Consider the following 72,089-nt stretch of genomic DNA (forward strand, 5'->3'; position numbering starts at 1 on the left):
AGTTCTCCATCAACTAGGATAGGTTTTGGAGATTTGGTTAGTCGGGTTTGAGGTTGCACGGGTTTTAACAGAGAGACGTGGAAGACCGGATGTATCTTCATGTGCGGGGGCAAGTCCAACTTGACCGCTACTGGGTTTACTATGGTAGTGATGGAATAGGGACCAAGGTATCTTGGGTTGAATGTGCGTGGCCCTTTTAGAGATAGATATTTGGTGGATAACCAGACTTGATCCCCTACTTGATAGTGAGGGGCTTCCTTCCGATGTTGATCTGCTCCTTTCTTGTATTGTTCTTTAGCCCTTTGAAAGTGAGAAACAGCTTCCTTAAAGGCTTGGGTGATTGTAGAATGCAGGTAGTCTACTGCTGGTGTTTCAAGATCTTGGAGGGGATCCAACTCCAAAGTTCGAGGGTGACTGCCGTACAAAAGAAAAAACGGGGTTTTCCCAGTTCCCGAATGGACAGAGTTATTGTAGGCATACTCGGCTATCTAAAGGATATCTTTCCAAGTTTTTTCAGTTTGTTGCAGCATGCAGCGTAAATACTGTTCCAGAGTTTGATTGGTCCTCTCGGTTTGTCCGTCGGTCTGAGGGTGGTGACTGGTCGATAGTCTCACATCAATTTGAGCCGACCGACAGCAACTTCGCCAAAAATGAGAAATAAATTGACTACCTCGATCCGAAATTAGAACCGAAGGAAAACCGTGCAGTCGGACGATGTTTTCGAGAAATTCTCGGGCCAGAGTTGCTGCTGTTGGCAAGCCTTTGAGCGGAATGAAATGCGCCATCTTGGAGAATAAGTCCACGATTACTAGAATCGTATTGTATCCGGAGCATGGAGGTAGATCGGTGATGAAGTCCAAAGAAAGCGTATGCCAAGGGCGAGGTGGGATGTCAATAGGGCGTAAGAGGCCTGCTGGTCTTTCCTTTTGACTCTTGTTTTGGACGCATACTCCACAGGACATTATAAAGTCTCTGATATCTTTTTTCCAAGACGGCCACCAGAAGTAGCGCTTGATCTTTTCTGAGGTCTTGGCTATACCGGGATGACCTTCCATTAAAGAGTCGTGATAACAAGAGATTACTTTTTTCTGTAATTCTGTGCTGGGTAGGTATAATCGTTCTTGGAAATACAATAAGTTGTCCTTTACTGCAAAGTCCTTTCCCTGCAGATGCCAATTCTGTATGTCTGCTGGAGTTACAAGTTGCCTGGCTTTATCCTTAACTTCCTCTATGGATTCTGTGGCGATTACACCCAGAATTCTTTGTTCGGGAATGATTGGTACAGGTTTAGGGTTGATCAAGTGTTCTTCCACTCCCATCCGAGAAAGGGCATCAGCTTTACCGTTCTTTGTACCAGGTCGATAGGTAATTATGAAGTCAAACTCGGCAAAGAATAATGCCCAACGGAGTTGTCTAGAGGATTGGGCTTTTGCGGTTTTCAAATATTGCAGGTTTCGGTGATCCGTAATCACAGTAATGGTGTGTCGGGCCCCCAGCAGATAATGCCGCCAAGCCTTAAAGGCAGACTTGATAGCCAGAAGTTCCTTGTCAGTAATCGTGTAATTGACTTCAGGAGGCGAGAATTTGCGGGACCAAAATGCCACGGGATGCAACTGATTGGTTACCGGGTCCTTTTGTGATAGAACTGCCCCCATGGCAAGGCTTGAAGCATCAGTTTCCACGATGTAGGGGAGTTCGGGGCGAGGGTGTTTTAAGATTGGTGCAGAGATAAATTTAGTCTTCAAATCCTGGAAAGCTTGTTCCGCCTCGGTAGACCATTCAAAACGTTTGTTTTTCTTTAACAAGGCAGTGATGGGCTGAACTATTCGAGAGAACTCGGGGATAAACCTGCGGTAAAAGTTAGCGAAGCCTAACATGCTTTGCACACCTTTTACGGAGGATGGTGATGGCCATTTGAGAACTGCATCGACCTTCTTTGAATCCATACGCACTCCGCCAGGTGATAATATGAATCCCAAGAATTCAACTTCAGTCACGTTGAAAACACATTTTTCCAACTTAGCGAAAAGTTTGTGTTGACGCAATCTTTCGAGGACCATTTTCACGTGTTTCCGATGTTCAGATTCAGATGAAGAATAAACGAGAATGTCGTCAATGTAAACAACAACACACACATCTATGAGCTCTCTGAGGACATCGTTCATAAAATATTGAAAGGCGGCCGGGGCATTGCAAAGTCCGAAGGGCATGACCTGATATTCAAATAGCCATACTTGGTGCGGAAGGCCGTCTTCCATTCATCGCCCTCTTTTACTCGTACCAAGTGGTAAGCTCCTCTAAGATCCAGCTTTGTATATATGCATGCTTTTCTGACTTGGTCCAGGAGTTCAGGGATCAAAGGTAACGGATATCTATTCTTAACAGTGATCTGGTTCAGGGAGCGATAATCGATACAAGTTCTAAGGTCTCCTTCCTTTTTTGGAACGAAGAACAAAGCTGAAGAGGCAGGGGACTTGGAAGGACGAATAAACCCATTTGCCAGGTATTGATCCAGGTATTGTCGAAGGTGAAGGTTCTCAGGCTCGGCGAGGGCATAAATTCTACTACAAGGAGGAGTAGATCCAGGTATCAGGTCTATCTGGCAGTCATAAGACCTATGAGGAGGTAGAGAGTTAGCCTGCTCCTTCTGGAAAACATCTTGGTATTCTAGGTATTCGGGAGGTAACTGGGGAGTCTCTGAAGAAATTGCTGCCAGTGCAACACCAGGTGGAGGGTGACAAGTAGAGACACATTCTGGAAACTGGACCGTTCTTGCTCGCCAATCGATCAGAGGATTGTGTTTCTCTAACCAAGGTATTCCTAGAATAATCTGGAACTGAGGGGCCTTGATCACATCGAACACGATCTTCTCATGGTGTCCATCTTGACTTACTAGCGTCACCTCTTGAGTGGTATGCGTTACTGGCCCGGAGGCTATCTCTGTACCATCCACCGTAGTAATGACGTCCTTTACAGCCTTGGGACAAAGAGTTAGATTCATCCTCAAAACCATTTCATGATCCACATAATTGCCGATGGCACCGCTGTCGACGTAAGCTTCAATTGCATGTAATCAATCCGGATTATCAGGGCTAATGAGGACCATAGGTATCACGAAATGCGAGGTCACGGAACTGGTTTTCACGCTCGGCAAGAGGACCTCTATTCTTGTCGGGCGAGGTCGTTTCCCTGCTCAGAGTTTGTAACTGTGGTAACTGCAGCTCCTACTGCCTTCTTGGCAGGTTTCACCGGACAGTCTCGAAGAAAGTGCCCTGAGTTTCCGCAATATAGGCATAATTGCAACTGTTTTCTCCTTTCCCGCTCCCTTTGTGTTAGAGGACCTTTCAGACCCCCTATTTGCATGGGTTCCCCGGAGTCTACTCCCTTGGAAGGAGTTGGCGGTTTGGAAAATACTCGAGCATCAAACTTGGAACGATCGGCCTTTCTGTTCTGCAGTCTGTGATCTATCTGAACGACCAAGTCTATATAATCCGAACAGTCTTGTGGGGGATTCACTACTTGGGCTAAAACGTCTTTGAGCTCTCCACGTAGACCTCTATAAAACAGCGTAATCCTTTTGTCCTCAGGCCATTGAGTTTCCACTATTAGTCTATTGAAAGATGCAATATAAGCCAAAAAAACTTGATTACCCTGTCGCAACGAAAGAAGCTCATTGTCCAAGGCCTGCCCCTGTGCATGTCTTGCGAACAGTTTTTCCATACTAAGCTGAAAGGCTTGAAAATCATGGAGAACCGGATCATCTTGATTAACTAGAGGGATCGACCAGTCTGCCGCATTGCCACTAAGGTACGAAAGTACAAAAGCTACTTTAGCTTGATCAGTTGGAAAAGCTGCTGGCCGGCATAAGAAGTGCAACCGGCACTGATTGATAAATACCGCAAACCTCTTTGGGTCACCAGAAAATCGTTCGGGCGGAGCCAGAGGTACATTCCCAGGTAGGTTGATCTGCACTGGATTCATAGAGGATGTTGAAGGAAGATTTGCCCCTGATGCGGGTAGCGGGGTCTGTCCGGCTTGTGACTGTAGCAATTGTCTAGCAAGATCATCTGTCCTCTCCTTGGAAATAATTAGTTCCCTTCTTAGAGCGTTCGTTTCCTGACGAGCTGCATGCACTTCTGCCCTTAGTTCCCCAAGTAACCGGGCTAGATGGTCAGTATCCGAGGTTTCCATAGTGCCTGGGCGAGAGTTTTGCGGTAGGCTTTGCGTTCTGTAACGCTCACCTGATTCTCGCAGAGGCGCCGGTCTTGACTGGGCGACTACCGTATCTTCAAAGGTGATGTGCAGCACCCAGTTGGCTCTTTGGGCTGGACCTCTGTGCCCTGTATGCCTGACGTGCAGAGTAAGATGTCTGCAGATAGAAAATACGGGGTTAATGAACTGGGGTTATTGGGGTGTCCCTATCTCTTTCCTCTTCTCCTCTCCTGTAGACCCCCACAGGTTAACGCTCTCACCTTAGGTAAGTGAATGCCGAGCTCTCCATCTGCCTCGGGGCAGGGTGCTGTAACCAGTTTCTTCACTGGATAGGTAGCGCAGGCCTCTTGACTTCAGAGGACTGCTGTCCGTCGTTTACTGCACGAACGGTAAGTTTCGAGTAACTCAAATGTCTTTAAAGTCTTTAATAATGATGTCTCTTGTTTTGCAGGGTTCCGGCGATGGCGGATGACGGGCTGAAGTGAGTTGAAGATGGAGCCCGTGTGATGAATAGAAGCGCCTGGAAGCACGTAAGTAAGCGCTTGTTGCCAGCTTCACGATGCGCTCTAACTGTCTTTTTATTTTGCAGGTACAAGTTCGGAGCGGCTGCAGGGTGCCGGGATACCCACTGGGTTAGATGTGGAAAGGAGTAATGGCACGTGAGTATTAAAGTTCCCCAATGTCTTTAAACGCACCTTGTTTTGTCTTTCAGATGCGGGATGCAGCGCCGACGGCCTCCGGAGCGTGCGAAGAGTTGGTAAGCTTTTGTCTTTCAGATGCCGGAATGCAGTGTGAAGACATCCGGAGCGCACGAAGAGTAGGTAAGCCTTTGCCTTTCAGATGCCGGAATGCTAACCTGTTCTTTCTTGTCTTTATAGGTGTTGCTGAAGACTGGATTCAGGATGGTAAGCCTTTTTCCTTAGGCCCAGGACCGGATGCAGAAGACACGATGAGCGTTCTGCTGCAGAGGGTGCAGAATAACGCAAAGCAAGATTCATCCACCGGGTGTGGTTTAAATAGCCTCCTGTAGTGCTTAGTGTCTCCTTCCACAGCCACGCCTAAGTAAGAAAAGAGTTCCTGGTAAGAAAAGAGTTCCTGCCTTCCAGAAGAGTTCCAGTGTTCTGAATCTAAGGAGTGGCTCCAGCCCCACCCAACAGGAAAAGTAGTTCCAAACAGAAGAGGATCAGAGGCTCAACTGGCAGGCAAGTAAGCAGCATGGTCTGCTGCAGGTAAGTCCACCCAAGCATTATGAGCCCGGCGCTTCCAGCGCTGGGACTGGGCATATTTATGAGCCTGGTGCCACTGGCGCCAGGACTGGGTCCAAAAGGTCCCAATTGGGACTGGTTGGCACTTGGAACCTGGGTTATGGATCTGCTTCCAAGGGAGTTGGGAAAACCCTGACCTTTTGGAAGCAGAGATCATGACAGTTGTGGGGGTGTCCTCTGTGGGCTGTGGCCTTTTTTTCTTCTGCGCAGGGGGTGCCTGGGATGCATTCCCACCATCGCCACTGTCTGTATGTGACCCTGTCGGGGACAAGAAGGGGGATGGCATTGGTTACGGTTCGATGTACTTAATGCAGGATACATCATCAATGCAGTTGTGGGCATTTGGACTTCATTGTGAAGGATGCAGGTGATGTTTCAGTTCAGTGGCTCATCCATGCAGTGTTGTGTGTGGCACTTGGCTCTGTTGATGTGTGCATGTGTGTGTGCTTGGGTCTGGAACTGACATGGGCAGGGTGGGATGCATGTGTGGCTGTTTGGCCATCCATGAGGTGATTCTGGGCTGACATTTGCGGGGACCAGTAGATTCACATTGCATGCTTTCATTGGTACACTTACCTCCATCCGAAGTGCCTGCCACGCCATGCTCCATCCTCCCGACTCCCTCGATGCATTCAACTCCTATGAGGTTGGCACATGTCTCCTCCCATTCTTTTAGTTTAATTGGCGACCCCGATCCACCTGCTGTGGCAATGTTGTGATTTTCTGCCAAGATCATTCTGACCCGGAGTCTAAGGTCATCCCATCTTTTCCGGCACTCACGTACATTGCGGGTGCAGGTGCCCGCAGCACTTACTTTCAGTGCTTTTCTTGGAGGAGTGTCTCCCACCGAATGTCATTTCCGAAGACCACTGCAGCATTTTCAGATAGGGTCTGTGTCAGCATTAGTAGCTCCTCAGTTGAAAACTTTTCTTTCCACTGGCAGTCAGTTGTTTTTTTGAGAGCCTTGGGCATGGTAAGGGTGTTCCAGATATTTTCCAACAGCAAAGTACTACAAACAGGTCCAGGGTGCAGAGGATGGCAATGGATTGTGTTTTTAAAGATGGCCGCCGTGCTCTTTCCTGTTCCTGTGCGATGACACTGTTTCCGGTTCTGCTATTTAATGGTGGTGACCGCTATTTGCATGCTGCATCAAGGCGGAGATGCTATCTGCACTGTCGTTGAAGCCGGTAAGGGACTATTGGGGGAGTTTAGCGGCATGGCAGTTGGGGCATTAACGGCATGGCACGTAGCTTGTGTCCGCGTACTCGTAGTGGTACGCTATTAGCGCCCTCCATGCGAGGGCGGACACGTTAAGGGCGCCATGCCGATAATTTGCTATTTTTAGCATGCAACGTGTAATGAGGCCCTTAGTCTTTTGACTTTGTTACTTTTTATTTGTAACTTCTTATCATTGCGCAATGCATCTTCCAAAGCACTGCAAGGGGGTTTCCTTTCTATGACTCTAGACTACACTAAAAGGGATGTTATGGTTATCTATGGTGTGCCTAAGGAAAAACTGGTGGGAGTAGTTACCTTTTCATACCTTTTACTGTATGTTTTGTTAGCCTTAGCATATTTACTTAATTCCGCTACTAATAGTGTAAAGTGTCCCAACATGTCCGTGCCACAATGTTTTTTGTTTGTTCCTTGACCACCTTGTCATTTGGCCTTCCCCCTGCCCTGCCAGGTCAGGGAAATAATATTACAATGCAGGGCTGCACAGACACAGCACAGACACAGCAGGAAAACAGTACTTCACCTGACTCCAAAAGGGTCACTGGACCTTTTGAAGTCTCAGGCCATGCGCAAAGCAAACACCTGCTGGTAGTAACAGCTTGAAATTGTCGGAGTCTGGTCATTTATACCAAGGTCGGAACGATTCTGTCGTTTGTGTGGAGAATCACAATCGGTATACCATCTTCTGACTGAGTGCTCTTCTTTAACAGTGATGCGTATTGAGGGATTGGGAGCAGCCGGGGTTGATATCTGCATCAGTGTAGAGATTGTATGGCATATTTTTCTGTTTGGACTCCACGAGCCATGCATCATCTATGCCACAAAATTCTGGCTAAGGAATTTTTATATTTTACAGCTTTTAACCTCAAGTGTTTTGGAAGAACAAGTTTTATGATGAGATGTAATAATTTATCGTCTTATTCGTTGGCGCTTTATGATATTTCAAGACTTGAGTTGGAAATGTTGTACTACAGCATTAAAAGTTGATAATATTTGTTGACTGTATAATGCTCACAATAAAAACAGTAATAAGAATTAGAGGAAGTGTACACAAGCCTATACATTGACACTGATCTGATCTCATTTCAGGGAATGAAAGAACCTGATGGAGAGAAGCAGGAACTGGATTGCAGATGGAAATAACAAGATGGAGAGGTGAACCTTTAGAATCAAGGAAGGCTGAGTACATAGCCCTGATAGCGCTGTGATAGTTGCAGAATGGGCTGGGAGTTATATCCCTGGTGACCCTGTGAGACTGACCCTAGCTGACTGGGCGCGACATATCTGGAAGTCACGATGTAAGAAACTATAGCCAGCTGAGTGCTATATCTCTGGAGACATGGTACAAGTTCCAGAGTACACGGGGACCACATCCATGAAGAGAATAAGCTAGGGCCCACTTTCCTGAGAGCAAGGTGTATGGAGTGATCTGGGCACAGAGAATGAGCTGGCATTACACACCCTGGTGCAAAGCTGAAAGTGAACTCAGACCTATACCTTTGGAGACATTGTGAGACGTGTGCTAGATAGTATGGCTTTGAGACTGAAGAGAGAGGCAGGGTGGGCACTATATTCCCGAGACTGTGGAAAGAACCATTCTAGTCACTATATCCCTATGACTTCCAAGCAAACTATTATGGTTGGATCACTGGTAGGATGGGGAATTTCCCATCACTATACACTTCCTTATGCCGATCCTTGAACCAAGATAAATAATGTGCTGGGTGCTGTAACCTGAAGATCATAGGGAAACTAGCAGAGTGCTGCATCCTAGGAGGAGCGGTATACCAAAGGCCCTATTTATCCCCTGTAGGACCATACCGCTTAGAGGAGTGGAATGTGAATTGATTTGTGAGATCAATGGATCAACGTGATTTATCTGCGGCTGATTTCCCCGCAACGGAAATGTTCGCATGGGAAATATATGCATTACAAAATGTTCGTGCATTAGCCATGCGAACATTTCCATTACAAATCACACAGATTTCCTCACTCACACCCCCAACACGCCCCCAGCACAGCCCCACCCCCTCCTTACCTTTCATTCCGACTCACGGTGTCCTTGCAGTGCCGGTTCCCTTTCACTTGCGTGATCGGGAACCAGCGCCGCAGGGTATTTTTAAAAATTATTTATTTTTTTACTTTTGCACGGGTGAGCTGCAGGGGTGTCCCCCACAACCCCTGCCCAATATACTGTATAGTATAGTGAGCGGAGTGTTGCAGCCCCCAGCTTTTTTTCCATTTATTTTATTTTTTTTGGGGCTAGGGTGAGCGGCAGCGGTGTCCCCCGCAACACCCCGCTCACTATATGGCATACTTTTTAAAAACTAAATTTGGTTCTGGCAGTGGGTTGGGGCGTGTCCCCTGCAACCCCGCTCACTGTAGTGAGCAGAGTATTGCGGGGGACACCCCTGGCCCCAAACTGACCCCACTGAAACACCTAAACACATACCACAAAAGAATCGAACTGCTGGTAGTTAGAACTTTTCGTGGTGTGTATTTTATGTCTTTGAGTGGGGTCAGTAATTTTAACTCAGACATTTCGTCCTATTCCAAGATACAATACATGCCTGTACTTTACTTCCAGCCAAGCTGACTATCATGATGAATACTGATAGAACAACATTGTTTTTGGTTACATGTGTTTTCTTGACAGCCAAAGCTATCTATTGATGTCCGATGTCAGAATATTTTGCTTATAATGTTGGAAGGTTTGGTAGCATTAGCCTGCATTTTAAATTGAACAAGGTGTATTCTCTACAATAGATTAAATATATTGTCAATATTTAAGCTTGTGTGTTTGGAAATTACATTTTCCAAAATTGTAATTGAATTGTTTTCTTCCATACCTTACTTATCACTAAATAACCTGAGATTATTCTACATATTACTATTTTCAAGTCCATGAACAACCTTTTAACAGGATGATTTTACCTAGTCAGAGTAGAATTATCAGCAACTTCCTCCTCCGAATGATGGGTTTTATTTTTAGCAATGCTAACAAGTTTCAAGGATTTGTAAGTCTCCTCTTCATATTGTTAATATCACTTTTACCAGCTTTTATTTCTGCAGAAGTAATCCAAGTGGCGCTTTTTCTGCAATGTCTAACTTGACCAAGGTCTCCTTCTTTTAAGGGCATACGTCCTCAGGTGATTGGTTAAAAGCTAGCCTGCTTGAGGGTACCAATCCCTGCTCCTGGCAGGGGTGGACTTTACCCACTTGAGCTTGCACCCAAAAGCTTTTCTCCAGAGGAAGCAGAAGAGACAGGAAAGGGAAAGAGAGACAGTGAGAAACAAGATGGTGGAAGGCTTCATCCATTGCCTACAGCACTCCTTTCTATCCTACTCCCATCCTGTTACACCTACTGACAACAAAAGACCTTTAGACACGCAGCACATTGGTGTGAGATTGCTCCTCCTAAATGTGTGTGCTCCGTTGATACCTGGGCCCAGGGCCCGTCTCTGATGTGCCGTGATCACTGGGGAAGGAGGGATGCTGAGAATCAAAGAGAGTATGGGTCCACTGGGTATCTGTCCTGCTGGGTGGCAGTATTGGCCCATCTAACCCTAATACACATTCCCTTTCACAGCAGAGCTAACAGGCGATGACACTTGTGCAATATCAATTGGTTTGTGGGGGCCACAATCATAAGTATCGGCCTGCACTATGCCCAAATGCAGGCATAGCTTATTCTTCGAGATTACCCTGCCACTAGCATGATTGTTATAGATTGCATACAGAGGACATATCTTAAATGTCTCCCCACTGTTGCAGGGAATTCACTGTCAATGTGGCGGTCGAGTGAGCATCTTGTGACCTTTGAACCAGCTCTGTGCCACGAGCAGAGTGGGTGCTGCAGATCAAGCTACTGATACAGCAGGGCACAAGTGCACTATACTTTTAGCAGGGAGGGGCTCTGGTTAGTAGATCCTCTCTTTGGAGAAGGAATCACCTGCATCATTTTAGATACTAAAATACTAAAATAAAAATCCATGGCTTTGCATCCTTGCCAGATGTCTATTCCAGATACTTCCCCAACCAAAAGGGTTGAGAGTCACCCCTCTAATGGTCTGGCTCATATCCCTGGCAAAAGTAGCTACTGAGGACATCTGCACTGGAGCAGTGCGCTCTGTGTTTGTGTTGGATGTCCATGTCCAATCTCTGTAGGGATATATGCGAACACAGTAACATGGGGTTATCTACCTGCCCTAAAACATTTCAGAGGTCTGTGGTTGATTTGGACAGTGAAATGAGCCCCAACGACGCAGGGTTTCAGCTTGCATACTGCCCAAACTACTGTGAATGCCTCCTTTTCAATGGTGGCCAAGTTGCGCTCTTGCTTGGTTAAGTGCCTACTCAGTTACGCACAAGGTTGTTCTACCCCCTCAGAGTTCAGTTGTGCTAACACTGCACCCATGCCCAATTTGCAGGTGTTTGTCTGTATGATAAACTCATTGGGCCTCATTCCGACTTTGGAGGTAACTACGCTGCTATTTGCGACATGGCTGCCTCCAAAATCGTTCCAACTCCGCCCTGGTGAATGGAGTAATTACCGGTCCATTCCAAGGTTGGAGGGACCGGTAATTCCCCATTCACCAGGGCCCTTCCCCATTCCCATTTGAGCCCCCATAGGGCTCAATGGGAATGGGGAACGCGCTAATAACGGTACCGTAAATTACGGTACGGTTATTAGCACTAAAGTCCCTTTGCGGGTCCCCTCCTTAACAGGACCCGCAAAGGGAACTCGTAGTAGGGTGGTAAGGGTTTAACGGCACCGGTCTCATTACCAGTGGCCGTTAACCCTTACCGCCCTACTCGGAATGAGTCCCATTGCCAAAATATGGGATCTTAAGAAAGGGGGCATGGCACAGGCCAACATTCAAGTTCTGGAAAATGACTCACAGGAAGGGGTCCAAGTCACCAATTTTGCAGCTTCTTGAAAGTGACATAGTTCAGGGGAAGGAGAAGAGTCCCATACACCTTATTGATAGGCTGTTAATAACCTGTGATGCCCAGGAAGGCCCTCAGTTGAGTTTTCGGTGGTGTGGACATCCCTGTCCACCACTGCCTGGACTTTGGCCTGGAAAGGCAGTCTCCTACCATCACCGACCCAGTATCAGAGGTAACTTACAGTACCCTGAGTTATCCCATATTTGGATGCCTTAATAGTCAATCCATTCTTCTGCATGGCTTGAAGCACATGTTCCACATGGGATAGAGATGATCTTCCCAGGTTTTTCTGAATACAGCAATGTCGTTGAGGTAGGCAATGCTGGAGTCTTCCAGCCATGTTAGGACCTGGTTTACAAACCTCTGGAAGGTGGCAGGGTCATTCTTTGGTCCGAACGACATAATAGTGAACTGATAATGCCTGTTTGGGGTCAATAATGCAGACCTCTTTTTTGCAGGATTATTCAGAACAACCTGCCATTACGTGGCCATGAGGTCAAAGACACTAAATGACCAGGCAGCGCCAAACTGGATGATTAGCTTGTCTGCCAAAAGGATGGGGTGTGCATCATTCTTCGTGACAGAGTTGAGTACCCAATAATCCACGCAAAAGCGGACCTCAGTCTTCCTACTGCTGCACTTTATAAGGACCATTACCATCAGGCTAGCCCAGGGGCTGCAGGAAGGCTTGATAACCCAAAAGGCCAACATCTTAGAGACCTCCTCCTTGATGGTGCCTTTGATCTTGTCCAACATACAGTTAACCCTACTCTTCACCGTCTTACTGGCTCCTGTGTCAATGTCCTGGACGCACCAATCGATCTTCCTAGGAGTCAGGGAGAAAAGGTTGGCGTACTGATCCAGCAAATGCTGGCAGTCTCATCTCTGCTGCTCTGTGAGGTCTGGTGAGTGTTGAACTCGCTCAGGAGACCCGTCTGTGGGTTCTACGTGCACCAGATCAGGGAAGGGATCTGTGTACTGCTCTGTCTAGTCATCCATAATCAGAGCCATCACCAAGTCATCCTGGCTGTAATGGGGTTTCATCTAGTTGATGTGAAAGAACTGAGGCTTCTGCCTCAGGGTCTTTGTATCATTGAGGTAGTTAACCTCACTGATCCTTTCAAGCACCATGTAGAGCCCAATCCGCTTGTCATGCAAGGCATTGAGCTGGATGGGTTCCATGATCCAGACCAGCTGGCATGGTGTGTTTTCCATCATGGTCGCCCTCTGGTCATGCCAGTGCTTCAAGAGCTCCTGGCTGGCCTTCAGGTTCTGGGTCCTCTTTTCACTGTACATGGACATTCGGGATCTGAAAGAACACTTAGCTCTTCCTGTGCTTTGTTTGAAAGTCTGTTATTTCTTCTACAGGAAACACTCCAGTACTGTAAATGAAGAGTTACAGTGTGCCCTTACTTAGTCCAACTGACAAACAGATTATCTGCTTGTACTAAGCCTTGAAACTGATGACATTTCTTTTTCATGAGTTTTAAACACATTTGAAATCAGGATATTCTAGATTTTCTGAAATCAGTTAGCCCCACCAAAAAAGGAACCTCCCTCTATCTCACGTAAGAAATTTGTTAAATAGTTTTAGGACAGCATAGAGTGTTGCTCATTCCTTTTTCAACTGAAGCATCCTTCTGGTAGGAAATCTCTGCTGCCCATGGCCTATATAAATTGTACACTTCACCTGCATGTACATTTCAGTCATTAGAGAGTTAATCGAAGTGGAGACTTCTGAGGTTAGATGAACAGTCAGAGGTGAATTTGCTCAAGAATTCGGAGGGATAAGCCACACTGTTAGAAGGATGGAATATTCTGTAGAGCAAATACAAGTTTATTTTTCCCACATCACAACCTAAAAAGTATTCTTGCATATGGGCCCAAAGCCCAAACTCAGCATCACAAGTCTTCTCTTTGACAACTCCCTACTATTCCTTTCAACATAATAAACATGTCAAAAACCAGAATGCTGTAATCAATAACATTTTGCAGGTTAAAAAAAATATCAGTGGTTTCACTTCAGAACCATACAACATCTGAGCCAGCTAAACCGCTGAATGGTTCCATTCTCTTGTTTGGTTGAGGTTGGTCCCTGTGCGCAACCTGATGCAAAATTAGCTGCAAAATATTTGGTATGTAATGTATTTCCTCGCTGGGGGGGTTAGGGGTCTTACAATCTGACAACAGGTCTCAATTTTTAAATGAGAACCTCAAAGAAATCACATTCCTATTGCGGATACAACATAAACTGTGCTTAATATATCACCCACAAGCCAGTGGATTCATAGAGAAGATGAATGGACTATTGAAATGTTAGTTATCTGAAATATCTGTAACGTTAGAGAGAATCTGGCTGCACTGTCTCCTATTGGCTGGACTTAGGATGAGAATGCAACCCAGTAAAGACCACTACTGTATGAGATAGTGATGGGGAGAAGGAGGCAGATGCACACAGCATCAGATGCTCACATGGCAGCAGAGGTTTTGAGGGAGGAGTTTAAGGGGTATTTATGGGAGTTAACACGTAGTATAATAGTCTTGAGAGATCTTGACGCAGATGGTATTGAACTGTGGATCAAGGAAACCACCAACAAAGTGGTGGTAGTCAGGGGAAAACTTCAGGCTAACTTTGGGGAGTCAAGACCTAAACTGTTTGACATGGAAGTCCAACTGGCCAAACACAAACTGCACAGACAAGTGCGATCAATAAAAAGATCTGCACTTTATAAACAGGAGATTTCTATTAACATTCTGAAAGCTAAAAATATATATCGAAATTGGCAGAAGAAGCATAAAGCACTGGGCTTGACAGAGAAGTTGCAACTGCTGCAAAAACTTCATCATGAATCATAAAACCAAAAGATTTTGGCGGACTTTGTCATTAGCTAAAGACCCAAAAATAAAAAGAGAACGATAAACCCCATTTCTGAATCCACTTGGCAGCTGTTCATTGAATCTACCATGTTTGTGAGTTGTAAAAATAATGAAATTACAACAGGACAAGATAGACCTTGGCCACTGCACTTTGACTGAGATTGTATCTTGGATATCATTAAAAAGGCAAAGAATTCCAAGGCTCCTGGTCTCAACGGTTTAGCTGTTGCAGTGTTGAAAGGTGACCCAATAAATTGGGCCATGTTGCTTCACAATTTGTTCTCAAAAGTATGTCAACAGAAAAATATTCTTCAGTCCTGGGCTCATTCCATATTGGTACCAGTTTTTAAAGATGGAGATAGGTTGCTACCTGAAAATGATTGCCTGTTGTCACAACTAGACACAAAAGTGAAACAATTTTGCAACCTGCCTTTTAAAACATCTACAAGCATGGGTGGGTGTAAAGGTACTGCAACATCCACTACAAACCGGCTTTCGTGCTGGCGCTAGTGCAAATTTAAACCTGAGAGTAGTTGATCGATTGATCAACCTTGCAAGAAGAAAACCCAACCCACCCTTGTATAGAGCTTTGGTGGTTTTTAAATCTGCTTTTGATTTATTGAACAGGGAACGACTATGGGGAAAATGAAATGTAGGGGTTCCCCGGTTGTTTGCTAGAAATTGTCAAAGGTCTGTGTAATAACACTACTGCCAGGATTAAACTGGGAAACGGAAACCATCTTTCTGGGGTGTTTGGTATAAACAGAGAAGTAAAGCAGGGATGCATGATGGCCCTCCCTCCTCTTTAATTTATACCGTGTCGATTTGATCCGTCGTCTAGAAGCATTAGAGATATGGTCGCCCAAAATTGGCCAAGATGGAATCATGATGAGACGTAGAGGAGAATTGTTCATTCACACACAGACTCTAGGTAAAGACTCACTGATGGCCCGTATGGACATTTATAGCCAGGTGAAGATTAACAAAACTGGTAAGTACTTAGTAATGATAAATGAGTTATTCACACATGTAAACTGGAAACCAGACTTTTGTCGTGGAACCAGTTATGAAAAATGTTGAAAAGTATTTTCCAGGAAGTTAGCACAGTGGGATTGACTGTGCAATTATTCCCACCTGGGAACTCTGCACGGCTATGCTCAGGTGTCACGAGTGGTTCATCGCTTCATGGTCATCAACCATACCTTCTGATTTGCCTGGATCCTAAATTGAGAAGACTAAGACTTCTTACCAGGATTAATAAACTTCCGGTGCTTTCATCTATGGGTGGTCGACTGAAACTGAGTCAAGAATGTAGATTCTGCAGAATAGGTGAAAACCCTGCAAATAAGGAAACTGCTTGAAACATCTTTACTGAATGCCCAAAACTCGGTCCATTATATATGGCACACCTAGGACATGTGGTACACAATTATGAATCCATATTGAATGAAGATTTCTGGATTTATTGTTTAAACACCAATTCCACATCGCTTGACATTGCCCTGTATCAAATTTGGATAAATATTAAAATACATATTGAGAAGGAGGATGAACAACATATTTGGAGGGGACATGGAACCTTCTTGGAAATGAGAGGCTAGGGGCATTTTTTGTTGATTTTTTAAGAATTGAGAACCTTCTCTATGAATTTTGGAGAGTTATGATTATTTTTACGGTATTCGAAATTTTAAACCTTTATATGAAGTGCAACTGATCTAATTGGTTCCCAGATACATGTGAGTATTATGGAAAATGAACTTTTTGGAGTCTATGGAACATGTTTATTTTGGAGCAGAGGCTCTATATGTTTGACACTTTTGATTTGATGTCTTAAGTTTTATATGTGTGTGATAAAGTATGAAATGTTTTTGTAAACAAAAACAATACGTAAAAGTTCTATGAACTAGAAATGTATAAATAAATACATACATACTAGACTTGTCTGGCCAGATTGCTCCTGGAAGGGAAAACACAGTTGAAGCGTCATCAACAGATGAACTGAACTTTCCGGTGCTGAAGAAGTATCTGGAGGATAAAGTGTTTGTGAAAAATGTTGTGCGCAGCTGGAATTTACAGATGTTCGAGGGCCCCTAAGCAGTGGTTTTCACCACCCCTTTCGCAATTTGTGTGAAGGTGTTGTAATACTGGGTCCACTTATTCGATGTTCCGAAAGCACCCGGCAACACTCCACTTTCTCACGATAATGCTCACAATACTGAATGATGTTAAAGTAAACCTTGCAGCATGTTTCCTTGTGATATTGCACTTGATCAATCCCTCCACTCCGAGGAAGAGTTTGCACTTTTCTGCATGGTTGCCTGTGTTTTCTCTCCCTCTGCAGACTTAACACTACCAGCATCATGTAACATATACTCTCTCTTGTCTTCTCTCTCTTTCTACCCCTGACCCCTCAATCTCTTCCACCCTTTCTCCCTCCGACTTTGCTAACTTCTTCTCTTCTAAGATCCTTGCCCTTCAGGAAAAAATCAATTGCTCCTCTCACTCCCCCCTTGCCCTTCTCCCTTCTCCCCCTCTACATGCTTGACTGACTTCTCCCCTGTCTCCCCTTCTGACGTTTCCATCCTTCTCTCCAAAGCCCACCCCTCGGTTGCTCCAACTGACCCTTTCCCCTCCCTCCTTATACCTAAGATCTACCCTCTTCTTATTCCCTACTTAACTTCCTTCGTCAACACCTGCCTTTCCTCAGCTATCTTCCCCTCTGCTTTCAAACATGCCACTATCATTTCTATTCTAAAGAAACTTTATGCTGATCCCCTACTCACCTCCAACTTCCGTCCTATCTCACTTCTCCCAGTCCTCTCTAAGCTTCTCGAGTGCCTTGCCTACTCACAGCTCTCAACCTTTGTCACTAATCTCTCCTTCCTCCCTCTCAATCTGGCTTCTGTCCTAAACACTCTCCTGAAACTGTGCTCACTTACATCCTTAACTCCCTCTTCTCCGCTCGACACTCTAAGCAATCCTCTGTCCTTATTCTTCTAGACCTCTCTGCTGCCTTCGACACTATCGATTACCCCCTTCTTCTCAACACTCTTTCTTCCTTTGGATTCAAAGGCTCTGTTCTTAACTGGCTTTCCTCTTACCTCTCTCATCCTGGTCTTTTACTGTCTTTTACTGCCTTTTACTGTTTCCTGATTCCTGAGGAGGCCGCTCCTCTCCTACCCAGCCTCTGGTATACGGAGTACCCCCATTTTCGGTGCTTGGCCCTTTTCTCACTCTAGACCTCCCTCCTTGCCCCTGTTATCTCCTCTTTTGGCATTTCTCACCATTTCTATGCTGATGATACTCAGCTCTTTCTTTCCTTCTCCTCCTTCTCTACCGACCTCCACCTTAAACTCTCTTCCTGTCTTACTGCAATTAAAAACTGGATGTCTTCCTGCTATCTTTCCCTCAACACTGATAAAACTGAGGTAGTTGTCTTCTCCTCCAACTCTCTTCCCCCTCCCTCTCCTCCTACTTTCATTCATTTTCCTCCTTCTAATCTCCCCATCTCTGACCACGCTCGCAACTTAGGCATTCACTTTGACTCTTCGCTCACCTTTTCCCATCTCACCTCTCATGCCTGTCGCTTCCACCTCTTTAATATTCGCAAAGTCCGTCCCTCTCTCACTTTCCACGCTACTAAACTTTTAATCTCCTCCCTTATCTTCTCTCGCCTCTTCTACTGCTCCTCCTTACTCTTTGGGCTTCCTACTTCTCATCTCGCCCCCCTTAAATCTATCTACCACTCTGCCGTCTGTACCATCTGTCTACACTCCTCCCATGACTCCATCTCTGCTTCCCTTTCCTCCCTTGGCTGGCTTCCCGTTCACTCCCAACTTAAATTTCATTTTCTCTGCCTAGTCGTTAAATCTCTCCACGGTCTTGCTCCCCCTTATCTCCCCTCCCTCCTCTCTTTCTACACACCCTCCCACTCCCTTCGCTCTGCTGACCACTTCCTTCTCACTGTTCCTCCATCCTCTTGTGCCACATCCCGTTTCCGCTCCTTCCAACTCCTAGCCCCCCTGCACTGGAACTCCTTACCTCTCTTACTCCGCTCCATTTCTACCTCTTCCTCATTCCGCACATCCCTTAAATATCTCCTTCTCCATTCCCGCCACGAAACCTCTCCCCCTTCTTGCCCCCTCCCCCCTTGCCTCATCACCTTGATCATCTCCCTCATTCTCACCCTTTAGCCCATCCGTTTCCCTCCTCCTCCTCTTCCCCACCTCTCCCTCTCCCTCTCAGTTCTACTGCACTACTCTCCTCTTCCCTTCAGTTTAATTGCTCTACTTACTGTTTTGTTGGTCTGATTCACAAGTGTAAATTGCTTCTACTGTTACTGTAATAATGTTAATTGTTCTATGTATTCTGTTGTTAAAATGTGCAGCGCTTTGGAGTAAAGCGCTATATAAACTAAATAAATACAATACAAAATACAATTGGTCAGATTGTTATGTAGATCCACCTGGGATCTCCATAACAACATTTCCAACTGATACATTTTCCCTCTGTCTCTTATTTCCAGCCTCTCTGCAGCAAACATATGTGGCAATAATAACTATCACAACTCAACAAGGAGCCACATAGCCACAGCCTGCAGAAAGGTAATTCACAACACCCTAACTACTCCTACCTCACAGGCCTTGATCCTGCTTAGGGGAAGGAACATTTCTCTACACGATCCCACATACAATCCAGGTGCCCACCCATATTTAATCAACACACAAGCTGCGAAACACTGTTTGGTGCCTAAACTGCAAGAATTACACACATCTGTATTGTTTAGATTATGGGCCTCATCACGAGTTGGGCGGTAACGCCGGCGCTATTAGCCCTACCGCCAAACCTCCCAGCGCTATTAGCGCCAGATCACGGGGTTGGTGGAATGGTTAGTGCCCATTGCCCATTGGGCCCATTCGGGAATTCCTCATTCCCCATTGGGCCCAATGGGGAAAATCCGCGCCTGCAGATTTCCCGCCAGCGGTAATAGCGCCAAAAATCAGCAATTCTGCTGTGGATTTCCTCCAGCTCAGAGCTGGAGGGAAATCCGCCAAGGCCATGATCTGGCAGACCCTTAAATGTGGCGGTAATATCGCTACTGCCGCATTTAAGGGTTACTGCCAGACTCGTGATGAGGCCCTATGTCCCCTCGCAACTCATTTCTGCCCTCTCTCACCCTTTGGCACTACATATTTTAGCTACCTTTAATGCTTGGTACTTCTTGACTGCATGGCACCAAATTGCACACCAACAGGTATGACAGTTCCCACGGATGCTAGAAAACTTGGATGGACAATTCTGAACTTTCGACAAACTCAGTTGTATTGACTTTCCAGACATGTAACCCAACACCACCTAGATTACACAAAAAATGATGTGCCTCATTTCAAGTTCAGTTGTGCGGTAAAATATTGGCAGTAATTTTACTACCACCACATTTTTGGGCAGTAATGGAATTACTGCCATGTTTACCGCACTACCAAATTCTGACTTTAGTGGTAAAGTGAATAATTCATCTCCAACAAAACACTGGAGGTGAATGCTCTCTGTTTCCTCTAAATATCGTCCGATATACTATGCATGCAGTAAATCTGCTAAGAATCCCCATGAGTCCTATGCACTCCAAAAACTGGGATTTACAATGCCCTATCACCACTCGAAATACTGTTGTGTGGCTAAGGGACTGAGTGGCATTAAGAGTAAATGGGTTTTGCTGTAAATGGACAGATTTACCTGGCCAATTTACTGCCAAACTCATAAGACCCAATGGGCCTCACTATAAGGTTGGCGGAATGGGTTTACCGGCACCGGTAAACCCGTTCCGTCCTATTACGAGGTCTCCTCGCGGGACCCGCAATGGGCGCCTGGAAAAACCAGGCGTCCTTACCGGGTCCCGTGAGGGGACCAGGGAGCTAACAACGTCATTAACGGGTCCGTTGTTAGCTCCATCCCCATTCCCATTGAGCCCTATGGGGGCTCGAATGGGAATGGGGATGGACCGGGTCCGGGTTCCTCGGACGGGGAATTACCGGGTCCACCAAGGTTGCGATGGCCCGGTAATTCCTCATTCTAGGAACCCGGGCCCGGATTGCGGTATGGAGGCAATCATGCCGCTAAAAGCGGCATGGTTACCTCCAACCTTCTAATGAGGCCCAATGTCTTTTCAATTTAATATAGCTTTAGCTCTTTGCAAACACAGGACTAAGCTGCACTTAAATAACAGGATAGACAACAGCCCTCCCCCGACAACAGAATAGAAATATTTTCAAGTTCCATAGTAAATTTCCACAAAACATGGCCTGTCTTCCGCATTAATTCTTGGAACTCGTAAGGATGATACATCTGAAAGAAGAAGATATGACGTTGCCATATTTAACTTTTTCTGTATCTTGTTAAGCATTCTCTGATGATTTTGAGACCGAAACTAGTACCGCACACCTTTTCTAATTGGTATTCTGACATTATAGTCACAGAATCATTTGCTCTCCTTCACCCACTTTTGCATACCAGCACCTTATTGCTGTCAGGAGGGAGATTGGGTGTTGAATGACAGTGATATGAATGCTATGCTACGTGTGAAACTTTACCATCTGCCTATCTTAGTGGAAGGTAGTATATGATTTTAAAGGATATATGGGTTGCACCACCCAAGCATAGACCTATGCATCTCTGCCTCATATAATGTCACAAAACCTCACAACTGGGTGCCCATAAATGATAGGCCCACTTTGCAAGTTACACGAGGGTCTGCTTAAGTTTCTCCCTGCATACCGGTCTGTAGTGTTGAGGTAAAGGTTTGAAATGCTACTAAGACTAAGATGGCTGGACTGAGAATAGACATAGGGAAGTGATCTGTTGCCATTGGGTGATTATTGCACTGATGAAGAGGCACCATGGATTTAGGGGAGCCCTTGGATGTAGGTGGACACTTCTGGTATGTAAATGGGATGAGGAGAGATTAGAGGCGGCCCTCTACTGTAGATGGGGACAGGCTGTAGATCAGCTTTTGAAACGTAATTGTTAATCCTCTAGCGAATAAAGAAGCTTGAATCCCAATGTTTGTCCTTTATTACTTATCAGAGAGGGCAAAGTCTGTAACCCACCATCGGGGAAACCCCCGACCTTCCCGACTGTATTGCTCTTAGCAATTCACATTTGAGAAATTGTGTTTCAAATGGTGGCACTTAAAGCACTTTTGACAGGAGTGTTGGTGAGTAGTGTATAGCATCTATTATACAATGAAAGCAGGGAGAGTAAGGGATATCCAAAACATGTTATTAAAAGTCAGTGGTTAGTCAATAGCATTTGCTGCTTAGGTGGTCTTCACATTTTCAGAATTCGAATTCTGAATACTGCTTTCCTCCCACTTATGCACTGCCTCTCACTGCTTGAGGACATGTTCCCCCATCTTGTAAGGCTGAGTTGCAAATTGAATCCTCCCACCCGTTGAATAAAATGGCAGCCATCATTTTCCCGTTGAATGTATTTATTGTTTATTTATTTATTGTTCACTTGTCAGGCACTTATACAGAAAGCAAATACTGTTCGAAAGCGCCCACGGGGCAACAGGGAGGGGACAGAGGATAATAGAAAATGAAATTACAATAATGTTAAATAATTAAATAGAACAATAAAAGAAGAGATAATGGGCAGGGGAAGACAAACCTACTATGCCTTGTGAGTGTTCAGAAAGAGCAAGTGCAGAGGGGAGAGGGGTATGGGACAGGTGCAGTGGTGATCATAGAGAGCAGTAGGTGAAGTGCTATGAAGAAAGGGAAGTGCAACCTCCAGTGCAGAAGGTGCTAAAAGACCAATCAGTTTGTGTTGTGCCCTTGATGTGGTCATGTGTAACACAAACACACAAGAATGTAACAACCCATGCAGGCATGAGGCTACTTATATACTGTTCTCTCAGAAAAAAGCATCTCAAGGTGCCCACAGATTTAGCAGTTGATACAAATAAAGCACAGTCAGTGGTAACGTGATTTTGGCAAAGTGGAGATGGAGAACGTCTGGTTAACCATTTCAGTGACAGACACAACTTAACGAAAGTGGTGCATCCTGGGAAAATGACTGGGTCTCATGCTGTTTTTTGTGCCGAATCTTGAAGCCCCTAGAAGTGATTCAGTTCACACTGTTCGCTATTAACAGACACCTGACTCATGGTATTTCGTTCCATGCATTGCAGTAGGTCCATGGTCATTCATGTTCTGCACATCTGCCATGTGACTTCCCATGATTCCTCTAGTATCATAGGCTAAAGTCACCCCCTATAACCTGATTTTCTGGGATGTCAATATATTTGCAAACTTGGGGGTGAGGGGGCTGGATCAATCTTGCCACACTAGCCTCACACATCCAAGAACCATCCATCTCTCTATTTCAGTGGAAATTATTTTACTATTTTAATTCTTAAACTACTGATACCAGCTTGCTTAAAGCCAAAGGATATTCCATGTACTACACACTATCTCAAAAAATGGTGTTCTTTAAACCAGCCACCTAGACACTGAGCATAGAGCCAGAGGATTGGAGTTTATATTGCAGGGAGGAGTAGCACAATGCGTGCTGTGTCAGCTAAGTGACCATTAAGTGCCTCCTCCCCGCCCCCGCAGCCATGATGGCAGATTGTGTTTTTGTGCTGCCAGAATGGCACTCATAGAACCCTGGCTGACCGTGGTGGGGGGCAAAGTGTCATTTCCGTGCAGCTGAATTATGTTCTACAAGTGAGAAAGTTCTGGAGTCAATGAAGCAACTGAGAAAGAAAATGGCGTTTATGGACGCTTCCATTTTTTTTTCATCTGCGGTTCCACTCCAATTGCTCTCCATTTCCCAATTCGTGATCTGGCGGGGTGGGTGGGGGAGAGACAGAGAAATCTAGGGAGAGGTGAAGGGAGAGTGGGAGGGTGATATGAGAGAGGGACACAGAGAGTTGAGAGCTAGACTCAGAGAGAGAGAGATGCAGAGAAAGAGAGTGAGAGACAGAGAGAGGGAGAGTTGGGAGAACGAGGTGATTGGGCACGAGAAGAGAACGAGAGAAAGAGAATGCAGGGAGAGGAGAGGGTGAGAGAGGTCAAGAGGGGAGTGAGAAAGACAGTAAGACAGAGTGCACAAAAGATAGAGAGAGAGAGAGAGACAGAGAAAGAGAGAGAGAGATAGAGAGTGAGGGCGAGAGAGAGAGAATTCAGAAAACCAAATAATGCACATTTTCTGTTTCCCTACTTTGGCATTTTTACTTCTCTCTGACCACGGAAGGGTGTGGTCAGAGAGAACTGAGCTTATTACCAAGGGAAGGCCTTCTTCTGCCCAGCAGTTCTAAATGTTTTTATTTTTTTGTTTTCGTCCTGTCAAAAATAGCCCTCTATAAATGCACTCCAACGGCTGTGGCTGCCATGTGCTAAATTGCTAATCGCTGATTCAAAGCGACATTATATCTGTTGTGCAGTGCTTAATTTGTAGTGCGAGCGCGTGGCTTGCGCCAATTCAGTGCTAGACCTAGATCGGCCCACCGCCAGCCAACCACACTGCTGCTGCTCCATGTCACATGTTTGGTGCTGCAGCAACTGCTGGCATAGGCTAGTCGTGGGATGGATGGGGAAGGGGACACATGGTTGAGAAAGTATAATGCTTTAAAGTTGGAAAACACTTCTTGGTCGCCGGAGACTGCTCCCTCCCTTCTCCTGTCTCCTTGTGCCATCCAGTCTGAGGAGCCCTCACCCAACCCTGATCCCCCCATCCTGTTGTTGGAGGGGGATGGGGTACATGGGCCCGAGTGTGTCCGACTGCATGTAGCGGCTATGATGGTGTCTGCTACATTCCTCCTTGCACTCGGAGCATCCACCTGCTTAGCCGCAACACCCCACACCGGCCATCCACAGGCCCTGCATTTGATTTACCTGGTTTATAAATTCACTTTGGTTTAACCTGCGGCCCTCCACACATTTCACTTTTCCCATAACCTCCCTCAACACCCCCCCAGAAATAATACACTGACTCGGGTTGTGATGAACAGCGAAGCAGGGATGTTAACCCAATTTGGGAACAGAACAGCCACCTTCTTCCATGCTTTACATCGAACAAATATTTCAGTTTTGGTTGTCAACAAGACCTACAATACTGTCCTATAGTTTACTTGCAAAATACACAAATTGCATAAAAGCTTCATGACAGCATGTAAATCCATAGAGCATGTTGGGCCAACATAATATCATTGTACCTTTATTTTCCACATCCTGGATGGAAAACTATAAGATGCAAAAGGCAAAATATTTATTTACCCACTTTATTTTCATCACTTTAAGACTCACAATGAAATAAGTTGTGTCATAAACTCACTTAGGTTTGGTCTATGCTGATTGCTCTAGCTCTCTGACTATGTGGTCCAAATAAGACAAAGTCCTCACTGGCGCATACAAGAGCATTCTTTTTTCAGATCTTGTTCTTGCCATCTTTTCCAGGGTTGGAGGTAGGTATCCATTGTGTACACCCATCAAGTAAAGGTCCCTTTTCACTGCTGCGTTGCAATCATTGTCCCGGGACTCAGGATAGCTCAGAGGCAATGTGCTCCACTCGGAAGCAAGACAACACGAAGCAACACAGGTTCGATCCCTGACTCCTCACTTCAAAACCTCTGGGTTTTAAGCACGTTATAAATACGCAACTAAGACATGCTCCTCCTGTAACTGTGCCTCAATGCCCCCGGGCTGTGTGAGCACTTTAAAAATGCAAATAAATAAAAAAGCATTCTGTTTCAGTCACTGTTGCACTGTATTTGTCTCTACCCCTTCTGCCCAATCTGACAGTCAGTTAAATACACCAAGTATTGTTAATCGGTTACCTCCAGGAAGAGCACCCTCCCTCAGCCCGTTCTTCAGTCACCTCATCCAGGTGTTTTGTGTAATCAATTTACTCTCAAGCCCTTATCAGTCATCACATCTCATAAATGCATCCCCCCTCACCCTTCCTTCAAGCATGAGCATGGTGTTGTTGGGGCATACAATTGTCTCGAGTCGGGCACCAATGAAAATTCATTCCTTTTGTGACAGACTGAGTAGTACCCACGGGGAAGGCATTTTGATGAAATGTGAGGCAAATTGTGCATTTTAAAGTATTTTTTCAGTGACACTGGCCCAAACTACTAGCCGAATGGTGAAGTAACTCGTCAAACTGGCCCACATGGGACAAAAAAGTGGCCCATATGGACCAAAAAAGCTGGCCCACAGTAGCATTTTGTGTTTTTGGTTTGTGCATTGCCCTATAGGCCAGTCCGAGCCGGATGCTATTTTTGCCGGGTGTGCGTTTTGGGGTGAAGGAAGCAGTGCAGTATGTTAGTGCAGTGGAGAGAGGCATAGGTGACAAGACCATGGCTGCTCCTGCCTCCAATCAAAATGGTGTCAAACTGGCGGACGGGGGCCAGAAGGATCGAAATTATGGAAACGAAAATATGCAAGTGTAAAAACCTACACATGGCCTCGTGGTGTACCGTGTACCACGTTGTGAAGGGGGGCTAAACGCACATCACTTGGGCCAAGGATTTTGGGATCCCCACCTGCTCCCCCCCAGGATATTGCGACTTCGCTCAGGTGATGTGGGGCATGGGGCTGGATTGCTAACTGACACAAATGAAGCTGCATGCGCTGTGCAGTCCTGAGGGAGCTGTCTGTGCACATTCTGTCCTGAGGGGCTGTGCACGCGTTGTCCTGGAGGCTGAGAGCACCCAATGTCCTGAGGAGCCGTGTACGCTGTGTCCGGGGGGTGCTGTGCATGCAGTGTCCTGGGGGGCTGTGCATACAGTGTCCTGGGGGGCTGTGCATGCAGTGTCCTGAGGGGCTGCGCATGTGGTGACCTGGGGGGCTGCACACGTGGTGACCTGGGGGCTGTGCATGCGGTGTCCTGGGGGGGCTGTGCATGCGGTGTCCAGGGGGGATGTGCATTAGTGATCCCCTTGGCTGCCTGTGCACGTAGTGTTCTGGTGGGCTGTGCTCACATTGTTTCACGGGGTCTGTGGCTGTGCTCATGGAGTCCAGAGGGGGTGGGAGTGCTGTGCTCAGTGTCCCAGGGCTGTGCTCATGGTGACCTGGGGGCTGTGCACGTAGTGTCCTAGGGGGCTTTGCACGCGGTCTCCTGGGGTGACCCATCCCATGTTCAATACTCGCAACTTCCCCGAGACACGAGGGCCACCCGGCCACGGCCACCCCAGTCGGACTCTAATACAAAGGGGTCACAGACCCAGCAGGACTCAACCAGGGACGAGGACCATGCAGCGGCCCGTGCCACATCCGGTCCTGGCTCTTGCTGCCTGAGCTGCCTCAATCACTTTAGACTACCTTCTGTGGGGCCGCCCAGCCACCGCCACCGTGGCCATGCTGATGAGAAAAATAGGTGCGCAGCGGCCCCAGAGAAGGTAAGATTTTAAAAGAAAAAACGTATATTTGGGCGGCTGGGGCCCATCACTTTTAAAACCTACCTTCTGTGGGGTGGGGCCCCCGCCAAGGGCCCACGGAAGGACAGGTTTTAAAAGAAAAAAGTAAAAAACGTACTAATTTGGGCACAATCCACTGGCCTGCACCGCAGCAGAGTCATCCGACTCAGTCTGCGCCGCGGCAGCCCTGCCTGGTGGTCACAGAAATTGGCCTGGGCCTGGCACTGCAGTCAGCAGCACACAGGTCACACAGACAGAAGCCCGGGTGTGGACGGGCCCCTGGTGGGGTCCTGACTCCTGGGCAGTCAGGACACCACCAGGGGACCGTGCCGCCCACCCGGCCCCCGACCTGGGCCTTCCTTGCCTGATCACTGTGACAGGCTCAGGGCAGGCTGCTGTTTTACGGTCCAGACTTACCTGCTTTTAACTGACTGGGACTTGGTCTTCTCTCCTTTCGGGGCCTCAGGCTAGGGGGGGCACACACTGGCACAAATGAAAAAGCAGGCAGAGGGGGGCCCCAGGAAGCAACTAGGCCGCACCACGCAGTGCAGCAGGGCAGGCTCTCTCTCTCACATGCCACGCCTAGACACCTTCACCTCACAGTAACTCATGAAATGAAGGTGGCGCCGCGCTGCCTCCTGTAACAACAACACGTCACCATGTAATTTCACTGGCCCAAAAGAACAGCCAATGAAAACTGCACATTCTGTGTTACTTTACCGAATGTATCAAATACTGCATAGTAACAACAAAATGGCAGTTTTCATTGGCTGTTGTTTGTAACTTGTTGTTCATTGCTATTGCTGGCCCCTCCGAGGCCCAGCCAGCCATGGCCTGCACCTGCAAGCACGAGAGATCACAATGACAAATGAACCCAATGATTTATAATGAAGCAAAATGAAGTGGAAGAACAAATAAAGCAATTGCATGTGCGCTGGCCCCCCTATGATTAGTTCCGGTGCCCAAAAAAGAGTGCCGGTGTTGGACATCGGCAACCATCCCACAAATTAAGCACTGCTGTTGTGCTATTGTTCTCAGACTCTGAATGTGGCTATTTTGAGATCGAGCTCGATGGCGTGGAATGGCTGGAATCAATGGCCAGTGACCATTTATGTAGCCCGTTAATGTTTAGACTTGTTTACGTTATTGTTGGGTCAAGGGTACAGGGGGGAGGGGTGAGGGAGACATTTGAGCACATTATAATTCAAAACATTTTGTGATCATTAAACTTGGAAATTCATTTTTTTTAAAAACAACGCAAACGTGGCTATCCATTTCAAACTCATTTAATTTGCATGAACTATTTTTTGTAGGATAAAAAGCACTTTGCATACCTGCAGCACAGGCCACACTTCCTGGCAGAGCTCCACTTACAGTAGGGTGCAGTGCAGTGCTTCCGAGTGGGCTGGGGCAGAAACACCTCGATTACATCAATATCAGCAGACTCGTAACTGCAGAGTCTATGGAAGGCCATGCAAAGGAAAACGTGCTCTTTAAAAGGCTTAAAAGGCTCCAGAATACAGACGCTTTGACTTTTCAAAATTTTCTGACAATCAAATTGAAGCTTAAAATACATCCGTATAATGGATAGTTCCATCTGAGTTTTAACGTGTTTTTTTCTCCGTTCACAGCACACAGTTCAATTTTATTCTATTTACACTTAATATAAAATGATTTAGATTAATTTGAGAAGATGGAAGCTAATAAATAAAATGGAAAATGTTTGCATGTGCTTGTTATGTGCCTCTGGCAATTAAAACAGAGCGCAGTGGGTGTAGAGTGATCAGTGTCGGCTTGGCATTGGAGGTAGAGGAAGTGAGGGACAGGCAGGTTAGAGGAGAGGGACACATGTTAGCTAGCAGGGAGATGTGAGGTAGGTTAAGAGGGTGGCTCAGCGGCGAGGAGGTAGGCTTTCAGTTTGGTTTTGAATACATCTGTGTGGACGGTTTCTCGGATGTCCAGTGAAAGAGAATTCCATGCAAGTGGAGTAAGACGATAGAAAGAGCATAAGTGAAAGGAAGCACAGGGAGAGGGAGGAACCACACGGGTAATCGAGGAGGCAGAGCAGAGATTACAAGAAGGCTGTAGAGTTGGATAGAGGAGGATAGATAGTGGTGTCTTACCATGGATATATTTCTGCACCAGGAGAAGAAATGTAAATCTGGTCCAGTTTTGCATCATCAGCCATCCAGCCTGGTGACGGTACGAGGCAGTAGGTGTGAAGTGGGTGAGGTCAAAGAGAGTCCTGGTAGCAAAGTTAATGACCTTGTCTAAAGACAGAAAGCATAGTTGGGGAGACCAAAAAGGATGCTATTACAGTAGTCCAGTTTAAAGAAGACACAAGTGGTTAAGAGATGCCTGGCAGTGTTGAAATAAAGGAGATGCCTGATTTTCCTAATATTTACGAGGTTGGGGCAAGCTGCTTTTTAGGACAGTTTTTCCTGAAGTCAAACTAAGGGTTTAGTAAAACCATTTAACTGAGAGAGTACAAGACTTCCCTCTTAGCATAAGGCTGTACCACCTCAGTTCAGGGTTGCGTAGACAGAGCAGCCAGGTTTATCTTAGGAGGGAGAGAGGGCTGTAGAATCGGTACAAAGAAATTGTAATACAAGGTCCAAAGAAACACTGGCACACTATGTATTGTAAAAATACATGGTTTATTTAAATAAAAGTAGGCCCAGATATATTTTGGGAGAAATAAGTACTACCGCATTATATAGAACCACAATTATAAAAAAACACAACACTATGCTTGCAGGTTCACAGACCAAAACATATAACCTAATTTGGAACATCCAAGAGTGGTTCTATGGAAGTCAAAACCAATAGTTACTTTTGGATTATTTACAGTAACACTGGGTAGTGGACCCTGGCAGTTGTACCATGACGCTCAGCAAGAAATCACATAGTAATTCATCTGGACAATACACTTATCTGATCTAGTGAAGCATAGATTCTAGCAACAGTATCAACCTTTAAAGACGTTTTGGATAACACAGTTATGTCAGGTTAGTAAGGCCCCTTTTTTTTTTTTAATTGATTTAGCTGTTATAAACAACTTTTCAATATACAAATTCATAAATTTTAAATTACATTAAAACCAAAAAATAAACAGTTCATTTTGCAATGTGCAGACTCAAGCAGCCAAAATATTATTTCAATTTTAACAACAACAAAATGTGTATATACATAGTACGGTGTGTACATAATACAGATTGTCAAAATAAACAGATATCAAACAACAAACAGTAAACTAACGTTACATTCAATTAATTCATAAAACTAGATTTTTTTAGTACATAGCTAAACCATCGATTATCACTGCTTTTAACGGTGCTTGAGACTTTGACTTCTTCTCATGTATCATTATCCCAAATCAAGGACAGTAACAAATTAGTTAATGCTATCTGAGCAAAATAATTATTAGAGCACAATAAAAAGGACCATCGCATATCTTGGTCAACAGTTTCTAAAATTGAAATCACTTTTGAGAAGTGCATTGATCTTAGGGCAATTAATTGTGCGCAATAGCAAACTAGATGTTCAAGAGATTCAATCGTATTAGGATCCATACAGAATCTACAAGACATAAGTTCTTGAGGTCTCTAGTTGCGTCTTGCTTGGACTTGATAGGTAGGCCATAAGTCAAGTCGTGCCCTCAAAAGACCTGCTCTTAATTTTACCGATGGAAATTTGAAAAGATAAGCCTCGGGGCTTTTTACTGCTTTAGGCCAGAACCGAAACTTACATGGTTGGCGATAATTTTTCACATTTTTCTAGGGTAGTAATCCAGTCTAATTAATATAACTTTTTTTGGACTTCTCTGGGTTAGTTATTAACGTAAGGATTGATATGTTTGCGATTGCTAGAGATTCCAAACAAAAATCGATCCATAGTTTTACAAAAGTCTTGTCAGATGATAACATGTAATCAGCTATTATCGAAAGTGTGTTTGATTTTTGATTTGCCATTAGGCATTCACGGAAAAGCATACAACAACGCCAAGTATAGACAGCATGCATGGAAATAAGACCTAATTCATAGCGCACCAGGGACCAGGGACACACTGAGGCAAATTGAGCACCACCCGCCAATATTTTGCTTCAGATCTATCAAAATGTAGATTTTTACAATTCAAAAGTGTTTCCGCCCCATATAAAACTGAAGGTATTACTTTCATGGTCCAGAAGATTATTGCTGGTTTAATGGTAAATTTCCCAAATTTATGTAATATTATTTTAGTCTGTGAGATGGCCGTAGTTAACTTTGCCTCCATGCGCACAACCTGACTACATGGTTTAATACAGGCTTGTCCAACCTTTTTGAATGTGGGGCCGAAGCATTAACTTTTTGTCACCCAGTGGGCCGGTGAGCCAAAAGTCAACAACCTCACCCAAAGCAGTATATTAAAAAGGGATATTGTGTGACCTTTGACACAATAGCATCACAGGCAGTGATAGCCATGAAGTCCCAAGGATAGCTTTTGGTGTCATGGGCAGTGATCAAAGGTTAGTTGCTTGTGATTTCTTTCAGTGTCTATGTGTTAATATTTTTCTGAAATAGTGGGGGCGACCGTGCGTAGCGAGGGAGCTACAAGGTTCTAGGGAGGGTTTGGGGTTTTTCTTTCAAATATGGGGTTGAAATGGTGCATTTTACAGCAGAAAAGGTGACCAAAAAGAAGTAAGTTTACAATTAGTTCTAAAGGGGAACATGAAAATGCCATGTCACCAACAGCAGAAAATAACATTTTACAACACAACACATTTTAATGATCAATGTGTCCACAGTGTAAGACAGCACTGTCACTGATGTAACACATTGTCATGCTGGTGGTACCCAAAATATGCCTCTGTAGCAACATGTCTATGCTGGCTGTTCTCAATTTAGGCCAGCATTATCCTGTACAAAGCATGATTGTTGCTGCCTGAGCATGTGCAGTGTGCCCAATACATATGGAAGCTTATCTTTGTAATACACATTACTTCTGTGGTGATGAAAGAAGCATAATTCAATTCAACAGATAAAATGTGGAAAAGCGATCACCCAAAGGTGAACCTAATTGAACAAACGCAATGTGAGCACAATCTAAAAGTATGCAACCTAGCAGGCCGAGTGCACACTTTACCTTTTCTTTCACCAATAAATCGGGGGGAGAGCGCGAACGCAGTCCCCCACTACCAGAAATAATGCAGTCATGTATCCCACATTTGAGAACATAGCAGGGGTCAGCAAATCCGATGTGCAATGGGTAAGCCTCACCCTGGGAGATCTGCCCTTGAGATCACATTCTCCCCTGCCAGCTAAGTATGAGTTGCATGCAAGAGGGCAGGGGTTGGGTCAGTTCTGGGAAGCCCCGCTAAGCGAGGGTGAGAAGGCAGGCCCTGACCCAGCCCCAAACCCCCAATCCCCGGAAGCTCTGAGCGTCTGCAGAGCTGCTTGTCCCGCATGTAGGGGGAAGCTCCAGCAGGCAGAGCCCAGCAGAAGAGCAGATTGTAGCGCAATTCCTTTCACCCATCAGGCGCTGCTCGGCCCGAGATTTGTATAAATAGCAGGATGGCTCGAGCAGGCCTGTTGCAGTCTGCTCTCAGAGTTCTGCTCAATGACAATGCTGAAGCTTTGGCATCTTTGCCGTAACCATATGTAGTGTTGTGTCAGCCGATTCTGCAAGGCGCCAACGGCAAGTATTCCCTTGTCAGAGCCCAGAGGTCACTGAGTCTTCCAGTGCCATCCACTTGGCACGGCCTACTGTTCCCAGCGTTTTCTACCCGCAAATCAGCACCACTGCCAAACAGAACTGCATCATTGGGGCCCATTGCTGCTGCTCTCCGACTTGACCCCAGCCCAGCGCAAAGGCACTCATGCTTCTGGTCTGATGCTGAAAAGCCTGGCTCTGCTCAGATCCGAAAGACAAGAACTAAGGTATTTTGGGAACATAGTACTATTGTTTTTTCTGTTGCAATTGTATCAGCTCACACCTCTCCTGAAAGGTATAGGCTGCCCTCAGACTGCGCTACCAAAAGAGTGAAAATAAGTTATACCTGTTGGGCTTGCCTGTATCACTTTTATGATTGGGATCCCTGCTGCATGGGTATTAAGCACGTTATAAATAACCTATCATATCAGATCATATCATAGATCACAGATCAAGATCATAAGCAACTTCCAGAAACCTTGGCAGGTGGTCCACTGAGGCCCATTTGCAGGTTGCAGTGTGTTAATAGGGCACTACTAGGGTAACAAATTGTGCTCTACATGTGGTATTCGCCATGCTTTCATACCCCACTGGCCACATCTATAATGTCCAATGTACTTGGTATAATGCATGGACATTTTCATCAATCCACACTGTGCTTAGAGGTAAACGTAACTGAGCTCCTGCTGTTGTTCTTTGTCTCGAGACGAGGAAAAAAAGCACTGCAAAGGTTAAGTTTCTCAGCTTCCACTCATATTTTCTCCAGAGCTGCAGCAACTATTCGAAGTGTACTCCGATCCATTTTGTGAACAAACTCAATCCACTAACAAACGAAAACTTTGGTTCCCATTGATTTGGATTTGGATTTTGTTTCCTTTCTATACATTTGTGGAGAGCATTTTTTGAAAGGTTGTTCTTGAGTGTGTAGATTATTTGCTATTGCCCACTTTTGCCGAATGGCAATTTCGCCAAACATTTTTTTGTCGCATTTTTTTACGCTTTTTTACCAAAAAAAGATAGATGGTAATTTTGGGTAAGGTATATAGAAAGTGAGGGTGCAGGAATTCTGCCACTGGTTTTTGTGGTAAAAAAAGCAATAAAATTGACCCAAATGAATGTGGCGAAATTGGCATTCGCCATAAAAAATGCAGAGAAAGTTTATTGATACGATTATGTATGTGTCCACAGGTCAATCACAGCATGGCTGGGATTTGTAAGGATGGCCATGGTGATTGAATCGGGTTTACTGGTGAAAGGATGGTGATCCAGCACAGAGCGGCTCCTTTTGTGCCAATGTTTCCAAGTCTCCCCCCAAAAATATTGTGACTGATGATGCTGATAGCAGTCTAGTAGAGTGAGTGTGCGCTCAGAATTCTCATTCCTCTTGTTCTTTTATGTGTCCCGAATAGAGCACAGAGTAGTTTTGCGCAAAGGCACATTTAAAAAAAAAAAAGAAAAACAATTTTATTTTTTTACTTAAGCGTTGTCCAACATACGGCCTTGCGGGCCCCATAAAATGGCTTGGCGAGTCACATTGTGGCCCCCGGGCTGTATGTTGGACAACCTTGGTTTAATAGAACCATCAAAGTCAATATCCAGATATGTATAAGTTGTCACAATTTCTAATGGTGTATTATTTATTGACCACTTTAGTTTGTATTAATGGAGACAATTTGCATGGTAGACTACGATCTGAGTTTTTTTGATGTTAACTACCAATTGATTCTCCGATAAATACAAGTCGAACGCATCAATGAGGTTCTTTGGCTTTTTTGAAATAAGAACTATCTCGTCCGCATAATTCAGATTAGTGATTTTTTGTCCTTTTAGAACTGGGGCATCGGAAGGTTTCTGCAGAAAGACTGTGCTTAAGTCGTGTATGAAATAATTGAAAATTGCTGCAGCTAGTAGACAGCCTTGATTTAGACCTCGTGCTGTCTTAATTGGAACGGACAGCAAACCCTTCAAAGGAAGTCTGACACGAATCAATGTTGCAGCATGAAACGCATGAACAATATCACTGAGATCTGTAGGGTAGCTGTCTCTTGATAGTTTCGCCATTAGTAAGGGACGGGAGATAGAATCAAATGTCTATGAACGCAAAGTAAACTGATTGTTTATGGGATTGACTAAGAGCTTTTATTGCATTAAGAGTTAATAGATTGACAAGATGCCTAGGCCCCCAACAAAACCTGTTTGGTGCCGATCTTGCTTACCACTAGATTCTGTCCATTGATTAAATTCAGCCAATACTAATTTTGCAAAAGAATTTCCTGGAGCGTCCAGCAAAGCAATCGGATGGTAATTTCTAGGGTTAGAGCAGTCACCCTTCTTATAAATTGGGACTATTACAGAGTATAGCCATGGGGTTGGCAGTTTGTGATGGACCATCACTTGTAAGAAGATTGCATTAAGATTCTTTGACCAAAGCCTTGGAATTTCTTTCAAAATGGCATTATGGAGACCATCGGGGCCAGCAGCTCGTGATGAGCTTAGCGGTTTCTGGAAGTTGCTTATGATCTTGATCTGTGATCTATGATCTGATCTGATATGATAGGTTATTTATAACGTGCTTAAAACCCATGCAGCAGGGATCCCAATCATAAAAGTGATACAGGCAACCCCAACAGGTATAACTTATTTTCACTCTTTTGGTAGCGCAGTCTGAGGGCAGCCTATACCCTTCAGGAGAGGTGTGAGCTGATACAGTTGCAACAGAAAAAACAATAGTACTATGTTCCAAAATACCTTAGTTCTTGTCTTTCGGATCTGAGCAGAGCCAGGCTTTTCAGCATCAGACCAGAAGCATGGGTGCCTTTGCGCTGGGCTGGGGTCAAGTCAGAGAGCAGCAGCAATGGGCCCCAATGATGCAGTTCTGTTTGGCAGTGGTGCTGATTTGCGGGTAGAAAACGCTGGGAACAGTAGGCCGTGCCAAGTGGATGGCACTGGAAGACTCAGTGACCTCTGGGCTCTGACAAGGGAATACTTGCCTTTGGCGCCTTGCAGAATCGGCTGACACAACACTACATATGGTTACGGCAAAGATGCCAAAGCTTCAGCATTGTCATTGAGCAGAACTCTGAGAGCAGACTGCAACAGGCCTGCTCGAGCCATCCTGCTATTTATACAAATCTCGGGCCGAGCAGCGCCTGATGGGTGAAAGGAATTGCGCTACAATCTGCTCTTCTGCTGGGCTCTGCCGGCTGGAGCTTCCCCCTACATGCGGGACAGGCAGCTCTGCAGACGCTCAGAGCTTCCGGGGATTGGGTGTTTGGGGCTGGGTCAGGGCCTGCCTTCTCACCCTCGCTTAGCAGGGCTTCCCAGAACTGACCCAACCCCTGCCCTCTTGCATGCAACTCATACTTAGCTGGCAGGGGAGAATGTGATCTCAAGGGCAGATCTCCCAGGGTGAGGCTTACCCATTGCACATCGGATTTGCTGACCCCTGCTATGTTCTCAAATGCGGGATACATGACTGCATTATTTCTGGTAGTGGGGGACTGCGTTCGCGCTCTCCCCCCGATTTATTGGTGAAAGAAAAGGTAAAGTGTGCACTCGGCCTGCTAGGTTGCATACTTTTAGATTGTGCTCACATTGCGTTTAACTCTTCGAGTAAGGAGGGTGAGCAGCGGATGTTCCAAGAGGTGGAAGATTGAAACTTATAGTCATTAGGGTCAAAGATTGGGTCTCTGTATAAATCAGAGAAGTATTATATCCAGGCGTCCTCTGTTACGGCTCCAGTTTGTACATGGGCGTGAGACGAATTTGATTTATAGTTAAGAAGACACCATATTTCCTCAGAATTTTTAGACCAAATCGAAGAAAGCATAGCTTCACCATCTTGTTGCAAAATCCACGCTCGACGGCCACAAATCCAGTTCGAATATTTGCATTTAGCTGATTTCAATGCGATATTGGTTTTAGCATTATTTGTCACAAGGATTTGTCTCTTTTCCTTAAGATATTCAGCCATGCGTATTTTAATTGCAAAGTCGAACGAATGCTTATGAATTTTCACATTTGAATTTGGCAAAATGGTATTCTGAAATGGTTCTAAAAAGTCAGTATACTCGATCAATTTATATGAGTTATCTGACTTATGTATGGCATGTGAGAACTTCATTAGGTTTCCATGTGACCATTTTAGACGGTTTTTGGTATTATTAACCATTAGATGTTGAGTGAGCCATGGTCTGATAGAGGGAGCAGATGACCAGTTAAGCTGTAGTGAGAGAAGGTGGTGATCACTTACTGTCTGCGGGATTATTTCTAACAAAACAACTCTATTAAACATAGATTGTTCAAAATACATATAGTCGATGATACTTTGACTAGTGTTGCGCTTCCATGTGGGATTCGGTGATATGTCTCTTTCCACTGAGCCATTTACCACTAGCATATTACGATCAGTCATGAGACAGGACCAGGTGGAAGAGGCCTTTGTCTTGTTTTTGTTAAGATAGGATAGACAATCCATGTTTAAGTCGCCCACTATGATGGTTTCAGTGATACCAGTTGTTACTGGTATGAGGTCTAGGAGCCCCGTCAACCCCTCAAAAAAGGCCACGTTGGATAGCCCTACCGGGTTACGGTAGATATTAATATGAGCTATTATGTGGTTGTTACAAGTAATTTTCACAAGTTGCATGAAGATGTTAACATGCATCCATGCTTCAATTTTAAATCCAAATTTCCTGTTAGCAGCCACCATTAAACCTGACGAAGGCTGACCACGGAATCCCATCTTTGCAGGTAATAGTATAACATCAAAATTGTCCCAGGTGGGAGGTTCCAGATACCAAGTCCCTTGGAGAGCGATTATGGCATATTCAGCCAATGGTTTCAAAGAAATATGCAGATGGGCATGACCACGGGTATTCCAGGAGGCTATCTTAATAATATGGGTCTGCAATGTAGTTAATGGTTAATTCCTGGGAGCCTGCATGACATCACGGGAGCTAAAGTAAATTTGGGAATGTTTATCAGAGGGGGCATCCTCACGTTTTGCAATATGATCTGGGTCTTGGGCCAATAAAAATCCCATATCAAATAGGGTCATTTTGGCCAGCCATATTGTGTTTTAGACTATGCGATAGGGGATCCATAATCTCACAAACGCTGTGGAGGCATCGGTGAGGTATTCAACTTGGGTGATGTCATGCGATGCTAAATCCTCTAATTCAAAGACATCGCTAAAAATATTCAGTTCACTTTGTCAGTTTAAGTTGAATTTGGGATAAGGACCCTCACAGCATTTTAGAATTAGCGTGTGACAGGCTGAGGCAGAACGAATGGAATGACGGGACTGCTTGTTGTTAGAAATGTTCAGCTCATGGTTGCTGGAAGGGATGTTATTTCTTTCCAGATTGTATTTTGGGTTTACTGACATCGGACAAGGAGCTTGTTTAGATACATCCAGACCTCCATTATTTGATGGATTCAATGGAGTTGCTTGTTGGACCACCAGAGAGGTCCAGCATAGTGATTTTGGTTGGATGTCAGAGGCTGATTTCTTTAATTGTTCATTCTGGGACAGACCACGATCATCCTTATAAGAGTCTAATGCCTTACGCATTTCCCTCAGGATAAGGGATATTTGCGATTCAATTTCATTATTATTGGGCGTTGGTAACAGTTTGTCTGAAGGTGAGGCCAGTGCCTTAGTTGGGATCGTGTCATGATTTTTATCAATGTCACCAGTTTCAAGCACCTCAACCAAGGCATCCAACAGGTCATGGACCGCAGGAGCTACAAGAGGGACCTGTCCAACAGGATTCAGTAATACATTAACTGGAATGATTGGAGAAGTCTTTAAGGCTTCTGCAGCCACAGAACAGGTTGTAGTGATTTTTTTAAAGAAAGCATTTAAGGAAGCTTTTGTCTCGCGTGCAGCAGGCATGATCTTAGTTTTTTTTTGAGTGGATGCTCTTGTAATCTTCTTAGGTTTCGGAGGGATTGCAGTAGCATTACCAGGTGTCGGAGCAATGACATTCAAGATAGGTAATACATTATCCAACATGGGATCAGGTACAATTGAATCCTGCACACTCAACCACAAATTGTTTGTTGTAGTTGGTTGTGCAAGAGGCAATTTTGTAGGACTTGATGTGATTATATGAGAGATAATGGGCACCACAGGATGAGGGGTAAGAGTAACAAGGGTTGGAACCAAGGCCATCTGATTGCTAGTTAGATCACTTGCCATTACTTGGGTGAAAAGCGACTTGAGGAGCCAGTTTCACTTTTTGTGTCCATAACAGTAAGTCGTCCAACTTAGATTCCTGTTTTGTTATTTTTGTATCCAATGCTTCAAAGAGTTTAAACAGGGATAATAAGGTGGTATGATTGCTGCCAGTGTAGTTTGTAACAGCAGCGACTGAGTTTCAGCAGAATCACCTTGTGGTCGCGTCATAGGGCGACGCGGTGTGGGATGCACATATGAGATTGCAGACAAGGAGTGAACTGATAACACAGGCTCAGAATTTTGAGGAGAATTTTGAGAGTTTTGAGAATTGCGAATCGATATTGGGGACTCACACTGGCTCGCATAGAGAGAGACCTCTTGATTGTCAGGGGCTTCTGGAGTGTAATCAGTAGACATGGTGTGTTGAATAGTGCGGTCAACCACTACAGGAAGGATATGACAGGGCGAGTTTAGCATTGTATTATCAGAGACCTCTCGTGGTGCCATTAAACCCGCTACAGTTCTAGTAAGAGGCCGCTGTATTGGTAGACTAGGGTTATTATTTGACTTAGGTGGCTGGAAAACTTGTACTTTCAGCTGGGCACCTTGTTTAGGGGTTGACAAGCACATAGGGTTAGATACTGTTGTACTGGGGCCCCTTGGTGTACTAGGGCATGGTGTCAACACAATAGACTTATGAGAAGATATTTTTTTTTGCGGGTTATTTTGGTTTACCATTGGAGGCATGTCGGATTTCAATGAGTAAAGCCGACCACGTTTAAGCATTTCAAATAAACAGATTTCACTAAATAGTACAACAGCACACTCTAAACTGTTTTTACAAGAAACACTTCAACTGGAGCCTTATTAGGCACTTACTTATGAATAAAGATAAAAAATAGGCCACCTCCACCGTCAATGCGGCAAAGCGGGTAAGCGGTACTCTGACCGGCACTCGCCCGTGTGCGTGCGCGCTGTGCGCGTGCACGAACAATTTGTATTGCAAGGGAGTTCTCAACACAGCCAATCGCCATGGGAAGTGGGCGGTGCTGAGGAGGCTCAGCCAGAAAAAAAAAGAACAATTCTGGCGCCACAAACGCCAATGCAATGGCTGACACTGACACTTCGCAGGGAAAACGTCCAAAAACCAAAGTCCAGCACAGGAGCAGGAGCAGAAGCAGCAGGCAGTGGAGGTAAGCAGGTTTCTGACCGGTTCTCGCCCGTGTGCACGCGCGCTGTGCGTGTGCGCGAACAATTTGTATTGCAAGGGATTTGTTAACAAAGCCAATCGCCATGGGAAGTGGGCGGTGCTGAGGAAGCTCAGCCAGAAAAAAAAAAGAACAATTTTGGCACCACAAACGCCAATGCAATGGCTGACACTGACACTTCGCAGGGAAAGCATCCAAAAACCAAAGTCCAGCACAGGAGCAGAAGCAGCAGGCAGTGGAGATAAGCGGTACTCTGACCAGTACTCGCCCGTATGCGCGCACGCTGGGCGCGTGCGTGAACAATTTGTATTGCAAGGGAGTTGTCAACACAGCCAATCACTGTGGGAAGTGGGCGGTGCTGAGGAGGCTCAGCCAGAAAAAAAAAAGAACAATTCTGGCGCCACAAACGCCAATGCAATGGCTGACACTTCGCAGGGAAAACGTCCAAACACCAAAGTCCAGCACAGGAGCAGGAGCAGAAGCAGCAGGCAGAGTGGGTAAGCAGTACTCTGACCGGTACTCGCCCGTGTATGTTAGTGTAATATTGAAGTACAATTAATTTTCAGTTCACAGGCTAAGGGAAGCAATAATGTGTTAACTTATTTTTGGATGGCACACAGCTACGCTAGGTAAGTAAACCCTGTTGATCTAATATTCAATTACAGTTGATTTTCAGGTCACAGACTAAAGGAAGCAATAACGTAACTCATTTCAGGATGGCACACAGCTATGCAAGGTAAGAAAACTCTATTAGCTTTTGTATAGAGCTTCCATCAACCTAAAAGGTAAGTATGACCTAGGCAGACTTATTCTGGACAGGCTAACACCAAGTCAGGGGAAGCAAGACCCAATTGGGGCCTCTCATACTATTATCCTAACAGAAATAATAAAGTGAAACCAGCAGTATTAACTTTGGGAAGAAGGGAACCCACAGGTGAATAAGTTAACCTTCTATCTACTTTCTGTTAGAATGGTGAGACAGTTTCTAAAGGAAAGTAAGACTTTGAGAATACCTATTTAAGAAGGCACACAGCTTATTCAAGGTAAGTAAATCCTATATATATATATACTTTTCAGAACTTCGGAACATATCTAAGGTAAGTAATAACAATTTGTAACTTTTCACTCTGAGAATTTAAAGTTACCAGCTAACCTTTTTACAAGTAAGCTGGTAACTTTAAGTAAGCAAGTAAGCGAGAGCCGGCCCACGCATAAAGGCTCACGAATTAAGAGCTTTAGAATGAATGTGCCGAGCCTTAGTTTCCACTGTTCATCTTCACCTAAGCAGGAGCTCGGCCAGCGCCACACCTCGCTGCTGGAGCAGAGCCTCTGCCAAGAAATCACATCTGGGAGTCAAGGTAAGCCTGGGCACCTCCTAGAGTGTCTTGTTCCATCAGCTGCTTACCCAACGCAGCTTCAACCTAATTGCACAGAGCCCACTAGTTTTGAAAACTCACCCGAGGATCACAGCATTCAAGTGCTGCACTGAAGCATTTTTTGTTTTATTGCCCTGCCAGAAGCTACCTCCATTACGAACCACGAGGAGGTTCCAAATTGAAGATGGCAGCCGCTTAATTTTTGCAGAACCCCATCACCCATACCCAAATACCAGTGTGCCGAAAACCTGTCTGCGGATTGGCTGAAGCTGCATACATCAGCCAATCACGCAATGCCAGCAGGCGAGAGCCGACCCACGCACGAAGGCTTCCAAATTAAGGCTCCTGTCCTGAGCCTGTCAGAGCCGGGCGAAATGGGCCACGAAGCGGCCGCAATCTAGAGGTAACACCTTCATTGTAACAACACTAGTTGACTATCATAGACCATTATACTATGAGTCCAAGATTCACAATGTGCATATGACTTATGCAGCATCCCCAAGCGTCGCCTGCCTGCCCTGGCCCCATGTTCCCTTCTCAGTCGGCAGATTACATTACTTGATCACCTGCGCAAACAGATCACTGTCTCACACCCATATGCCCGCGCCCCTCTTATATCTGCAATATCCTAACAAGTCGGCAATGTACTAATGCCAATCTGTGTTATAGCTTGTTCATGCTCTACATATCAACCATGCATTCGCTCAGTGCCATCCTGCTACCTCCTCATTGTTTTTTTTGTTTTCTCCCATACTATATGCCTCACATTGTTCTTAGTTGTCTGCATCTCACTTTAACTGCATAGGTAACTGAGAGTATCTTGGATCAGTACATAGCGTTGCGAAAGCCCACCCCCGCTGATTACAGTAAACTCCTTGGCCATCAATCTGACTCGAAACATGTTTTATACCCTCTGCATGGCCCTGTGCTAACACGAGACTATAAAGTAGGCCCAGCTGCCTGGCAAAACCAGACACTGTAACTGTGAATGCAAACAACTGACCATATACACACGTTTTCACACGCGCTTTACATGCTGCTGTACCCTTATGTATCATTTAGCCTCAAATTCCTAACTCAATGTGCCACAGTTAGCATTCAAAATGGCTATCTGATTGTAACACCTATAGCTTATTGTGTTGTCCTTGCATTGCGCTGCATATCCTCCTGTGACCACTCTCACATTTTGTATGCAACACTTTACCTATAATACTGCCCCCTTACCTTTTAGGCAATCCTTTGCATCTCGCATCTAACTATATCTTATCCTCTGCGGTATTCACTGTTGTTGCATCTTGCCGGTCACTGTATTGGGCTCTCCTACTGCTTCTGAATCGGCTTGCACCTATTGTATTGTTGCATCCCCTCTCTCATTGAGGCATTTTTTAAACTGCACATTTAGCGGCCTCCCATATGTTGCTGCACCTATTGATTCTGCATCTAGCTGCTCCTGTTATACTGTAGCAGCCACTGATTTGTGCATATTCACAGGGCGAACACACCTAGTCATCTTTTGATATGCAAGACCCTTTCATCTTGACCTGTTCACACTAGTATTACTGCACAGCCTACCGGTTACCCCATCTGATTTGTTCCATTGTGCCAGAGTGACTACTAGCACCACTGCTATGCCAGGTCTCATGCTGGTGTTGATGTTTCCAGTGTTGCTGTTGCTAGCCCAATCTGACCATCATCTGGAGAAACATCCACACTCTAGCTCCTTCATCGAAACTCCCACCTTAAAGTATATGCCTTGTACTGCAGGCACCTATATACAGTTAGGAAAGGGACTGGCCCGCTTACTTTGTGCCCGTCACCATCCCATCCCATGTCTCACCCCCTTCATTGACACAACTGCGGATTTCCTCGCCCTCTCCCTCTTACTTAATAGCTCCTCTCCCACACAGGACGAGGTGAGGCCATACCCCAACACTAATGTCTGCCCCCTAACCTGCCACCAGACGGACTCACAAGAACATACTGCCTACCCACGTGGATAGCCCAGAAACGGATAGCCCAGAGACACTCCCATGCCACCACAACCCCCCCGCTGCATGCCCTCTCCTATCAGAAACCCCTTTCACATGATTCACAAACTACTACCGATTACTGCCTTCATGTCCTATTGTTGGACTCACTAGAAGACTTAGACTATCTTCTTGCTCCTACCAATGCCATGCCCATCGGCATAACAAGCCACATATGCCAGTCATTCATAATTTACAAAAGCCTAAGACTCACCACAATATAGTTGCAGCGTTAGCCCCACACCTGAATAACAGTCCATGTACCACAAAAAGGGCCAACCCTCCTATCCCAACTCAACTAAAGTCACATATGTCAGACGATAGCTCAACATGGCTCATAAATGCTTACCTACCTATCAAGATCCTAGCCAACACCAATGAGACCCTACACCTAAAAGGTGCTCTCATCAATGCCAGATCCATCAATGCCCATGCCCTGGATATTGCAGAAGCCATCAAAACCAATGACCTACGTGATCAAGATTCCTGATAACCGCCTGGACTGCCTGACTTTACCTGGACTTTTGCTGGTCCCGCCCCCTAACACAGGAAGTGCATATAATCTACTTCCCGCAAGCATTTGCGCGCGCGCATTAAGTACTGCTATAAGTTGCGCTGTTTGCTGTGGAGTTACGCTGCCCTACGTGCTCAAGATTCCTGGAAACCGGCTGGACTGCCTGACTTTACCTGGACTTTTGGTATTTCTTTACTTGCCCTCATTACTGTTGTCATACACTCTAATATAAGTATATATTACTTATATATGTCCCTTTTTTCCATTATTTCAGCTGGTCCCGCCCCCTAACACAGGAAGTGCATATAATCTACTTCCTGTGCGCATTTGCGCGTGCGCATTAAGTACGCGCCATAAGTAGCGCTGTTTGCTGTTAGCTGGCAGCTGGTTGCTAGTTGCTTTAAACATTCTAACATCAGGTAAAAGGGAGTAAATAATTGTTGCCCATTGCTTGACGGGCCATACTCTTACTTAGCCATTTTTTTGTTGATTCTGCTACTTAGCCAAGTGCTGTCAAATTACTTAGTGCATACATTGGTTTTATGTTCAGTGTGCTTATAATCATCAAATTCAAACTCACTAACTAATTTGCACTAAAATTCCCTTTTTTGGATCAACGACGTTGATCTCCTGTTAATACAAACATGGCGAGTGGACTAAGAAGCGCTAGGGGCAATTTGATTACCCCCTTTCCGCTCTCTTCTAGTAACATTGACTCGCTTGTATGTCATGGGAAAACCTCATACATCGAATCGACTGCCCCGAATGCTCATGCCGTGACTTCTGTCAAAGAAGAGTTGCCCATGCCCTGTCGTGCTTCAAATGCTGCCCAAATACATGTGCGGAGAAATTCCCCAATCTCTAATCACACTCTACCCCTCGCACCCTCCGTGCCTTCTGCCTCTCCCTCCTCCATTAGCATAGATGATTTCAGAAGTTGCTCTGAATCACCCCTGGTCCTTAAAACCGACAAAAAGCAATTCAATTTAACTATGGAGAAAATGGAGGCGCTTGATCAGGCCGTCTGCCGCTCTATTGGCACCTTGACACCAATAGTATTTAACTCAGTAAAAAAGCGCATGTCCTTTAATTCGCACCTGCCGAACTATTCTAAAAGTCTCTGGACATGAGCACTGAAATTGTTGATGATATAAACAAAGAGCCACCTCCATCTCAAACCACCTCAACTCCGGAACCTGTGGTAATACACAATCAAGCCTCTCACCTATCACCATCTCCTGATGAGAGTCCTATCCAACATCCCCCCGGTTCCTTTCCGGTAATCATCCGGATCCTAGAACTCCTTTGACAAAGGCCACGACCTGACCCATCTCGAATTGAAGGAGATTAAATCAATGCTCTTACTCATGTCCTCAAAGATGGATCGCATTGAAGGGTTTATTATGGCAGCGGAAACACTAAAAAACCTCAAAGTAGCCCCAACTTCAAATCACTCACTTGTGACCAATACAATCTTGAAAAATAAAAAGACTCAGTGCTGTCTCGAACGCACTTCCACACCTCCTTCAATCTCTTTGGAAGTCTTGCCAAACCCCCCTGTATGTATTTGTCAAAATGCTCCAACTGAGCTAAAAACAGCCATAGAAAAAGTGAATACCATCATAGCGCTATATACCCCAAAATTCACTCAGCCTAAAGACGGCCCCGATAGTCCAACTGAGCTGCTCAAAGTACTCGAACAAATGCAGCCGGACTCTCGAGAACATCTTTCAATAGAGAGGACTACTGGCTTTATGTTTCGGAGAGCTAAAAAACTTCATCAAAGAGCTGTTAAACGGTATGCTAAAAGAAGAAAGGATGCCCTGACCAAAGGTTCCAGTACCCAAATCGACCCAACTAATCAGTCATTACCCATTACTACTGAAACAACAACAGATGAAGACCACATTGATCTTCAACAACTTTCAAAAGAAAGCCAAGAAGCCTTAATTCTGCCCACTAAACCTAATTCGAAACCACCTAACAAAGCAACAAATACCCCAAAAATGCCTATCTCATTTGCCCAAGGAAATCATATCTGTCAACTCCGACAACAAAGAAGCACCTATATATCTTAAAGAGACCAACAATGTGCCTATAACAACCAAACGAAGAAATAAAAAAGAAAATGTGATAACAAAATCTTATCCATGTGCTTGGAGTCCCAGATCGAGCAGGCTCCGATACAATTGACGGGAGTTACATCGAATTTGGTCAATTATTTTCCAATATGTGGCAGAATTCGTACTACCCGTCATGATGATACTCTGCCCTTAGATTCTCCCATCACTACAATGACCAAAACCTATAGTGAAGCCTGCACAAATGTTCTTAATTCCGTTCCAATTTCTACTTGAATTACAGACCTCCCTAATATCATTGGTCCTATGACAGTAGCAAATGGACGGGACATCGATCCACCTGCAGCAGTATTGCCAGTGGTTCAACTACCATCTTCACATCTGAAAAATTCAGACCGAGTACTACTAATGTATTATCATCCTCTACCACCAAGTCCTTAATTGAACCTAACTGTCCTACTATCAATACTGATAAAACGGACCCTCCCAGTATAGTCCGAACAGAGATAGTAGTTAACGGACGAGGTAAAGTAACATCTCTTACAATACTACCACTCACAGAATGCCTTTCCTTGCCTACAACTAATCAGACCTGCCTAGTGCACCAGCATCCTCTGATCACAATTGCACATTGGTGCATGGCCTGCGCTACATAGATCTATCTTAGAAGCTCAAACCTCCACAATGCTAACACATCACAATATTTTAGACATTCTGAGGAAAGAACTTTACGAGAGATCCAGCAAAGCCAGCCTGGACAATGAACTATCAAGTCCAAACCCGATCAGTTCGAACAATCATGTCCCCCCTCCTGATAACATCTCTGACCCTCACATAAAATCGTTCGATCGACCCCCTGATAAGATCCAACACATCACCACGGAAAAACACCATCAGATAGGGTTAGAAGGAAAGCGCGAATTACTTGGGAAAAATCGCATTAATCGTGCTTTTCTTCTAATACTCTTCAGTCTAATCCCCCAATTACGGATGTTTAAATCAGAGGATATCCTGAGAGTATCATTATCTACAGAAAACAACTACCGTGCTGTGTGTTACTTGTCCTCTGAAGCTGTCATGAAATACCTATGGTTCAATAGGGAAGGTATAAAAGAAGAAGGCCTTGCCCTAAGCACAATGGAAAATTAACAAGAAGCAATGAAATTCATTGAGTATAAATGCTCGCAGGCTTCTAATCCTGAATCACAATCTGCTCTGCTACCTAAAACTAATGAGGATGCAAATGCAGCTATCAACGAACTACTAAATAAAGCGGGAATTTCTCATGATCTCCCGTGGCTAGCCCCAATGCTCAACTCCCTTTTCAAATTCCAGGAACCATATTCTACATCGTAGCTGCCCACAAAAACTTTCCTAACTTTTCTATCTCGGAATTCATGCGGCTATCACAATCTTATGAAATGGCACTCAACGATAGATTGTGATAACCGTCCATCAATATTAATGATATAAGAAACCATGAAAACCATTGCTTTTTCGTTACCTGACTATACAACGCACTGCTTACCGGCCATACGATCTTCTGCTGGTCGCCCCTCTGGAGGCATCTTGATAGCAGTAGATAATGCCCTAATGTTTAGTTCCAATATTGTTTGGAAGGCCAACAATTTGCTCGTGATATTGTTAAAGACAAATATCTATAAGTATTGCCACCTAATTGTAATTACAATTTATTGGAATCCGGCGCACACTCCAATTGATGAGATGATTAACTTGGTTGAGAATTGCCTAGAATTTGTAACTCATGAATACCAAAATATTGAAATAATACTAGGAGGCGATTTTAATTGTGATTGTAGGACTAACAATGAGCTTAGAGGCTCCAAAAGTAATATACTATCAAAGCGCAGAGGCACCATATGGAGGAACTTTTTAAAAGATTGGGACCTGGACATTATTACACCTGACCAAAAAAGAGATGTAAAATTTTCAACGATTGATTTTATATTCGTCACTCACAATCTGCTTGTAACATCAGAGCTGCTAAAAATCACCCCAATGTCATATGGTGACCATGCACAAATACTGGGCAAGTTAAAAATTAATTTCCCTATTTTGGCAGCTGATCCTTCTACAATGTTGTGCAAAATAGATCGCCCGCAGGTTTCTCTGAGATGAAGTCAAGTTTTATGCAAACAATTTGTACAATATGTAACGCTGGCCATTCCCAATCGCCACATCTCGGAGGAAGTCCCCAATAGTGCTATGGAGTTAATTTACGCTGAAATAATTCATGTTGCATTATTACATTTTAGCAACAAAAAAAAGTACTGTCACCAAACATAGACATTTATTTGATCCTCTCTGCAAAACTCAGAAGCGAGAAAAAAACAAGGTCCTTAGAGACTTGAAAAAAACAATGATTTATCCCGTAAAACGTATCAAATACAGCGAAATCGAATCATGGCTTCATACAAACAAAACATAAAACACATAAGAATACTAAGACCCAATGAACTTAACTGTAACCTTATTAGAGCCATAACAGCCCACGATACACAAACCATTTGGTGAACTATCAAAACCAACCATAATCAAGTGCCACTCTCAGCTCCTAATGCCATATCTGAATCTACTTGGCACAACTATATCATAAATAAATTTCGGATCCCTTATCAGTTTCTGAATATTCGTACAACTTCTTTACTATATCAAGACCTTCCCTGTTTGAAATGGACCATTTCTGATATTAAGTGGGCTATTTCGAAACTTAACTATTCCAAATCAGCCGGTCCAGATGGCTTTCCCCCCCTGCCTGTACAAAGCAGATCCGGATTTATGGGCTACGATTATAAAAACCAAATTTCAGGCCATTCTCAACTCGGGAATTATTCCTGCTCATTGGCTCTCGGCTAATATCATACCGATATTCAAAAAAGGAGACCCTTCCATGCTACAGAACTACCGGCCTATTGCCCTAATTGATACGGAAGCAAAACTCTTCGCAATTCTTCTTCTCTATGATCTCGAAAAACATATCGAAATGAATGAGTTATACTATAAATATCAAACTGGGTTCAGGAAAGGGATGAGTACCTCGCTCAATGCCATGATAATGGCATTTACTATTGCAGGAGCAAAACAAACATCTGCAAATCCAGTTTATATTGCCCTTATCGATATGACTTCAGCTTTCGATACTGTGATACGGAATCTATTATGGGTCAAACTAACTGAAATGGGAATACCGCCAGTGTTAATATATTGGTTCATTGCTTTGCACACCAACACCTCCTACAAAATCAAACTCACTTCTGAAGGCCGTACAACCAAACCAATCAGCTCTGTAATTTAGCCGCAACCTTTTTCAACTTGTACCTGGCAGACCTCGACAAAGGCTGGCTCGAGAAAAACTTCTCTGTGAAAATCGGGCTTATCCGATTAAAATGGTTCGCCTTTGCAGATGATATCATTCTTGTAACGCCCACCTGGTTCCCACTGGGGCGCTGATCTAGTCTGGATTACTGCGGCCTCTTCTAGCGTGATGCACAGGACCCGGAACACCGATTGGACAGGACCTCCAAATCGTGCTTCCTTGGCCCGTAGGAATATCCTTCTGCAGATGAGAAAGGGGATTAACAGTCTGCAGAATGGTGTGCTAGCTCCCACTTTCCCCCCTCCGTTCCTCTCTATTCCTCCAAACCCGGTTTAAGCTCACCTTATGGTTTGGAAGGTTGAACTCTCCATCCTGCTTCTGGTGCAGGGGCGCGCGTTCGTCCAGTTACTTCACTGGTTTTCAGAATGGCGCTGGCAAAATCCACTTGACTTTCCTGAGCGATGCGCTGTAAGTATGAAAGTTCAAAGTTCAAGTGAGGCCCCCTTTATGCTGTCTTTCTCACCTGTGATCTGTCCTTTTTTTCAGGTGCAGAATGAAGGCGATGCGTCGAGGGGTTAACCTGCCGAGGTGAGTAGTAATCAGGGCGAACCCTCTAGATGTCCTTATCATTCCTCTGAAATGTCTCTAGTCCTTTCCCCATAGGGGCCGGGGTACGGTACCTGCCAACGGGGCGGCGCCGACCCGAAATGTGGAAGAAAAGCCGGTAAGTATTATGGCTGTTAATCAGGCTTTCCTTCTGTGTGTCCTTCTGCTCACCTTTTGTTTCTTCCTCTCTCCCCTAGGTGCAGAGATGTGGCGTCCGATGCTGACAGCCGCGATGGAGGGGGGAGATGTCTCGAGGACAGGACAGGTGAGTGAAGCGTGGCGCTGCAGCGAGCAACGCAATGCTTTTAAATTGAAGTCTTCCTTCAGGGATGCTGGCGAGAAGATTCCGGATCCAGGTAAGAAGCTTGAAATAATCCTTGGTTTTCACCTTTCTCTTCTCTTCCTTCCTTGCAGGTCTTCCAGGTTCAAGACGGGCGTGGCTGCAGTCCAGGAGCACTAGCACATAATCTAACTCCCAACCCTGCCAAAACAGCAGTGATGAAATTTGGTGTTCAGAAGAAAACTGGAAAATTCCAATGGTATATTATGCAAACTATCATCCCCTCTCATATAGATACGATTTACCTAGGGTACTATCTATCCGAGAAAAACTCCATTAAAATGTGGACTGACCTATTAAACAACAAGATCAGACCACTCACATCACAGTTAAAAATAATATATGCGAAATACTGCAAGTTTTCCTTAACTCCTTTCATCGAGTTCTTCACGCTGAAAATCAAAAGTGTTATTCTTTATTCAGTAGATATATGTTTGGGCGAAATGGGTGCGATCTTGGATCAATTACAAGGGACATCCTTGAAACGCGCAATGTCCCTTCCAATGTCACTGCCTAACGCAGTCTTAAGGCACGAGCTAGGACTAATAGCGTTATCCACTTGCTGGAAATGGCGACTCCTTACAAATTTCGCAAAAATAATTTATCCTAGGGCGAATTCCCTATATGTGGATATGAAGCAAACAATTGACTTAAGGCCAACGACCCCCATGGATCAATATCTGACAAGAATCCATGTTATTCTGAATGATGCCAACATTACAGTGGATGACGTTTATATTAGACCTGCTTATGCCAAAAAAAAGTTGTTTGAACTTGACTGGTGCACAACTATCGACCAAATAGGGTCATACAAACTCTACAAGGAGTACTATCTATTCACAAAAAAACGCACACCTAGATACGACCATAACACTCTATTTCCTTGTTATTATACCCGCACAGCCTATTTACGGTTTACATTTAATTTACTATATACCAAAGAAAGAATTTCGAATTGGGCTGGGCAGAAGACAAGCATTGAAAACAAGCATTGTAGATTTCCCACATGTACTGAAACCACAGAAACATTAAAACATCTGATTTTATATTGTCCTTATTTTAAACATTCAAGAACTGTTTTACTCATGGAATTTGTGAATATCAATTATACTGATTGTTTATTATTCCTATGGGCACGAATGATGCAAGGCAATCACAAACCTCTGATTTATGCCTTAACGAGATTTTGCAAACTGATAGAAAATACCATTCCAATACCAATGTTTGACAAACTGCATAGGTAAACTCACCAAATCAGGCGAAGAGATATACTATTGATGTTGTATTTTCTTCTCTTTTTAACCTGAGTATGTTTGTTTCTGTTTTGTAAATCTAACCTTTGTCTTGTTTTGGTACAGGAAATGTTTTATTATGAAGTTTTATTGAATAATGATTTTACATTTTTGTATGAATTATATTGTATTGATTATCTGTCATCTCAATTTTGTAAAGGTTCTGTTACTCTGTAATAGAATCAAGAACAAATAAATATTTTTTTTTTTAAAAAACCAATGACCTAGACTTCAGAGCAGTCACAGAAGCATGGCTCCACACAGCTTCAGGCCCTCATCTCTCCTTAGCCATCCCAGAGGTTTTCTCTATCTTTACAAAGGATAGAACAACAACAAAATGAGGCGCAGTAGCATTATTAGCAAAGAAAGCCTTGAACACAAGGACCTCTATTGAACCCCCCTTCACTGCAGGTGAAGTTATCACACTAAAAATCTCTCTCACACATAACTGCACTCCCACTCTACATATCATCTATAGGCCCCCAGGCGCTATTTCCACATTTGAAGATGACATCACCTCACTTCTGGCACATGATATGAAACCCCACACTAAAGCCATCATTCTGGGCGACTTCAACTTAGGCCTGAACGACCCACAGGATATTCATGCAGGCCTCCTGGCTAATTCCATGAAAGCCCAAGGCTTCAAACAAAGAACTTGCTCCCCTACACATGAAAAAGGATGTACCTTAGATTGGATAGTTGACACTTATTGCGTCACTGACATCCTTTCTAACACCCCTACGCCCTGGTCAGACCATAACACTATAATCTTCTCTAATACTCTTATCACTAAAACTGTGAAACATCCCCCACCAGCATCCACTACTTCATCCAGAAGTATGAAAAATATTAACCGCGATAACATGCTACTGCTCCTAACACCTTTACTAGACTTGACGTATTCTGACAATGACCCATCAGCATTGGTCAGTCAATACAATAAAGATAGGCTTGCAGCTATTGAAAAAGTAGCCCCTTTGAAAAAAAAGCCAAACCTATTGCACATATTAACGCTTGGTTTACCCCTGAGCTCCACACCTTGCATGCAACCAAAACATCAGCAGAAAACAACTGGCTAAAGTCACCAACACCTGTGAACAAAGCCCTCTTCCAAACACTAGCCAAAAATTATAAAAAATAAATTTATTAAAGCAAAGAGTGAAGTCTACAACCAAAGAATTCTAAACACCCAGTCTAATTCCAGAGAATTATTTACCATTCTCTGGGAACTGGAATCACCAGCACCTACCCCAGACCATACCATCAAAGATGAACAATGATGCTCCAATATTCAAAAGGCACTAGCAGACAGAATCTCATTACTACAAAAATAGGACTACAAAAATCTAAACTCAACCTCAACCCCACCATGCCAACTACACTTCCTTCAACGGAACTACCCAAGGATAGCAAATTTGCCTTCACGCCACTGTCCACCCTAGATACCATTAATATTATTAAAAGCCTGAAACATTCAAGATGCAAGGGCAACACCTGCCCTGCAATCTTGGTAAAAGAATGTGTGCCTTAATTTGCACCCTTCATAACTAGCCTTATCAATAGCTCATCTGCCACTAACACAGTAGAAAAAGACCTAAAAGCAGCTTGGGATCGACCATTACTAAAATAATCCTACATTAGACCCTAACATCCCCACTAACTTCTGTCCTATCACGATAGTACAATTTTTATCAAAAATCCCTGATCGCGCAGCCTATCTACAGATCCAAAAATTCTTGGAACGCAATAATCTTTTGGGCCTGAGATAATCAGGATTCAGACCTGGTAATGGAACAGAAACAGCCCTTCTAGATTTGAAAACGCAAATGGACCAATGTAAGGATAAAGGTGACCTGTGCATCCTCCTCCTGCTAGACCTCTCTGCAGCTTTTGATTTGGTCAATCATGATATTCTGTGCCTACACCTTGAAACAGTGGCCCACTTCTCTCCTGAAGCCATTAAATGGATCAAATTCTTTCTTTCTAATCGGACCCTGAGGGTCTTTTCTGACACCTCAGCAGCCCCCCCCTGCCCTGGTGACCTGTGGCATACTGCAAGGATCATGTGTGTCACCTACCTTATACAATGTATTTACTAAGCTCCTATTTGACAAGCTTGACAAAATGGGTATCACGTATACAAATTATGTGGATGATACACAAATACTTATACCAATTACTGGATATTAGGACACAGACACCAAAAACCTAAACAAAATCTACCTCGCAATCCAGGCTCGGATGTCTCTCAGCGAATTGTGTCCCAATGATGACAAGACCGAGTTAATTCTAATCGGAAACAAATCTAAGCTAAGCAATCTCCCATAAGAGTACAAATTGTTTAACATCGACAGCAATTCTATCATGGTCACCAACAAAATAAAAAACCTTGGGGTCTACATTGACTCTTCCCTCACCTTAAACAGACAGGTCAATGCCATAGTCTCCTGCGCTGCCTAGACGTCTAAATTGATAATAGTTAGCAGACCCTTCCTATCTACGGACAACTCCATCACTCTGGCCAGAGCCTTGTAACTCTCTAGGATTGATTATTGTAACTCACTATTTGCTGGAACTAGTATCAGAAATATCAAAAAACTACAAACTGTACACAATAATGCCATCAGAGTGGCTCTGAATATTCCTAACAATGAACACATCTCGAATACTAGCCAGAATATCCATTGGCTCCCAGTCCACGACAGTATCAAATTTAAAATTCTTTTGTTCACACAAAGAAATGGCTCACGAATAATGCGCCAGCTTATCCTAGCAAACAGATCAGCAAAACCCAATGTAACAGACCTACTCAGCCTTCACACTCCAACCTAATTATCACACGTAGATATAGAAGACAAAAAGTTGGAGGTTCAAGCTTTCCTGTGATAGCAGCAAAACTGTGCAACTCCCTCCCCACACAATCTAGAAACGACACATCCCTCTGGTCATTCAGGAAAAACTTGAAAACCCTGCTATTTAGGCTTAACCTTACTCAACAGACTCCTTGTCTTTCAGCTGACAGCCTTTATGTTGATTCCTGCGCAGCCACTGGAACCAACACTATGCATACCTAGCCTCGCGCCATTGTATCTGTTATCTTCAGTTTCTAAATCAGCATGTAATTTTGAATGTGTAAGATATATGTGTACCTACTGTGTAGATGTATTTTAATGAAGCTCCAACAACTTGTAACCATCTAGTCTCAGTTCCTAGATTCCTTTGGTCTTCGTGTGCTTTACAAATACAAAAAATGAATAAATAAAATAAATAAATAAGTTCACTTTTCAACACGTGTTCTACTTTTCAAGGCACACCGTTTAAAATATCTTATCCTTCTCAATTCTAGTACATGAGTTCTCTAGAGGCAGATGAGAGAGCTTAGTGGTCTAGGAGCCAGCATTAGGCAGGGTGAGTTAGGGCCCAGTTGCAGGCAAAGTCAGAGTTCCTGAGGAAGATTGGGCAAACAAGTAAGAAGTTCAATTCGATGGTTAGTTAGGGTCCAGGGACAGACAAGACACCCTAGGAGGATTCCAGCAGTGGGCCTGGGTGAACTGGACGAGAGACCGCCCAATCACAGTAGCACCCCAAGGATAGAAAAGAATCACAAGAGATTGAAGGTAAGCAAATAACCCAGCCAAAACCGTACCTCATCACAGAAGAAGTGTTGCAGCAGGAAGACTTCAGGATCTGAAGCCAAAAACCCAGTTGATGGATTCCTTTGTCTCGACAATGGAAGATAGGACTTTGGGAAGATTTTTGTAGCAGGGATCATGGAAGAAGGCTGCAGGCAAGACTTTCATCATGGCTGGATGCGGCTCTGTGGAATTGGTGCCTCTTCAAGAGCACAGAAGAAGACAGAATATCGCCAGTCAGATTCTCGTCATTTGCAAAGTCCAGCACTCTGGTGAGGGGACTTTTAAGACTTGGATTATGTTTTTGGAGGTCCAGCAGGATGCCCACAAAGTTTAAGCAATATTCAGAATTCGGAAGACTGTGCACCTCACAAGGGCTTGAGTTCCTAGGGGATTGGGTTATTGCCGCCCCACAAGGTTGCAGCACAATGTGGGATGACTCAAAATGCAGGACTTCTGGATACTTGTGGGTTTCACCAAGCTCTGGGTTGGAGGGTGTCCATTTTGGGATTCCCAGTTCAACTGGAAGGAAGGGCTACAGCAGGCTCTGGTTACACAGCAGGCTCTTCGGTCGCTGAAAATCGTCTTATCTGCATTTGCTTCATCATCCTCTTTGGTTTCAGTTATGATATTATATGATATGATAGGTTATTTATAACGCGCCTAATACCCAGAGGTTTCTAAGCGCGGACCCGGGGATCGAACCTGTGTGGTTCCATGTCGTCTTGCTGCCAAGACGAGCATGTTGCCGCTGAGCTATCCTCCCGAGACTTCCAGTGGTTCCAGTGGTTGACTTGTCAGCAGCTTCCAGGTTGAGAGGTTTTATCAGAAATTACAGCACAGCCTCTGCATTCTCTCCCAGCATTTTACAGAAAGGGGCAGTCTGGCTGCCCAATCAGGGCAGCCAGCCCCCCACTGGGAGTTGCTCCCTTTTAGGCAAGGTTTGAGGCAAAGACTCCTCCCTTGCTTATTGACTTTCCAGACACTCTGGAGCCTTGGCGGGCAATCCACAGGATTCCTGCTGAAGTCAAAACCGCCACTGAGGTTGTTCCCACCTACAAAGGCAGGGGAAGACCTCAGAAACAGCAAGCACACAAGAAAGATGGTGGCGTGGCCCTTCTGTAAATTAGCGAGTAATAAAGACTAAAAGTAAAAATGACTAATGTCCTAAAGGTAAAACCACTGCCACCAGCCATTCATGTCAAACTCCAATTTGTAACAAAATGTTACCAGTTAGTAAGAAAATGGATACATTGTATCCCCCAAGCACTCCACATAAGGTGGGTGTGCTGGCTCACTATATGAAATGTAAAGGGGAATGAAAATCCTTCTTTACCACTTGGGAACTGTAGTTCACCCAAACACATGAAAGAGAAATTAACAGGGGAGCCCATAGGGGCAAGCAAGCTTAAGCCCAAAAGCTGTAGGAAACTATATATCCAAACATACACTATGAATAGACAAAAAAGGTCACCCATAAAAAGAGTAAAAGACTAGGTGAGAGGGTGAAAAAGATTACCCTTCACCTAGGGATGAGGTAAAACAGTTACCTAGTCAAAGCAAAACGTTCTGAAAATCTTATCTAACACTGCTGTTCCTGTATTGGAGATGAAATTTGAGAATGTGTGAGAAGGGTTATAAATGACATTGAGGTTTCTAGCTGAAGAACAGTAGGGGAGAGTGTCAGGTGGGAACTGGATAGGAAGAGGCAGAGATGAGAGAGATATTTTGGTAGGAAAGAAGAGCACCTCTGCTTTGGTAGAGTTTAACATCAGGAAGTGCAAAGCCATCCGATATGTAATGGCAGAGAGACAGTTTGAAATGCTGATAGAGAGATCAGAGGAGAGTTCAGGAAAAGAGAAGAAGATTTGTGTGTCATCTGCGAACAGTTGGTAAGAGAACTCAAAGGAGGAAATTAGTGCTCCAAGAGCAGAGGTGTAGAGTGTAAAGAGGATAGGACCCAATACAGAGACTTTTGGAAAACCAAGTCAGAGGAGTGAGTTGAGAGGTGTTGTTGCTCCAGGAGACAAAGAATTGCTGTGGTGAAAGGTAGGATTCAATCCACGCAGGGGCTTGATCATGAATCCCCAACAAGTAAGAGAGTCTTAAGGAGATCAGAGTGATTGACAGTGCCAAAGGCAGCAGACAGGTCAAGGTGAATTAGGATAGATAAGTTGAAGTGTTTAGCTGAGGCGGTTAAGTTGGACACATTCATGAGAGCAGTTTCAGTTGAGTGACAAGAGTGGAAACTGCTTGTAGGGGTCTGAAAGGTTGTGGATGTCTAAGAAATTGGTAAGACGGTTGAACACAACTCTTTCGAGCACTTTCGAGTAGTGCGGCTGGAGAGACACAGGGCAAAAGTTAGCCTGTAGGTTCGGGTCAGCCTTGCTTTTTAGGAGAGGGATGACCGCGGCTGCTCTGAAAACAGAGGAAAAGCAAGCGGAGTAGAATGACAAGTTGGAGAGTTCAGGTAGGTGAGAGGCCTCTAAAGGGGCAATAGACTTCACTAGCTGAGAAGCTAGAGGGTCTGATGGGGCACAAGAGGGGTTTTCATTCAACAGTAGATATAGCACTTGCCAACTCTTTGTAGCATCAACCTATGTGTCAATCTTTCAACTTCTTGCAGTTTCTGGTGCCCTCTTGTTGTTCCAGTCTCCGAGTTCTGATAGTTATTCCCTGCAGTCCAGCAAGAGCCGATGCCCATCCCAGAGTCTCCCCGCCATGCCATTGACATGCAACTCACGCTGACTTGTGCAGTATTTCAAGAATTCAATAAGGGATTCTCTTTTGTTGCATCTCTCCGGCATGTCACGGGTTTGCACTTTTTTTATTCTCGTATGACCTGTCAGTAGCATTTGAGCAGTCTGCATCAGTGTTTTTCCCACCATTGGGTTTGTGGTGGAATACACGACAGTTAGGTTAGAGTGGTGGCACCAATTGGTGATGTTAACAATAAGCATAAATTATAATTAACGAGACTAGCAATCTACAGTTTTCTGTCCTAACAATTAGAGAACCGAGTTTTGTTCATCATTTTGTGTTTTCCATCCTCACTTTTTGTCATCCTTTTTGTCATCCTCTCGATTTCCTGGCCCACCCCATGTGAACTCCTTACAAATGGTATGGTTTAAAATATTATTTATGTTGTGGGTCTCTAATGTGACATTACATTTTGATCTTGACAATACTTCTGCTTTGTTCACTACCACTTGTTGGGTGGTTATTGTTTATTATGGTTTACATATGGTTTTGGATGCTTTAATCCACATTACTGAATGTATGCTTTCACAACACATGCAATTGAAGTGACCCTCATTTTTGATTTTGACATGACATCTGTTTTGTTTACTAATGCTTTTTGGGTGGTTATTCCTCATTATATCATGCATTTGGTTTTGTATGCTTCAATCCGCATTGTTGTAGTTATGTGTTCACAATACATACAATTGATTGTATCTAGTACTTTTGTAATTTTCTTTGTTTTGGCACTAGCCCTGAGGAAAAACACACTGGATCAAAACACGTGTAGGCTGATACTTCACAATACATTGGCTGTCAATGCAGAATACATCTCTGGAATCACATCCACAAAATGCAACATTGTGTCTATACTTCTTGTTGGCACAGGTTGAGAGTGACTAACCTTTTGCATAACGACATACAAACGTACCCTTAACAAGTATGGCTGCCAAGGCATGCAGGCTACCAGAAGGAAATATGGCATAGAACACGGGGGGATTCACTTGACCGGAAAGGAGCCACCAACATGCCAAATGATATCGATCAGAGTTAGCCAACCTGTCACTATCCAGATGATTTGCACATTAACTTCCAGTATTCCTCACCACTGACTATGCTGGCTGTGGAGGGTGGGCCAACGCATCTGGAGAGGAACAGCCTGCAGTTCTTTAAATAGAGCCACAAACTAGTCACCAAAGGGGGGTCTGGACTGCAATAAAATAGGATATGTGCTAATGAGACTGTCTATGTCTGAAGCACAGACTCGTTGATGACACTCATTGGGGATTGTGCTGCAGCATGTGGCATCCAATTGCTCCCAGTAAGGGCACGTTTAAGGTCTACACACTGTCAAAAGCCAAGTGGGATCAGCACAAAGAACATAAGGAGATATATGGCTTCAAGGAATTACATGTGGCTGTTACAGGTTTGAGTCAATGATTCATGTATAATCTGAAAGCATAAACAACAGCAGGATGGCTTTTTCTCCAAACTCTGTGTTTACCAATTCTCAGTCAGGATCCTCCTCTTCTGGAGTGTCACAAATTATAAGTCACTCAGTGTGTTTGTTTTATGAGTGTCTCCTACACGTCTTTCCTTCTTTTTTCCTTGTGTCATGCCCACACGCATACCTTGGAAACTCTACCAATGGTTGAGCATATCCATCTCATACTTAGGTGGCCAAGGCCTAAACTCTTGCATTACGCCATGGTCCGATTCCTGGAAAACATAATGGATGCCTCAGCGAGACCGCTGCCTCTCATCACTCCACTGTATTCAAAGTGGACGCTTGCTCCTGTACTTCATGAGTCTCTCTGCATTACCCCCTTGATTTTGCTTCTGTGTTCCCAATAGTCTGTTCCTCACCCTCAATTTTTGTTTCCTATTTCTTCCACTTTATCTTCAATGGCTTCTGGCGCTCTGCTTCCAGCCCCACCCCAGCCGTCAGATGTTTATAAGAATGATTGGAAGTGCTCTCCTGCTACCTAGGCTCAACCTTTTGGAATTGCTACTGACATCTTTTCTCTGCCACTTTTATGTTTCCTGGTCAACACTCTTTGGAAGCCCATTTTGTGAACTGCGACTGTCCTTATGTCACAGAGAACACACCAGTTGAGCACTTGGACGTTTTCTCTGGTGTTGCCTTTTTCCTCCTGTTGTTTTTGTCCTTCCTTGGTACCAGACCACCAGGAGGTGTTGTACACAGATTCCTGCAGAGTGGTTTTTTGGAAGAACTTGTGTTACCTTACTCCACCTTCTCGCCAACAGCATAACATGGTAAGGCCTGTACCTGACAAGGCCCTTCTCGTACATTTCCAGAGACTTGCATCTTCCTTCATATTAGGGCTGATCAAGGGCAAGAGGCAGATACCCTTAGCTCGTCTACAGTCTGAGCTTTAACAACCTTGCCACTTCCTTATCTCAGGGAACTGTCTCTCTTCTCAACCCTCTCGCTCTCTTCTCTTACTGTACTTCTTCCATGCTCTGCAACGTGCTTGTGCCTCCACCCTTCCCAAATTCACTATTATCAGGATTAAAGCTTTACTGCTCCTTTTTCTATTCATGAACAATGCATTTGCACCTTTCAAGGGCAGAAAATACTGACCAATGTCTGCTCTGTGGTCCTCGTTAGTATTTTTGTATTCTCTGATTTTGTACTATTAATGAATGGAAATGTTCCTGGAAAAATGTCTGCCATTGTTTACCACCCCTCAGGATTTTACAAGAGATATGCTTTTATGTGGGCATCTTTTCCCATATGGTAAAATAAAATGACAACTTTTTTTCCAAGATAAAAAAAGCTTCATAATAATACAATAGGACAACTGTGCATGCCCATTTTTAAATGGGGCAATGTCCGCTAGTATCTCAGTGTGCCTCATGTGTGACAACGGGTGCCAACCATTTTCTCCAAGTGAACTAACCAAAAATACTGAGTAGATGACCATTTGAGGAAATGGATGTGTCGGAAGCGGCTGCTGTTCGTTTGGTTGTTTTGTTCTTTTCGTCGGCAGTGCGGCTTGACACTATTGCGTGCCAGACACACTACTTAGGGCTTTCCTCTAAGGGCTTCGGAGCTCGCAGATCCACGGAACCACGGAGCACGGAACCACGGAGCAGACTCACAGCGGTGGAGCAAGTGGGGCAAGACCCAGGCAGACCCAGGTCTACAGCGCTGCCCACGCACGGTGTACTCAGAGTACTCAGGTACCGACTCAATTTGAGTCGTTTTCTTTTTTTTTCCCGTCTCCCGCTCTCGCTCCCTGTACTCCGGCTCGCCTTTCCATGACAAGCGGAGCAGTGGAGTTCGGGACCCCCGGGACCCCTGGAATCCTTGCCTTTGCCCGGAAAGCTAGAGTTTTAGAGTTTTTGAGCTCAGCTCCCAGCTCAGCTCACCCCCCAGCTTCCAGCTTAAAAAAAACAACAAAAAAAAAGAGCCATCAACAAGCGAGTGAGCCCCGTTGCCTGCCTGCCTGTCTTGGCTTGGCAGGCTTTGACTGGCCACTGACCTAAAACTCAGCAGCACAAGGCTGCCTATAAGGTACAGCCCAACACAGCTTGACATACACCTACAGGCACCTACAGGCAGTTTTGTGGGGGAGGGAATTGGGGGGGTGGATTGTGGACCTCGTGACCCCTTGATCCTTTGACTCGCCTTCTGACTCATCAGTCTGTTGACTGACTCGCAAATCCAGACCGATTGAGACTCACACACACAAAGTAAAGTGCCCGCGCTTTGCGTGGTTTAGTTCAAATCCACCTCGACAGAAGTTTGAGGAGACATTTATTAACACTCTCCCCTCTTGCCTCTATACACGCCTATTCCTCCTAAAAACATATGGAGGCCGATTCGGACTCCGCCACTGCCACGTTGGACCCCCCTTCTGAGAAGATCTTTATTGAGTTTGGGGGGACTACAGCTAACTTTACTGCCAACACAGGGGCTGAGGTTGAGGTAGAGGTTGAAGGTAGTAGGTCACTCACTTCCCAACCGCCACACCAACAGTTGTCGAGTGGTGTTCAGCTTGGAACACACTTGACCCCCATGGTGGTAATAAGCAAGAAAACACTGAACCACGAAAATACCCTCCAAAAGGAAGGAAGTACACATGCAAAAGGAACAGCAGAGGTAGTAATGGATCTACCAACAGATATTGATCTGATAGCGACTGTACCCAAGGAACAGAGCAATACCGGGCATGACTCAACAGCGGACAACACTGAACACAATACGGGGGAACCTAAAATATCCACAATCCTTAAAACTAGCCAAATTAACCCTACACTTCCCCAGGATGAAGGAGCAACAGGAAGCCATAAAGCAGGAGGGGCTGCTACACCATGTCAAGACATTCAGGAAGCCAACAAGGGAACAACACTAACCTCCCCATTTACATTTGGTAAAAACATGAAACACCAATCACAAAGTTACTTGGCCCAAGAAACCGTGGGAACTGCCTGGAGACCCCGGGGAATTACGCCCACTTTGTTAAAAGGGAATCAGCGCTTTCATTACTACAGGAAAGACGACACACAAAGAAGGGATGGCGGCTTTGCCAAAAGCGCTTCAAATCCCAAAGGGACTGGCTTAACGCCTATAGAAAGAGGCGACAAGGGTAGAGAAATTCTGCACAGTACGGACCTCGGGGCCATAAGTACTCCACCAGATACCCTCCCTCTAGCATACTCCATATTGGAGGGGGTGGAGGGGGCAGCCGCTTGGGATAAAGAATTAGATTCAAGGGCTCAGTGCGCCACTGGAAGTTCTGGTGGCCTGTTGGCACTGGTTCCCAACTTTAAGGAATGAACGCCCTTGGCTCCTAGAGCAAAACATAGTGCCTTAGCAGGCCCAAATACGGTCACTATTCATCGGCCAACAATCTGTTCGCCATTAACAAAGTCTATCCCCATAAGCAAACGACAAAGGACCAATCTGGACAAAGAAACACCTCATTCTGCTGACGAAGACCTACTGATGGACCTAATAGCTTCTCAGGTCGAGCAAAGTAAAGACGAACTGGACAGCAAAAGCTCACTTGATCCTAAACTAATAACAGCTTTCACCCTAACGATGGCACCTTTTATGAAGTTGTTTGAAACTCAAAACGACCAGTTAAAAGATCAGACTACACTGATCGCAATGTTACACACCAAAATGATCTTCGTAGAAGGATTTATCACGGCCATCCAAGAGAAAATGGACAAAAACGAGGAACAAACCACAAACATCTTGAAGAGTATCCTGGAGCCCGTTATTCGAGATAAAGAGAGAAGAAGATCTGAAAGATTCTCCCCATTTAGATTATGCATCAGTATCAACATTTACAGATCTAACGCTTGTAATTACAGTTGTTGAAGATACAGAGGTGAAAAGATCAAGCCAAAGTTTAAATCAACCAAATCAACCCAGGCTTGACGAGACTGAGAACACTGTGCCGGTACTCCCGGCGGAAAAATTAACAAACGGTCCTCACTTGCGCCAGAAGATCTTTAAAATCTTCGAAAAACTGAGTGAGGGCAACAACACGGCAGTTAAAAAGACAGACTCACCACAGTTGAAGAGATTAGCTTTCCGGAAAAAAATTGAGCAAGAAAAGAAGACACCAGCTAAGAAGCAGCAAGCAACAACGCATACTGACGCGATGAAAATTGGGGGAACGGCAGTACTCATTAAGAAGGGGACAAAATCAAATGTAAGCACTACTGTTAGGAACATACAGAGACCCAAACCTCCAGAGATGTTTTCTAGAGGGCCAGAAGAATTCACCGTAGAAGAAAGCGTAACAGAGATCCTAGACGTGTACGATCAAACAACCTCAACATACTTGGCTAAGACTCAAGGGGAGCACGAAGATTGCAATGAAGACTTATTAAATCTGTCTATCTACTCGGACGACTCCGAATCAATATGCTCAAATGGGGCAGAGGTTCAGTCAGAGAACGGAGAACCAGACCCTGAGTCCTCTGACGAGGAGGGCAGAGAACAAGCGGAGGAACTGGAAGAGAAATTGATGAAAATCATGAAACGTGGGTCCGCCATGAACAAGACCATAAAAGTCAGATTCTCAAAAGATTTCAGAATCATTGAAACAGCAAATCTAAGAGGTCAACAACCTATAAGTGCCTGTGATAAGCCTAATGAGAACCAAGACAAAATGAAAATAGAAGACTTAGACTCTGAACTTTTAGCAATAGAAGAGTACAAAATCTGGAATCACAATAGACATGGCAACCAGGAAAAGAAGGTGGTACCTCTCAGACCTACTATAAGATTGGTTAGACAAGAAAAAGACAGTATTAGAATTACTAGGGTGGTTGACACTCGCGCCAGCATGTCCCCCCCGTCCCAGGCCTCCCACTTGTTTCCTGCTAGAGAGGGTCCTAAACATTAAAGATAACTTGACCCTCAACAGAGCTAACATCATGAGACTCATTGGGTCAATTGAGGAATTCAAGAAGATACAATTGAGGGACATTTCACTAATTGAATTCCCAGAAGAAAAACGCTTAGACAGAGTTCTGATTTATACATCGGACACTAGAACTAAAGACACCTTTACCAAAGAAGGCCACAGACTTCTCACCATGGGCTTTTGGTTAAAAGAAAGAGAAATATTGTCTCCTACAACAACTCGTAATAACACCACCATTCACTTAAACCGGCCTATGAGGAGTTGACAAGCCAGAGAGGCAGGGAGGTTCGCTTTAAAGACCCTCCAAGTAGAAAGCAAGTAACAGGAGACACTCGCCCTCTACGCTGGGCAGGTCCAGAAGACCAAGGAAGTGAACCGCCACTGTCTAAACAGCCTAGAGCGATACGCCTGGGCAGCTCAAGTAACGACTTGAGCTGGTTAGCGGGCACACTAGCTAGGAAGTCATAACGCCAAAAGCCCTCAGAATGTTCCATTTTCCAGACCTTGACCATCTGTTCTTGGAACACCAGGGGATTCACGCACTTGTTTGGGGAAGGGGAACTTGTATTTGAGAAATATGACATACTGTGCCTCCAGGAGACTTGGCTGAACGATGCACCCTCTCTGGAAGGATACGAAGTACACTTGAACTCAGCAGTCAAGGGGAATCTTGGGCGACCCATGGCAGGACTGATTATAGCATGTAAAAGAACAAATGGTTGGACAAAACTTTGGGCCCAGAACCCCACGCCATTGATTCAGTTCGTGATGCTAATAAAACGTTATGGTCAACACACGTTCCACCTCCTGATATGCAACATCTATTGGAACCCTGCATCACCACTGGCAGCCAACCTTCTAGATACTGTCACGAACTATATTGACGAAGCAAGATCCACTTGCAACATTATTGACGTCCTGGTATGTGGGGACCTGAACATGGAATACTTTGACTGCAGGAATGAATTGATAATCAACCCACCGAAAATTGCTAGCCCAAAGATATTAAGGGGTATAAGTTTGAGAGAAGAACTGCAAAAAAGAAATATGAACTTGATGAATGGCAATACAAGGGGTGACATTCCACCGAAAGCAACATGGAAAAGAGTTGCCCAGACTAAGATCTTAGATTACATCTTAGTGTCAGACAACCTATCAATCCAGATGAGGGAAATGGTTTAAAAAGTGTCTTCACAAGAAAACGCATATTTAATAAGGATGTACATGAAAAGAAAAAGCTAATTAAAAAGCTGGCCAGACAACTTAAAAAGGGCACACTCCCTGATGTAAAAGAAAAACTGAGAAAAGAAAAACAATCGCTTAAAAATTGGTTGAAACAACACCAACATCGACTACTGCAGGCAGACAGGGAGAAAATGCTGGGCCTAATGGCCAACAAGAACACGGTTGAGATCTGGAAGTTGCTGAACTCTACAACGGCTCCGCAAGACTCGATTCTTGAAAATTCAATACCATCGTTAACTTGGGAAAAGCACTTTGCAGGCCTGTTCTCCAATAAGCCGGGGGAAGGACACGAGCAGGTCACACTATCTAACCATCCCTGGACTTTTGAATTTGACAGGGAGGAGATACTTACTCTATTACTCTAATTAAAAGTGCAAGCGCCTCAAGGGCGGCGGGCCCCGACGGCTTAACAAACGCGATCTTGAAGCAACACCCGGAACACTGGGCCGATTTCATGTTGTCTTTTTTTCAGGAAATTAAACAAACAGAGAAAACAGAGAAAATACCAACTTCCTGGACCAAGTCAATTGTGGTCCCAATTTATAAAAAGGGCGACAGGTCAGACCCTGCCAACTACAGACCAATCACCCTTTTGGATGTTGGAGGAAAGCTGTTCTCTGCAATATTCCTGAAACTTTTGAACATGTGTTCTAAACAATCAAACCACCAAGACCGATGGCAATCTGGCTTCAAAAAAGCGACGGGAATTGCCTTAAACCTTTTCCTGATAAATTTGCTCAAATGCAGGGCAAAAGTAACTAAGCAAAACAAAATCTACATCGCCTCTATAGATTTGGCCCATGCTTTTGACTCAATAAACAGGAAAGGTTTATGGGGAAAACTGTCAAAATGGGGTTGTCCGACTGACCTGAGGGAAGCACTGGAACTCTTGCATTCTGGAACGACACTAAGAATACGTTTGGACAGAGCAGGAACACTCTCCAGCGAAATTGGAACATCAGCAGGGATAAAACAGGGATGCAGATTAGCACCGGCTATATTCAATCTTTACATATCTGATATTGAGGAGGCGTTTGAAGATGTGAGATGTTTCTGCCCAAGGCACTCCAGTTGGAAGACTACTTTACTCAGACAATCTCCTCATTATGGATCAAACTGAAGTAGGTCTGCAAAGACAGCTGTACGCCTTGTCCAAATACGTGTGTGACAACTCTCTGACTATTAACCCTAAGAAATCTAAAATTATGGTCTTAGGAGAAGTTAATAGAACCCGCAGGACGCACAGAAGCTGGAGCCTCCAAGGGGTTAAAATACCCGAGGTTACATCTATGAAGTACTTGGGGTTAACTGTGAATACCAGCATGGTAGACTCACACGGGGCACCAGCTGTGAAGTCCAGAGCTAAGAACCTAGCAACTCAGGCTTGAATAATCAACCGCAAGTACGGAAAATTCACTTTACTTCCCAATATTAATTTCTACAAATTAAAGGGGATCCCGATCTTGACGTATGGCTCTGAAACGCAATTACAACTTGCAGGCTCTCTATGGAAGCAGGTTGAGGGAACATTTTGGCGAAAAGTTTTGAATATGCCAAGATCCATACCGGTAGAAGTGATCAGGAGAGACATGGGAATGGTGTCGTTGTACACAATTATGGCTTGGAAATCACTATCGATGTTGAGGAAATGCTTACAACCACCAGGCGAAGGATGGTATGAAGTACTACAAAAAGCTATCTCCCTAAACAGCGAGAGATCTCTAACTGAATGGAGATACTAAATAGTCTCGCACTGAATGAAGAGACCTTATTGAGTAATCCTGATCACATTAAGAAGAAACTTTATGATCAGGATTGGATAAACACAGGTGAACGGATCCAGAGCATGAAAAGTGGTGGGGGCATAACAAAAGACTTCAGGAAACGTGGTCTAATTCCAAACTACCTGACTAAGTTTCCCTGTCCCACAATTAGACAGGAATTCATGAGGTTCCGTTTTAACCTGTTTCCTACAAAAGAGGTTCTCGAGAGACGCATAGTACCCTTGGAGAGAAACTACACATGCCGGCTTTGTAATGGCTCGCTTGAAACTTTAAAACACCTAACAACTGCATGCGAGTCATTGAAGGACCTAAGATCACTATACCTGGGACACTTGTATCAGAAGTCAACAACATTACATCCAAACTCATTTTGGGATAGCCTGTGTCAAGGGAGAAGAAACACCGAGATTCTAGCTCTGATGGCCTATGTCAAAAAAATCTTTGAGAGATTGAAGACAGAAGAAGATGTGGAAAAAGCTTCAACAAGGTGAGAGGACTAAAATAGATGATGCAGGAGCGATTTTAGACTTGCAGGATGGGAATTGTTTTATTTTATTTATTTTTTTTTCTTTTTCTTTTTCTTCTTTTTTCTCTCCCCTATTAATTCTGTGAGCTGAGAGGAACATCACAGACGACGTTGGAGTGAGTTTAGACTTTCAGGATGGGAACTGGGCCTTTTTTTTCTTTTTCTTATTTTTTTCTTTTTTTTTATTGTCATTCCTTTTCTTTTTGTTTTTTCTTTCTAATTTTATGAGCGTTGGTTTTGTTTTGTTTTTAGTACAAAGCATAAAAAAGTTTAATTGTAAACTAGAAAATATGCTAAATAAAAAAAATATACTGAATTCTTTATTATTTTAGAAGAACAAGAAATTACATGACTAACAGAAGTGTCCAGTATCTTGGTGGTAAATACTTCAAGAAACCACCAAACGGATTTACTTTGACCTCGACGTCTGGCAAAATTACTGATGAATTATGAGTGGTTGTAGGTGGTGATAGTCCCCATTTATTGGGGTCCACAGGAATCCATGGGGATTTCAGCAAAATTACCAACAGCGGTAATTCTGCCAGAAGGTAATTCCGCTAATTTGGCCTTTTTTGGCTGTAAAGCAGAGGAATAACCTCTATCGTTTAGCTGTCGGTTTTTCCTCCACCTTACCTCCAACCCTGTAGTTTGGTGGTGTGGTAACGCAGAGGTAATACCACCATTTCTGAGCACACTAGTACTGTGTAAGGATGCACAGCTTGCATCAATGCTCCATACACCAAGCCGGATTTATACAGCTGACCCTCAGCAAGACCGCCAGAGCCAAAGAGGCGATATAGCTCACCCATGAAGCTATTCTATCACTTTGGAGTTTGGTGGATAGAGTCAAGGAGAGAGATGGAGACTGAATGGGAGTAAAAACAGAAAGAAAGGGGAACATTGACACACAATGCATTGTTTGGACTAGTTCTTTCTTCGCCAAAGTTGTGATTGCAAGCATTTCAAATAAGGCTTGGGATGTGAACCTTTGGCAACCCAGCTATAGCCTGGAGAGGTCTGCAATCAAGAGCAGTGAGAAGCATCAGAAGATCATTGATATCATCATGGCAGTCACTAGTTGTACCTTGGCAATGAATCACATTGTGGGTGAGACAGAAGGTCTTGAACTTTATCCAGGAGTAGAAAGAGAACTCATGAAGTTGTAACAGTGACTGAACGGTCTGGACATGGGTTTTCAAGTTTTTAAGAAGAGCCTGGCTACTTTGTTTTGTGTAGTCTGAAGTTCCAATGAAGAGGATCATGGAAATCAATGCAGATGGTGTTTTCAGTCAGGTCTTGTCAAGGCAAATGCCCCATAGAGCAACTGGAAGAAAGTCATGTGGAGTGTGACTCTGCAGCCTGAGTGAAGGTGGTGGTTGGGGGATTTAACAATATAATTAATTATGTTACCATGCGAGAGCTTGTGGTCAAAGAGTATCCCAAGGTTGTGATCTGACTTAATACGGTAAAAGGTGGCATCAATTACAGTGGCCTAGTAAGAGCGAGGGTGAAGGAGGGCCGAGTGATCCAAATATTACAATTTCTGATTTGTTGCTTTTGAGTACACCTTTAATATTGTTCATCCATCCTTGAACTGCTGTGGAGCAACTGGGGAGGGACTTGAAAGTTGAGAAGAGCTTATCAACCCCTCTCAAATGTGCTAGCATGGTGCACACTATAACTTGGCTATCACTTGCATGCATCTGCAACTCTGGGTTAAAGCTCTTGATAATCTCTTCCAGAGGTCTTATATATGCATTGAAAAGAGATGGATCAGTGATAGGCCGACCACAGTTAAGAACTCTGCAGTAAAGTAAATAGGTTAGAGGCATGACCAATTTTAATGTGTTGTGATCTGTTGATGACTTTCCTTGCGCAGGTGAGATATAACCATTCTTAAAGGTGTTTCTCAAAGTATCTTGGGATAAATGATGTAGAGCATTTTTGCAATGGGATGGTGAGCATCGTGCTTGCTTGCTGTCATGCAGTCTGAGGTTTCCCTTGAGGCCAAAGTAGCTTTGGTATACAGACAACCCTGTGGACAAGACTTATGTCAACAAAGAAGGTGCCACTGGATGTTGAGTACTGGTGGAGTTGGCACATCAAATTTGCATTTGTGCAGAACATCTCTGTCTCTCACTCTGTCCCTCTCTCCCCCTATCTCTCTCTCTCTCTCTCTCTCTCTGTCTCTCTCTCTCTCTATTTCTCTCTCTCTCTCTCTCTAGCTTTCTCTGTCTCCCTCTCTCTCTCTCCACTCACTGGAAATAAGATGAAGAGAATGTGAGAAGGGACACCTTTTCTTCCTCTGGGTAAATATCTAGGCCAGAAGTGTTCTCTAAGATCTGCCAACAGTTCCACCCAAGTAGATCTGTTAATCTCGAGGGACAGCCATCTGCTCAAAATGTATAATTCCATTACTCAGGATCCCTTTTTATTTGGGGCATGGATTTGTTGTTCCTGGCATGTTTGACGGTCGTTTTCTTTGATTTCTATTGCCAGGGTCTTGCACAGACTTCAAGAGAGGGGACACTGCTGAATCCTGCATGGCAGAGAAAGGAAGGCATCCTCTTCTTGAGATTGATACCAGAAGACTTAGAGTGGCCCCTCTCTATCTCCCCCCTCTGCTCTCTGCTCTCCTCTCCTTCCAGACAGTCCCACCCTGCACTTTGGACTGATGATTTAAAAACTGACCAGTAGGATCTTTAGGTGAGGGGCTTTTCCATGCAGTGTGCCATGACCCAGCAATGTTGTAATCCCCTTTCCCTGCACACATAATATTGTCACCTCTGGATGTACATTACTGATTTGTTTTCTTGAAGAATACCCTCCCACGTGTCTGAGGCCGTCTACCGATCCTTATTACTCATTGATGGTTTTCTCATGTGTATCCACTTTGAGGGTCAAATTAGCGGCCATTAAGGCATTCAGGGAAAGGTGGGGTCTCAGGATCCTCTGTCTCTCATGCATTTGACCTTTGCAAACACAGGAGGCAGCTCACTGTTTGATTGCTGAGATATAAGAGCTGCCACACTGGTGGGGATGATTGGGGACGTAGAAGCTCTCCTGTGCACCAAACCTGCTGGGTTCAGTTTATTGACCCTCCCCACCTTTTGTCCTTTCATGGATGTCCCACTCTCATCTCAACGTGGAGATTGTGCTTCCTTCCCTTCCTTGGGATTGCTACTCAGACAGGCAGGGATTTTTTGATGGATTTTGGCAGAGTGTTAACGATTCAACTCTTCCGCACCTTCTCTTTTTAGAGGTAGGGCACCATTTGTGTGTCTTTTGTTCTGGGTCACCAGTCAAAGGAAGCCTCCGCTCCTACCATCAGCAGCTGGATACATCACTCTAGTTTCTTCACTTATGGGATTGGCCAGATGTCTCTCCCCTTCTCCTGCCTTTCCAACGGTGCACCACCAAGTTAGTTTCCATGGCTTGGGAGTTACTTTCAAAGATGTTTTTACGTCTGCATTGTGGGCTTACACCAAGACATTTATTCATAATTACAAACATGAATGGAGGGCGCACTTCTGCTTCTCTTGGGTCATCTATGCTTTCCTCTGTTTCCAGTTGAACAGTTCTTCTGTTTTGCCTTTCATTAAATAAATCAGAATGCCTGGAATGAGATTAATTACTGTGATCACTTGCTGCGTTATGAGCACTCTGATTGGTTTAGATGAGTTCAATAATGACCTCAATGTGCTAATAATGCTATAGCTTCATTAATTAAGAACTGTGATGAGGAAGAGAGAATATTGCAATATTCATTAATGGGAGTTCAAAGTCCATTGCTTCCAGGTCCCAGTCTTCCTTCCTCTCCTGATTTCCCAGACGTTGGATGCTTCATTGACTAATTGTTCGTTTTCAGGATGGCACCTTGGAGTGTCCCTTAATCCAGGCTGTCCCCAAGTGGGAATAGAGTGGGCTTTGATGACGGGACAAGGGGGTCTAGGTGCCTGTCTTTAGTGGTGAGTTACCATCATGATGTAAGGACTGGTGCTAGGAAAAGCATGATCCAGAGTAATGAAGATTACTGGTAAGTAATTAGGCATTATCAAACATGTTGAAACATTCAGACTATGTTTTAGAACTCTAGCAAATAACTTGAGAAAAATCAATACCAATATGT

At 44.4% G+C, this 72,089-nt stretch overlaps 2 non-coding genes across 2 annotated transcripts; one reads left to right on the forward strand and one right to left on the reverse strand.

Annotated features, from left to right (window-relative positions):
* Positions 1-32,107: 32,107 nt before the first annotated feature.
* LOC138490575 (U1 spliceosomal RNA) lies at positions 32,108-32,269 on the reverse strand. The gene has a single exon (XR_011275520.1). It is a non-coding gene; the product is annotated as a U1 spliceosomal RNA (small nuclear RNA).
* A 3,743-nt stretch (positions 32,270-36,012) lies between these two features.
* LOC138490612 (U1 spliceosomal RNA) lies at positions 36,013-36,174 on the forward strand. The gene has a single exon (XR_011275551.1). It is a non-coding gene; the product is annotated as a U1 spliceosomal RNA (small nuclear RNA).
* Positions 36,175-72,089: the final 35,915 nt, after the last annotated feature.

Source organism: Ambystoma mexicanum, chromosome 9 (genome assembly GCF_040938575.1).
Source record: "Ambystoma mexicanum isolate Mex_15411 chromosome 9, UKY_AmexF1_1, whole genome shotgun sequence".
NCBI lineage: Eukaryota > Metazoa > Chordata > Amphibia > Caudata > Ambystomatidae > Ambystoma > Ambystoma mexicanum.